The 71,207-nt window shown below is 43.9% G+C and overlaps 4 protein-coding genes and 2 pseudogenes across 4 annotated transcripts in view; 5 read left to right on the top strand and 1 right to left on the bottom strand.

The window, feature by feature from the left end:
• Positions 1 to 714, top strand: part of LOC117040739 (methyltransferase-like protein 7A) — an 8,972-nt gene extending 8,258 nt beyond the window's left edge. Inside the window, exon 2 of the mRNA XM_033138709.1 lies at positions 451 to 714. Within this exon, the coding sequence (XP_032994600.1) occupies positions 451 to 687 (237 nt within the window). The 3' untranslated portion in view covers positions 688 to 714. The remainder of the gene's footprint in view (positions 1 to 450) is intronic.
• A 2,507-nt stretch (positions 715 to 3,221) lies between these two features.
• Positions 3,222 to 5,497, bottom strand: LOC117038876 (annotated as a pseudogene).
• A 13,688-nt stretch (positions 5,498 to 19,185) lies between these two features.
• On the top strand, positions 19,186 to 24,547 carry LOC117040740 (methyltransferase-like protein 7A). Its single transcript, XM_033138710.1, has 2 exons — positions 19,186 to 19,765; positions 24,280 to 24,547. Exons 1-2 carry the CDS (start codon positions 19,262 to 19,264, stop codon positions 24,514 to 24,516), a joined length of 741 nt encoding a protein of 246 aa, XP_032994601.1. The 5' UTR covers positions 19,186 to 19,261; the 3' UTR covers positions 24,517 to 24,547.
• A 9,260-nt stretch (positions 24,548 to 33,807) lies between these two features.
• Positions 33,808 to 38,271, top strand: LOC117038870 (methyltransferase-like protein 7A). Its single transcript, XM_033135831.1, has 2 exons — positions 33,808 to 34,399; positions 38,224 to 38,271. Exons 1-2 carry the CDS (start codon positions 33,896 to 33,898, stop codon positions 38,269 to 38,271), a joined length of 552 nt encoding a protein of 183 aa, XP_032991722.1. The 5' UTR covers positions 33,808 to 33,895.
• A 5,160-nt stretch (positions 38,272 to 43,431) lies between these two features.
• Positions 43,432 to 53,978, top strand: LOC117042889 (methyltransferase-like protein 7A). Its single transcript, XM_033142531.1, has 2 exons — positions 43,432 to 44,050; positions 53,405 to 53,978. Exons 1-2 carry the CDS (start codon positions 43,547 to 43,549, stop codon positions 53,639 to 53,641), a joined length of 741 nt encoding a protein of 246 aa, XP_032998422.1. The 5' UTR covers positions 43,432 to 43,546; the 3' UTR covers positions 53,642 to 53,978.
• A 12,010-nt stretch (positions 53,979 to 65,988) lies between these two features.
• The window catches only part of LOC117038861, a 5,611-nt pseudogene continuing 392 nt past the window's right edge, over positions 65,989 to 71,207 (top strand).

The following is a 71,207-nucleotide window of genomic DNA, read 5'->3' as shown; positions in this document are numbered from 1 at the left end:
ATTCCAAAATCTTATTAATTTCAATTTCAAATATTAATAACTTCTATTTGTGTTGACACATTAAATGATTTATCAAACTACAAGAGAGGCACTCAGACTATATCCTTGTTCGTCCAGTGTGTGGTAATTATTCTGTCTCTGGTGTTTCTTCCTTGGTTTGCTTGAACTTTAAAGCAAGCGGAAAGAGTCAACATCTAGAGTAACATTTTCCTCTGATTTTTCTGGAGGGCTGTGTTACAGTTTAAAGCTTCTGTAGAACCATGTGTTTGTAATGTAGCTGCGCCCATATCATCATCCGAATCCATGACAGAATTCAGGGGGACAGTGGCTGTTGCCATGAAAAGTTAACAGCACTCTGATACCATTAGCGCGGATTGTGCAAAGAAATATCTGAGGAAATCCAAAGGAGAATAGAAAGTAACTTATACGCATCCATTTCTGTTTCTCCAGGGTGGCGCTTTCTACTTCCTAGAACACGTTGCAGGTGCTCCTTCCAGCTGGAATCTCTTCTGGCAGCAGATCTTTGATCCAACTTGGAAATGTCTGTGTGATGGGTGCCACTTGACCAGAGAAACCTGGAAGGATCTGGAAAAAGCTGGATTCTCAGAGCTGAAGCTGCGGCACATATGTGCCCCTTTAAAATGGCAACCTACTAAGCCGCATATCATAGGTTATGCTGTAAAGTAGCTTGGAAATAAATTACTGAACAAGATCTCCATGCAGATGTCTCTGGGTTGGGTTGGAGAACCTAATCGTGAGAATTATAGGACAGCCCATCACTATGTCACCCATGGCCCATGAACCTCTTGTGCAAGCTGTATTTGGACACACACACATGTATGTTATTGTCAATCCATTTTTTATTTTCATTTGACAGACTGTCCAGCTACCTTCACTTTCCACAATCCAGCTGCTTCCATGCATATGTGAATGTTGTGAGAACACATAGCTTGGGCTTGCCTCATTCATTTCCACGTGAGGATGCATGTACTACCATTACTTTTTCCCCTGGAAGCATCTGATCCCCATGGAGGTTGGGATATCAGAAGAAGAAGAGTTTGGACTTGATATGCCGCCTTTCACTCCCCTTACGTAGTCTCCAAGCAGCTAACTATTTCCTTTCCCTTCCTCACCCACAACAAACACTCTGTTAGGTAAGTGAGGCTGAGAGACTTCAGAGAAGTGTGACTAGTCTAAGGTCACCCAGCAGCTCCCTGTGGAAGAGTGGGGAAGCGAACCTGGTTCACCAGATTACGAGTCCACTGCTCTTAACCACTGCACCACGCCATTGTCGATTACCTTAAACAGAATTTCTTTTTAATTTGGCCTTGTGGCATCCGTGTCACCCAGGAGATCACAGCTGCAGAGATAAGAAGAGTCGTTGCATTGTCTGCAGAGGGGAGGGGTGTTCTTGATGGTCCACACCATGCGCTGTGCTTGGCCATTGGTGGCAGGGTGGAATGGTGCAGAGCGGTTGTGGCGGATGGTGTTCTGCGCTGTGAAGGTCTAGAATTTTTTCGACATAAATGCGGTTCCGTTGTCCAAGACGAGGGTGTCTGGGAGCCCATGGGTTACAAATAGCCTATGTAGTACCTGGATGGCTGCGGCCATAGAAGTGGACGGTACCAGTGTGACTGCGACGAACCTCCACCTCAGACTCTCCCCTTGTTACTAAGTTACGTTTTTACTCGGGTGTTCTGGGTCAAATTAACATGCACCCCACCTGTCCCTTTGAGGTCCGTCTGTTATTGTCTTTCCCTTTGTTTAATACACTGGGAATTTCTTAGTAAGGGGGTTTTTCCTGTCCAGCGGCCGTGGCCGGTTATTTCCACTGCTCTGGGCTTTGGGTTTTAACCTCTCTTTTGCCTATAGTTTGGGGCCTCTCTTTGTTAGATCCCCTCACTATACCAGTTGACTAAGCCCTCTTAGCAACTCTGTGGCAATCCCAGGTTTTTCGCCCACTAGCCCCTCCTGAGGGAACTCTAAGACACAAACTATCGCCTTTCAGAATAGTTTTGCCCTTTACCTGAATTCCCCTCCTCAAGAGCTTATATAACCTGCTGGACCAAAAGAACGACGACTTGGCTCAAAAACAAGAGATCTTTATTTAGTACAGAGCATAGCGGTTTCAGTATAGGTTCATAAGCTTAGTTTGTTATCAGTGTATATTCTTTGTTTCATCAACATCAACATAAACACATCTTTAACATTCCTAACCTAACCTAAACCTAATCTCGCCCCACACCCTCCTTCTTCAGTCACCACTCTCCAACCCTCTCACACCCTCACACCCAATCAACCAACCCCCCACTCTAACGGCTGCTCCCTCCTGTTAAATAGCGGAATCTCCCGCCTCCCAAGGGTGTCTGTCACTCTAACTGGGGATTCCATTAACCCTTAAAACTCCATGGGTCTCTAAACAGCCCCTAACTATGACCTGATTCATCACAGTGACCTCCACCCATTTGGTGTAGGAGTCCACCACTATGAAGAATGCTTTTCCCTGGAAGGGGCCAGTGAAGTCCATGTGCAGGCTGACCATGCTCGGGCAGACTAACAGGACTGGACTGGGGCCCTTAGGGGATCTGGGCAGGATTCTTGGCAGGTCTGACAGTGTTTGACCCAGTCCTCTATCTCTCCGTCAATCCCCAGCCACCACACATAACTCCTAGCAAGGGCCTTCATTCTCACTACCCCGGGTATGTCTCGTGCAGGGCTGTGAGGACCCTTTTGAGGAGGGGCTTTGGAATGACGACCCTACTTCCCCATAACAGGCACCCCTTGTGGGCTGACAGTTCATGTTTGTGGGTTGTGTAGCCAGTGAATTCTGGCCCGGGGCTGCTGCTGGGCCATCCCCTCCACACCTAGTCCAAGACCTGGGAGATGACCCTATTTTCATGGAATGGTGTGCAACTTCTTGTGCCTGAATGGGGCAGTTGGGAAGCAGCTCCGGGCTCATAACCTCTTGCGTGGGTGCTGGGTTGGGGCTTTTTCTGGTAGTGGTAGCCTGCTGAGGGCGTCCACATGGCCCATCGCCTTCCCAGGGCGATGGATCAGTGCATACTGGTAGCCGGCGAGGAAAATTGACCACCTGAGGACACAGGGAGACAGCACTTGGGGGGTCTGATTCTTGGGAGCAAACAGGCCAAGCAACGGCTTGTGGTCAGTCACCATGGTAAAGGGTCACCCGTACAAGAAATCATGGAATTTTTTTACTCCCTTCACCATTGCCAGGCCCTCCTTGTCGATTTGCGAGTAGTTCCGCTCAGCTGCGGTGAGAGTTTGGGAAAAGTATGCCACCAGCACCTCTCTTCTGTCTGGGAGTTGGTTCCCAGGACAGCGCTGATGCCGTAGGGCGAGGCGTCACATGCTAGCACCACCGGCAGCCTCTCATTGAAGTGTGTCAAGACAAGCAAGTCCTTGACTGTCTGGAATGTGGCCTCCTGGTGCTGGCTCCACACCAAAGGGGCCCGCTCATCTAGGAGTCAGCAGGGGTCAGCAAACTTTTTCAGCAGGGGGCCGGTCCACTGTCCCTCAGACCTTGTGGGGGGGCGGATTATATTTTTTGGGGGGGTTGAACAAATTCCTATGCCCCACAAATAACCCAGAGATGCATTTTAAATAAAAGCACACATTCTAATCATGTAAAAACACCAGGCAGGCCTTACAAATAACCCAGTGATGCATTTTCAATAAAAGGACACATTCTACTCATGTAAAAACAATCTGATTCCCAGACCGTCCGCAGGGCGGATTTAGAAGGCGATTGGGCCGCATCCGGCCCCCGGGCCTTAGTTAGGCGACCCCTGATGTAGGGCTCCACTACCGCCACCTTATGGGGAAGGAAGGCATGGTAGAAGTTCAATAGTCCCAAGAAGGCCTGAAGTTCAGTCTTGCCCTTGGGAGCTGGGGCATCACAAATGGCCCATACCTTGTCACTGGTTGGATCGACCCCTTCTGCGTCCACCATAAATCCCAGAAAGTCCACCTGAGGCACTCCTAGTAGACACTTTTCCCACTTCACCTTGAGGCCTGCCATCTGGAAATGGTGCAGGATTGAGGAGGTGGTCCTCAAACTCCTCTGGCATGGGCCTGGCGATTAACACATCATCGAAGAAGGGGGTGACGCCAGGAATCCCTTTAAGGAGAGAGTCCATTAGATTCTGGAATATGACTGCTGCCACGCTGACACTGAATTGCAGCCGCTTTACCCTGAACACTCCTGTGTGCATCACAATCATCTGTGCCTCTGCTGTGGCCTCATCCACTAGCAACTACTGATAGGCTTGGGCCAAGTCCAGCTTCCAAAAAAAATTGACCCAGCCAGGACGGCGAGGACATGGCTGACCACTGGCACTGGGTATGCGTGGGCCATGAGGGCCTTGTTTATGGTACATTTGTAGTCTGCACAGATGCGGACCAAGCCATTAGACTTGACGGGTGTGACAATCGGGGTTTCCCAGGGGGCATTAGGCACCAGCTCCAGCTCTCCTTGCTCCACGAGCTGGTCCAATTCCTCATCTATGCGTGGTTTCAGGGCAAACATTACCTGGCAGGCCTTGAGCCTGATGGATCGTACGGCGGGGTCTAGCTGTAGGGCAATGGGAGGCCGTATATCGTCCCAATGCCCCATCGAAAACCCCTGGAAACTCTTTGCATATGGCATCCATGTCCACTAGTAAGCTAGTACGGTTCACCCCAGTAACACCTAGCCCCAGTGGTCCAAACCATGCCAATCCCAGTAAGCTAAAGTAGGGGCCCTTGACCACAAGCAAGTCCGATTGCCACTTCCACCCTCAATATTACACCCTGAAGGTCCCCACCCCCATTGTAGGGACATTATGTTTCTGGAAGTCCCGGAGGGTAAGTGGGGCCAACCTGAGTCTGGAACCCCCGTTAGGGCACAGTTCCCTTTAAGTTCCATGCCAAGATTATGGATAGAGTTGAACCCATGTCAAGCTCCATGAGATACGGGGCCCCTTCTATTTGTACCTCTACATAAATTTTCTCTGTGTTGGAATGGGGCATTGGCAACTAGTATACATGGCAGTCCGTGATCTCCGTCTAGTTGCCTTGGTGCGTTGAGCCCCAGGACCTGGGGCTCTTGGATCGGTCATCTGATGCCTGGTTGTCGGGTGGGCCGAGCCCAACACACCCAGGCGATGTGTCCCGATTTTCTGCACTGCCTGCACTCTGCATTGTGGAAACGGCTGGTCCTCCTCTCATGGCTCTCCCCGCAGCTTGCACAGTTCCCTCCTTCTGGTCTAGGCAACTGTGGTGTGCGCGCTGCTTGAGTGCACCGCTGCACTCGGTGCACCTCCTCCCTGTCAGATTCTGAGTCATCGATGAGGTCTTCATGGTGGACCCTCAGTTGGGACAGCAGGCTCAGCCGTGCCTCTTGCGCCGACCTCTCAGCGGCTTCGGTTACCAGGGCCTCCTCCAGAGCGACCTGGTACGTTAGGTCCTTCAGGCCACCAACGAGGCAGTCACAAAGCATGTTTTCCAACTCTGAGAAGTTGCAGAACCGGGCAGCTTGGCGGAGGGAGGTCACAAACCTAGTTATGGTTTCCCTGGGGGCTTGCTGCTTTGCGTAGAAGGCATTTCGGCAAGCTACCACCAAGGGCTGCAGCGAGAGGTACCCCTTCAGCCGTTCCATTATTGTTTTGTTAGAAACAGTAGCGACATCTTCAGGTGCAAGGAGAGCCTGGGCGATTTCAAACGTCTTCTTTCTGCAGATGCTGAAGAATGTCTCCCTCTTCTTGTCATCATTGATTACCTCTTTAGCTTCGAGGAGGAAGATGAAATGGGTGGAATACCCTTCCCAGTCTCCTGATGCTGGGTTGAATGGCAAGAAGGTGCTATCAGTTGCCATTCTGAGTTCCTTGGGTCCTGGAGCTGAAGCCTGGATGCACGGTGAGATGCAGCGGTGCGGCAGGTGGCGGTGCTGCGGAGCTGTGCATGGCGGTAAGCTAAGTGGGATCCCATCTTCGTTGCCAGTGAAATATACTCGGAGTTGAGTGTGAATTTCATGCTCTTTATTCAGCTCGTAGTAGCAATGAATGAAACTTTCCCCAAAACGTCTAATATATACATTATTTAGACAATGGGCCCTGCGTGATTGGCTAATTCCAGGCTGCTCCTATAGGCCAATCAGGTTGGGGATTCTCTTCCTCCAGAAGCCTGATTGGCTGCTCCTGTAGGCCAATCAGGTCACTGATTAACTTCCACCTGGAGCTGAATTGGGTGGCTCCTGTAGACCAATCAGACTGCTGCATTCTGGATCCTGTTGTTCTAGGATTCAGCTCAGTACATAACAGGTAACTTCCTGGTTCACATGGAGAAGTCATCTTCAACAGAGTCCACTGATGAAAGCACACAACTGTTTTGAGGTAGCACCAGGTGTTAAAATTTTGCGCCCAGGAAAACCACCCTGATCCACGCCACGCCACAGCTCAGACAGAAACTTTGGTGAACCCTGTCCTGCAGCACTGTGGTTTATTTTTGTATTCTGCTTCATCCATCTACCTGCTTCCCCTTGCCTTTTATTTCTAATAAAGCTTCACATTTTGACCGCTTAAGTGCGTGCAGTGACCAACCTCAGGAATCTGGAATCCCCATGTGCATGGAAATCATGCTAATTTGAATGTTTAGGACCAGCGTTGTAAGAAACCAGCACATCTCAAAGAGACTTGGGGAGCGTGGGCTGCTTTAATGCTGTGAGCAACATGTAAGCAAATGGTCTGGGAAATGGGGAATGCACTGGTCCCAATGTTCCAGGGCTTTAAGTTGTAGCTGGGTGCGTGGGGCTAATTTGATCTTGGAGTGGGATAAGGCAGCTGGAAGTTAGCCCTCCTTTCCCCATTAGACTGCATGCAAGTTGAACTGAGGAGTGCAGGGTGCAGTGGCTAGGAGCCTTTTTTTCAAAAAAAAAATATGAATTGCTTTGGTGCAGCCCCACTCCCCCCCCCTTCCACCTCTTGGGTACTGGGACTGTGGGTGGTGCCTAAAAAATGGGGCTGGTGTTAAAAGGTGAAAAGGTAAAGGACCCCCAGACGGTTAAGTGCAGTCAAAGGCGACTATGGGGTTGTGGCGCTCATCTCACTTTCAGGCTGAGGGTGCCGGCGTTTGTCCACAAACAGTTGTCCGGGTGATGACTAAACCGCTTCTAGCGCAACGGTCACTGTGATGAAAACCAGAGCGCACGGAAATACTGTTTAACTTCCCGTTGTAGGTACCTATTTATCTACTTGTGTTGGTGTACTTTCAAACTGCTAGTTTGGCAGGAGCTGGGACTGAACAACGGGAGCTCACCCCGTAGTGGGGATTGGAACCACCGACCTTCTGATTGGCAAGCCCAAGTGGCTCAGTGATTTAGACTACAGTGCCACCCACTCCCCTTATTGGGTGGCATTTGTTAGGGACGTGTGATTAATCCCTCCACACATAGAAGCCGTGACACTCTGACGTTTTTATAGTCCTTGTTTATTGCTACTTACACAACAGGCGAGAGCCTGCGTAATTTCAATCATCATCACTGCTGCTAGTTGCCCGCTCTGATTTCCGCTTCCTTCTAAAGTACAGAAGGCCAGGGGCCTTTACAACACTTCTCTAATGTTCCCGCAGTCTTCCGATACAACGTGCGCGCGGAGATTCCGGTCTTTGCTTCTCCGACCCAGAATTTAACCCTTGCAATGCCTGTGAAACTGAGACTGAAGCGAACAGGTATCCCTGTTCGCTTCAGTCTCCCCTTCTCCTTCTGAAGCCCCGTCTTCCCTCTCATCTTCCTGTCTCTCATACAGTTCAAGCTTGCTGGTGTAACTTATGACAGGGAACTCAGAGAGTTCTGAGGGTGCCCTGACAGCGGTGGCAGCAACTGGTGGAGACTTAAGACTCAACTGGCAGCACTGCAGGGCTGTTGTAGAGCAGCCGGGAAAGGAAGGGGGCATGAGAGGCTCTCCCTTCTCCGCACAGCCTTCTCTAACTCAACAAACTGGCAGATTTGCTGTTAAGGTTCCATTCCTCTTAAAAATACAGTAACATATCTGCAGAACAGGATGGTTGAGGCAGAGGTGTAGGAAGGTCAGGTGGTACCTAGTGCGGAAAATTTCTTGTCCCTGCAAAAATGGTTTTACATTATTTCATATTTTCTTACAAAGGAATAATAACAAGTAATTATAATAATAAACTTTTATTTCTATCCCGCCCTCCCTGGCCGAAGTCGGGCTCAGGGTGGCTAACATCAGATACTTAACATTAGTATAAAATCAAACAATAATTAAATTACCTCCTAAAAACATCTCGAAATCAAATTAAAGTCTAATTAGATGGTTTTCCACAGGGTTAGGGTTGGGAACAGTAAGTGCTCCACTGAGCTGAAATTTCAGCCTTCACGACATAGGAAAACAGCCAAGTAAACAGCTATTTTGGTGGAGGAGGGTCAAGATATTAACCGATATGCATGAAATTTCATATATAGCTATATAATCCCTAGTACAGTGGTACCTCAGGTTAAGTTCTTAATTCGTTCCGGAGGTCCGTTCTTAACCTGAAGCACCACTTTAGCTAAGGGGATCTCCTGCTGCCGCTGCGCCACCAGAGCACGATTTCTGTTCTTAAGTAGAGTTCTTAACCTGAAGCGTACTTAACCTGAAGCGTACTTAACCCGAGGTACCACTGTACAGTATAGTAAGATAAGATCTTTGGAGCAGGCATTTTAAAAAAAAGTTTTTTATGAACTGCCCTAGTAGGGCAGTAATTGTTCCTTGATAATTTGTCACCCCCTCCATTATGGAACCTGCGTTGACCAACCCCCTACGCCCCCCTTTCTATGCCCCTGGGTTGAGGAGCCATGGAAATGAGGATGGTGCAAGGGGAATATGAAAAAAATAAAGGAGGGAAAAGGAGTGGAAGTGAAAAGGAGGGCGCGCCAAAGTAGGGCTGCAAAAAAGGAGGCATGGGACTGGGGGTGAAGGTTCAGGCAGTTACTATGAAGTGTGAGGATTTGCCACAGTGGTGGTTGGTAGACCTGATGTAGAAGCAAGCAGAGTGCAAAGTCAGGGATAGTGTTACTGTCTAAGAAATCTAAGGTCTCAAATACAGAATATTCATAAATGCTCACATGTAAACCATGTGTCTGAAATAGTACAGGAGAGCAATCCTGAAGCCATTTTGACTCTTCCAGTGACCTCAAATATAACAGTTTGAGATTGCTTTTAATATGAAATATGCCCCTCAGTGAACCATGTCAACTGCATAGATGTGATATCTAGAGTAGTAAACTAAAAAGTTCAGATTGGGGCAACTATGCATGTATCCTGCACTGCAAGCCCCTAAGCGCCATGCCACACACTGCAAGCCCATACACCCCACACTGACCCCCACAAAAAAACCACTCCACGCACAAATAGCCTATACTGAAATCCCTCACATACCCTACTGCACAATGAAATCACCCATAAGTGCTCTGTCCTGCCTTGAACACAGGAACTCTTCTTTGAAATGCCCTGCCCCGAATCAAGACAGGTGGCGACCATTTTGTGCCTGTAGTAGCGTGGGGTTAGTGATTTCAGCTCTCTGACATAGTATGCAGGAGGCAGTATCTTCATGTAACAATTATTTATTCAGGCAAACAAGACTGAGCTAACTGAGGAGAGGGAAGCTACATTTATAGGGACGGGTAGCTGGCTCGGAAGTGATATATTTTGGAGGGAACAATGTCGAGCAATCACAACGCTGCCTTTTGGTGGAAACCAATAGGACTGAGGGTCCAAATACAGCAGCTTAAATGAACCAATAGTAGCTGTTCCTACTGGAACAGAAAGGCAATTACTTTACCCTAATGTGAATACAGGCAATAGTGGTACAGATATAATAACCTTTGAATCAATACACAACAGTGCCAACACATTTTTGTGTGTTGAATATATGCTATATAGTAATTTATGGACCTAATAGGTATCCAAAGCTATTTGCACATAAAAAATATGTATTTTATCAAAGTAATTGTTGAACTGAAATACAATTAAGAAGTATATTAATAGTGAAATGATTATTAAGCTCTAATTTAAAATGATTTTTTATTCATTTCAAAGTTAATTATGCAAACACATTGGCATTGGGCAATAACAAATGTTTCTTCAGAAACACAATTTACAAAGACTCATAATCTAGTCTCTAGAAACTTGCTATAACATGAAAGCACGTGGGTGGCTTGGAAGATGGCGGATGGCAGAGGAGACGCTAATCGTTCCTAGCGCTATTGGTAAGATAAGGGAATGTTGTGGCAAGCCAGGATTTCCCTGGTCTTTTATCCTTTTACTCATTGAACACCGTGCCCTTGCAAGATGCAGTAAGATATTTAATTGGTCTTTAAAGTATTTTAAAACCTCGTTAAACCCTTACTGAACTCTGGGTCATGGGCCGTGGCAAGCGTCCAAGAGATTCAGATGAGGAAATTTCTTCCCCGAGGTTCAAACAGTGGAAGATAGACTCACAGGTTCCAAAACGGGATAATTTGTACGAGGCCTATAGCTATGTGGTGGAAACCCACAACCAGTTTAATCCACTAATTGATTTTACAACTACAGCAGTAGTGGATGATATAGTTAACACTGATGAGAACGATAAGGATAAAGAAGATAGACCCACCTTGAAGGAGATGCCTGAGGCTGAATTGGGAGATGATTTGGGCCTGGAACAGCTTCACTTAATAATTAAGACTTTACCGTGTATTTTTAAAAGCACAGCTGGACAAGCTCCAACGTAAGCTTGATAACTCTGAGTCACAGCTAATACACTCTATGGAAGTGAATGAATTAAAGTGACAGCAGCCCTCACCCACTAGTAAACTCAGAAGCGATAAGTGTAAAGATTACGCTAAATCCTCACTTAACCAACACTCTTTAATCTTGCAGCCTAACAAAATTTGTTTAGCCATAGAGGGCAGGGCGTCAAGGTGGAGTAATTTGAGAGAAGCCAAAGGATTCCTAAGTGAGCTCCTCCATATCGGGTATCGCAAATAGATCTCAAAGCTGTACTCCCCTTAAACTACCATTATAACACCCGAAGATTTTTGCTGAGATTTCAGTCCCCAAAAATACCTACCATCCTGACCAGGCGGAAAAACTACCTGGCAAGCTGGGGCATTAGTCCAATGAGAATATTCATCGATACCAGGATCAAACCTCTTTTAAACAACAGACTATCTAAAGATCTCTGCTCATTAGCTAAACTTGAGGTAGCTCGAACTATCAAGTTACCTACCTCGGAAGATTGTTCTCTATCCCAGTTTAAGATCTCTAATTTACCTATTCCGGTAGCGGTGAAGACTGATCATAATGACAGTTCTATGGCATGCCCAGAGGAGAAGGATCTTATTTCTTCATTTGGGGACCTACCAGCACCAGAACAACAGGAAATTATGGAGAGACTCGAAATACTCAAGCAACAGCTTATACCTCGACTACATAAAAGATCGCCAATGAAAAGTGACCACGACAATCCCTCCAGTCAATCCACACTGAGAGCCAGTGTGGTGTAGTGGTTAGGAGCGGTAGACTCATAATCTGGGGAACCGGGTTCGTGTCTCCACTCCTCCACATGCAGCTGCTGGGTGACCTTGGGCTAGTCACACTTCTTTGAAGTCTCTCAGCCCCACTCACCTCACAGAGTGTTTGTTGTGGGGGAGAAGGGAAAGGAGAATGTTAGCTGCTTTGAGACTCCTTCGGGTAGTGAAAAGCGGGATATCAAATCCAAACTCTCCACCTCAATGTATACCGACACGAAGAAATTGTCATCTCAATTGCCCATACTGACTAAAGAGGCTGCAATAACGGATGTTAAAATGGACTGGCAAGTGGTAGCTCCTGCCCACTTACTACAAGAGAACCCTCCATCCCCGTTATTAATAGATCTGCATTCTGCAGATAAAATGCAGAACACTTCCTGCTCTAATAAACTGTTGCCTTCCTATTCTTCTATGCCAGACTTGGAGTCCACTTATAGTGAACAGTCAGGAAATGATGTACACTCACCTCCTGCTTGCCAGACCCCTTCGGCAGAACAACGTATACCAACAAGCCTCACGCTTCAACAAACATCTGAGATGGAACCACTAATACCAAGTGGCAGTCCATCTCTGATTGAAGATCCTGCTGGGTGCATAAACCAAATAATACCAAATAGCATGCCCCTAAAAGCGGCTGGCGCTCTTGATACTACAAGAGTCACTATAACATCCCCTAAAACCCGACAGTTGGGACCAGTGCCAATGAGCGTACCAAACCACCAAGAAATCGCTCCCTTGATATACCAGGGAAGAAGGATTCGAACTTGCCTGCAACTGTGCATCGCATAGAAGGACCCTTTACCACACCAGCTAATCACTCATCTCAGAATCAGGAACATATGAGGACCTTGGCTGTGTCATTTCATCAAAGCAAAATAACGGAATATTTTCTTGGGTCCTCCCACGACCCTAATTGCAATGTTCAGTTCCCTAAATGACAGCTAATTGGTCGATGTAGAAAGCCACCCCTATCGGTCCTATGTTGGAATATAGCTCGAATGGGAGCTAACTAGGAAGCTTTGACTAAATCTAATTGGTGGGTTGACCCTGGCCCTGCTATCCCTGACCTGGAGCTTATGTCGGGGCAAATCTCTAAGGACACTAGAGTGAATGAGGCTGGTGTTCTTCTTATCCAACTGGCTATACATTTAAATCTGGTACCACTGAATGGCAGATGTCCCTCAGATGTACCGGGAGAATTCACTCACCTAGGCACGAAATCTAATAGTGTACTAGATTACCTCCTGATTTCGAAGGAATAACTGTCGAGCAGCATCTCCTTTAAGGTGGACAATATGACAACCAGTGACCACCTACCGTTAGTTTCCCCATTCTCGTTAGACTGGCAGTACATCATGCCCAGTCACCCAGTCCGGATAGAATCTAATGCATTGAATGTAGTGAGAGAATTCAGCTGGACCAAGGTTCATGAGCGGATAGATGTGGACCTTTATCAAAAGGAGATTAGTGTCCAACTAAGAGATACTCCATATGATTCCCATGATCCCTGTAAGACATTAGATGTATTTAATCAATTTTCAGCAGAGCTAATGGCCTTTTTTACGTTGTCTCCCCAGGTGGTTAAGACCACTCAGCAAAACGCTGGTGCCCCTTGGTATGATACTCAGTGTAGACAGGCCAGAGCTCTTCTGCGCTCAATTTACAAGGATTATAGGATGTCAGGAGCTACCAACCTGCCAACTGCATACATTCAAGCCAAAACTGCTTATAAGGAGACCCAGTTAAAAGCTAAACATAGCTGGCAAAAAAAACCCGCTGGTTGGCTTTAATTAAAGCTTCTAAATCGCACAATTCGCATGAATTCTGGTTGGTAATCAATAGAAGATCGAGACAATATCCCCCAGCTATTCTCCCTGCTCCCATTTGGGAACAGTTTCTGAGAAAATGCTTTTCGCAAACGGATCCCGGCTGAGGCCATTAGGTCACAACCTGATTGGTGGGCTGAAATACTGGCCAAAGTATTTGATGCTATAAATTCCACTGGCCTCATTCCTAGTTCTTGGAAGGAGGCTATTATTATCCCAATCCATAAAAAGGCAACATCTGCGTTTGGCAATATTGTATATCGTCCCCCTATCTCTTTAACTTTATATATATATCGTCCCCCTATCTCTTTAACTTTATATATAAGTGAATATCAGAAAACCTCTAGCTGAGTCATCTGCCAATATCCATGCCCCTCGCCTTGCGGATTATAGATGTCCACTACTATTATATGCTGATGATGCAGTAACTTTATCCTACTCTCGAGTTGGTTTAAATAGAGCACTGAAGATTTTTGCTTCATACTGCCGATCCAATCAGCTAGTTATTAATTTCCAGAAGCCCGAAACAATACACTTGGAAGCTAGATGGAGTGGCTGCAGAACAAGTCACTAAGTTCCAATATTTAGGCATATTTTCCCAACAAAACATGAGGTGGACAGCGCAGATTCAGTACCTTCTCAGTAAGGCTAAATCCCTGGTGTATGCATCAATTCTACTTCACAGATGGTGCCCTGCATGTACCTTCAGGGCTGATGATCTATAAGTCGAGAATAGTAAACACGCTAAGTTATGCAGCACCACTATGGGCTGCTCTGGCAAATCTCTCCTCGCTTGAATCCCTACAAATTGAGGATGCCTTCCTTGGAGTCGCTCCTGTGGAAGCGTGTTTTTATCTATTGGTTGACACTCTGGCACAGACTGCCTGAATATTATCTGGCCCAATGCTTATGGCGCAATGAGTTCATGAGCCCTTGAGCTAGTAAGATTCACGCCAAACTTTTGCTTATTGGAATTTTGCCCTTAGAGATTCTGAATCAAGATCTAAGTATAGCAAAAAAAAGACCATCTCCCAAAGATTGGATGATATTGAGCTGCAGCGCAATATTATGCTGGGCGGGGGGACATGCTCACCAAGATCTCTGGGCACTGTACCCTCACTTTAAACACCTGCCTATCTATCAACTCTTTCTATTGCTAGTCACCGTTTCGCTTTTATTAAAGCATGGTTTAATGTCTTCCTTTCAAACAGGTAGGTAGCCGTGTTGGTCTGCCATAGTAAAACAAAATAAAAAATTATTTCCAGTAGCACCTTAGAGACCAACTCAGTTTGTTCTTGGTATGAGCTTTCGTGTGCATGCACACTTCTTCAGATACACTGAGACGGTAGCTGAAGAAGTTTTATTTGTTTATTTATTTGTTTTGTTTTGTTTTCCCTTCAAACGTTCTTTTTCACAGATTTTCTGGGGGCCACGTTTCAGTCTTATGTGCCTGTGATAACCGCTTGATTGAATCCTTGCACCATATAGTGGTTGTCTGCCCCTTGTATTCTGATGCCCGAAAGACTTTACTACTTCCATTAATTCAAAAATTACTGGGGTATTTGGAAGAGACTTACCTTGCTCTTCTGTTGCAAGATACAGACCCGATTGTAACTTTACATATGGCAAAATTTCTGACCTCAGTCCTGACACTTAGGAAACACAATGGTTTGCTATATACAGTTTGAAATTTTAATTTAACTTTTATCATATTCTACTTAGCTGAGTATTTTTTTAAGCTATTTTATTGGTAGTAATTGTAAACCAGTCTGTGATGTTCTGTTTCTGTTTTTGGTTGTTATGTTTATGGGCTTAAAGCCAAAATAAAATGAGTTGAGATGAAATAACAATAGGTGTAAAGATATGATGCAAACTACAAATAATTAAAAGTAGCAAATTGTAGGCACCCTATATATAGAAATGAGCAAACCAGCGATATTGTAGGGAGCAGGCGAGGCCCATTACTTACATCATAGGAGCCTACAAAACACAACACAATACAATTTATTTATTGCATTAGCCATATGGCCATAGCACTTAGTGAGAGACCAGACAGTGACCTGTCACGATAAAACATAGAATACAACAAATGCAGTTACAGATAAAACAATGAGTATAAAATCATGCTAGGTAATACAGATGAAGTGAGGAGCAATAACGGCATGTCGGCTGTGTCTATGTCGGAAGTTACATAGGGCTAGGGCTGAGGCAAGTTAGCCAAGAAGGTGGCCCTGAGTTTCAAGGCCTGTAATATGTAGATGGCCACTCCACGTGAAATCAGTGGGTTGGCATCTGCCAGTAAATATTTCATACGGTCATCGTCCCGGACGATGATCGGTGGGATTAAAAGGAAAAGCCTGGGTCTTACTGTGACATATATTGGGCAGTAGAAGAAAAAATGAATAAAGTCCTCTATCTTTCCCTTGTTGCATGGGCAGAGGCGAAGGTCCAGAGGAGTATTGGAAAATACACCCTGTAAGAATGCTGTGGGGATGGCATGAAGGTTAGAGAAGGGTGGTGACTGGAAGAAGGAGGGTGTGGGGCCAGGATAGTGGTGGGTAGGTTAGGATAGGTTAGGACACGTTGAAGATGTGTATATGATGCTGAAAGAAAGAGTTTACACTGTTATGAAACTAAGCTTATAAACCATTACTGAAACCGTTATGTTCTGAAAGAAATAAAGACTTCTTATTGTTGAGCTAAGAGAATATCGTCATTCATTTGGTCCAGCGAGTTATATATGCTCATGAGGAGGTGAACTCAGGGAAAGGACAAAACTGACCTGCTGGGTGATAGTTTGTGTCTTGGAGTTCCCTCAGGAGGGGCTAGCGGGCGGAAACCCTGGTATTGCCACAGAGTTGCTAACAGGGCTTAGCTAACTGATATAGTGAGGGATCTAATGAAAGAGAGACCCCGAACTGTAGTCAAAGAAGAGTTTAACCCCTGAAGCCCAGAACAGAAGATATAACCGGCCACGGCCGCTGGACAGGAAAACTCCCGTTACTAAGAGATTCCCAGATTATTAATAAAAGGGAATTGAAATAACAGACGGACCTCAGAGGGACAGGTGGGGTGGATTGAAATTTGACCCAGAACACCTGATTAGAAATTCACTTAGTAACAAGGGGAGAGTATGAAGTGGAGGTTCATCGCACGGTCATCATCCCGGACGATGATCGGCGGGATTAAAAGGAAAAGCCTGGGTCTTACTGTGACATATATTGGGCAGTAGAAGAAAAAATTAATAAAGTCCTCTATCTTTCCCTTGTTGCATGGGCAGAGTCGAAGGTCCAGAGGAGTATTGGAAAATACACCCTGGAAGAATGCTGTGGGGATGGCATGAAATTGGGCTAGTGTGAAGGCCCTTCTTAGCATAGGATTTATCAGGTCACTCAAATAGTGGGCCAGGGATCTAACTACCTACATGCGAGGTAACCATGTGGAGAGTCTGGCCGCGTCAGATAGGTCTAGGTCAAGGGCTGTGTCTCTAGCAAGAATTCAGTCGCGAATTTTGTCTTTGTCCCATGAGGATAGGGTGGCGAAGTAATGTAGGGAGTAGCGATTGCAGATGATCTCCATGCCCCTTGACCAGGTGTTACTGCTGATAAAGGCTAAGAAGGCTTGTTTAGCTAATAGAGAGTTTGGAGTTTCAGCAAGCGATTTGTAGTAGGTAATCATCCTGATATGGGCTCTTGCTACGATGGATGGTAGGCCCAGTTCCATTCTCAGTTGGGCCACCCTTGTCCCATTGAGGAGGCCCAAGATCTTTCTTGCCAGAAGGTTTTGGAGAGACTCCTGTCATTGGATGATATTCAGGTTCCATCCCCATATTTCCACCCCATATAGCAGCATTGGGGGTATTTTACTGAGGTAGATCTTTCTGATTGGCACTACCAACTGCCCACCTTTTGCGAAGAAGAACGTAACCAAAGCACCCACGGTTCAGCGAGAGGCCTAAATGGTCGACCTACACAACACAAAACACTGTTGCTGTATGTAGATTTTATTTTATTTGTTTTTTTTATCTTACATTTTGGAAATGTACATCCAGTTTTTTCCGTTAAATTTTTTGGGGGGCCCCAAGACAGTGGGGCCCTAAGCTGTAGTTTGTTTAGCTTATACAGTGGTACCTCGAGTTACAAACGCCTCAGGTTACAAACTCTTCAGTTTACAAACTCCACTAACCTGGAAGAGTTACCTTGAGTTGAGAACTTTTCTCCAGGATGATAACGGAAATTGTGTGCTGGCGGCACAGTGGCAGCAAGAGGCCCCATTAGCGAAAGCACACCTCAGGATAGGAACCGTTTCAGGTTAAGAACAGACCGCCGGAACGAATTAAGTTCATAACTAGAGGTACCACTGTACATAAATCCAGCACTGATCCTGCTACATGGCCCAGTTATTCTGAAAGGATCGCTGTATGCCTATTGTTAAGTTGTGGGTGGACACAGCAGACGACATAGTGATTTCCAAACAGCTCTTGTTTATTCTCAGGCTGGAACAGAAGTGAGCTGAAGGGCTCAGGAACCTGTTTACATAGAACTCAGCTACAAAGCAACAGTAACAACTTTCTGTAGTTACCCAATCCCTGAATGTCACTTTCAATCCCTCATTTGCATGTGCGGACCTGAGTGAAAACTGCAGCAGAATGAACTATATAGACACACCCCTAGTGGCCTAGGGTGAGAACTTCAATACATAACACCTATATTCTAATCTTCCGCACTGGCTAGGGAGATTTATAATTAACCTAAAGTAGGTAATAAAAACCATCAGCTGCCCATGTCTCTCCTGCCACAGAGAGACCAAAAGAACAGCCAGAGCCAATAAAAATGAAGCATTTGCAGGGCAGGACTGTGCTGCTCAAGTCTGCAGCTGTTTGAGACAAAAAAACAAACCCACAAGTGAAGCAAATATATCACTGAAGACTAGTTTCAACTCAGAGGGAGCCAATCCTTCCACCCCAACATTTCTCAGTGCGGTTTTGGTGTGAAAGATTTCTGCCATGTGAAAAAGGTTTCCCCTTATATTTAGGGAAAGCCTGTAACAAATTTAAACCAACATTCGCATTGGGTTACTACAGGACCGCCAGGCCCAGATTTAGGTTTGATTAGGCCCTAAGCTGCTGAAGGTAATGGGACGCTTTATATGTCCAGCTGTCCTTTGTCAACAACAAATTTCGTCCGTGTGTTGAATATATGCTATATGGTAATTTATGGACCTAATAGGTATCTAAAGTCATGTGCACATAACAAAATAGGAGCCAACACAACACAAAACACAGTTGCTGTATGTATGTTTTGTTTTATTTGTTTTTTATCTTATATTTTGGAAATGTACATCCAGTTTTGTTTCCTTCAAAAAAATTTGGGGCCCCTAAGAGAGTGGTGGGCCCCTAAGCTATAGCTTGTTTAGCTTATACATAAATCTGGCACTTAGGACCGCAGAGTACACTGCTGCAATAAAGTGTTAGAATACCCCCCAAATGAGATTATTTCCCTCTTAATGACAGCAAATACAGTTTTTAAGTTCCCTCTGACAGGGGCAAGATTACGAGTGTGTGCACACACAAGGATATCGGTGACAAGGTTATGTGTGTCTGAGAGAGAGAAAGAGTGAGTGAGTTTAGTTTATGAACAATATTCCTCTCCACTCTTTGAGATCTCTCAGCCAGAGTAGTCATTGCCAATGGCTCTGGCAGCTGCACCTTTCACATATATCAAGCTATTCCTAGAACCTGGTGGCTTCATTTTAAGTGGCTGGTTATTTAGGGCAGGAAGTTTCCGATAAAAACAAGCCTCACCTTCGAGACTCTGCGACTGACTTTCTCTTCTCCTCCGGCTTTGCTGTTTTCTGCCCTCTTGCTAACATGGAAGCATCATGCCTAGTTGTCCTGCTCAGGTTATGCGTCCAGATATTAGCCCTCCCTGCTTACTTGCTATGGTACCTGGGTATCTGGGACCCCATTTGTAAGAAGGTATTCCCCCACGTCTTGGCTGTGTTGAGCTCAATTTATAGTAAGAGGATGTATGACAAGAAAAAGGAAATGTTCAGCAACCTGAAGGACTTTTCCAGTCCCACGGGGGCCCTCACACTTTTGGAGATTGGCACAGGAACCGGCACCAACTTTCAGTTCTACCCTGCAGGATGCAAAATCATATGCAATGATGTGAACCCCAACTTCCAGAAGTTTATTGACAAGAGCCTGGCTGAAAATCCACATGTGCAGGTGGAAGGCTTTTTGGTGGCTCCAGCTGAGGACATGCACCAGGTACCAGCTGCATCGGTGGATGTGGTGGTTTCAACGGTGGTGCTATGCTCTGTGAAGAGCCAGGAGCAAGTTATGAAAGAAGTTCTACGAGTGCTGAGACCAGTAAGTAGCTCACCATGGGAAGAACAAGGACAATTCATTAACTACACTGTGTTCTTGGGTGTTAATCAATTCTACATCTGAGCTGTTTACATTCTCACAAATGGCAAATGTTGGGATCACTCCCTTGCTTTTCTCCCTAACTACACTTAGGAAGAAACAATCCCACACACTGTGTTATTGATGGCACCTTTGACATATCTAGACATGACTCTTATTATTTTCTGTTGTTGTGCACTTTTGAAAGACCAAAGCGAATTTTTAAACGGTGCCCCACTTTAAAGACCTGGATTCATATCTAACAATCTGTACTGATATACAAGAAAGAATGATATATGATATATTAATTTTGCTATACATATTGGTTTAGTGGTTAAGGAAAACAGAAATGAAATGGTTTTTTTTTTAATAAGAATTTATTGGCATTTTTCATAACACAACATAAACCCCACCCACACCAACATATATAACACAAATACAAACATAGCCAGGATTTTTCTTCTTACTTATATCCATAAAAAAAAAAAAATTCTTGTTTCGAATCTTGACACATGACTTCCCCTGCCTATTCACCTTCGGTTTTAAATCCATAATCTTCTTTTTTTATAACAACTTTTCTCTAAAAATTAACTTTAGTTAAAAATAAAACAATCATCTTAATCATCTTACTTTATCATAAATCTTAACAAAATATTCTCAGAAAATCTAAACTTATTTCTTCTGTCCTTTATCATGCTGCTATTAACATAAAATCTCAATATCTCCTTACTTATTCACAATAAACTTGTAATTAACAACCTTCACCCTCCGATTTCAGATACCATAACAGACCATTTAGATTTTACATTTAATGCTTCACCCCACACCCCCTCTGTCCATTGTCTTTCTCTGTCTTTCGCCGGAGCCAATCTTCCATTTATCTTCTTTTCCCAATTGTCCACAGATCCAGACAACATTAGCCACAAACCTTGCATCGAGCATCAGGATACTCATCACTTCTTTTCTGGGCTCCTCCGATTCTTTATACCATACTTCTTCTTCTTGTAGATATCTTAATTCCATGTCCCTTGCCCCCGAGCTCCCACCATGGGGACTGGATATTGCAAATTTTACCGTTCCGGGGCTGCCACCCCCAAAGAACGGGTCTTTTTCCCGGAGTCGCCCAGCCATTTCAGACCATCCTTCAAGCATCCCTTCTAACTCTTTGCCAAGGTTTTCTTCCATTGTGTAAAACTTTTGAAAAGCCTCCTCTGTGGAAAGTAATTTTTTTTATTTATTATCCCACTCAAGACTTTCAATTTCCGATTAAGCAGTTCCAGTTTCAAGACAGTAAGCATTTCTTTATCCGTTAGTCCAGAGTTCAAAACAAGTTCAAACCCAAAGTGCAGCATGTTGGGGGAAGGGGTGAGTGTCAAATTTCAGTTCCTGTCTCTTCCTTCCTTTGTTTCAATTGTTTCCCACGTCAGTGTTGATTTAAGCCAGGATCTGTCCAGGTCTTGTGCCCCACTTCGTGCCCCGACTGGGCCAGGCGATAAGACTGGAACACCTACAGCTTAATCAGGATATCTGGACTCAGGACTGTCTGTCATGAGCACCCTCACTTCCTCAGAGGTCGAATAAAGCGCTGGCTATATTAACTTGAAACAGTTCTTCTTTATTTTTCTACAAGCTACAATATATACATAACTATACAGCTTGTGTGGCTAAGTTTTCTTCCACACATCTTATCTCCAGAACGAACCCTGTCTAACACACACAGTGAAGGTCACATTCCGTCTGGCAGAGAGAAGTTAATTAAGAGATCAAAGACTCAGTTCCCTCCCCCTTCTCTCAGACCATAAGTCACACGATTCTCACAAAGGGAGGGGGTGAAATACTAACAGTCAGTCCAAATTTTCCATCGCCATTTTTCTGAAGCCAGAGCGTAAAGACCAAAACTTTTAAACGGAGATATTTTCTACCCACTTAATCCCCAGAGGGAAATCTCAGCAGTCTCAGTCTTCAAATTTCAAACACTTTGTATCCATTATTGTAGCAGCAGTCACTTAAACTGGTTATTTTCTTTCTTTCTCCCTAAGGGAAAGAGGCAGGCTCCCTTTCCTCTTTCCCCGGATCGTTGCAGAAATATAAAAGTCAATCAAATACTCACAACCACCGGGTTCTTTTAAATCGTTAAAGACAGGTAGAACTTAGACGCTCATCACGGGATTTGTCGCCGCATTTACATCCCGGTTGGGGCATGTCCCCTATAGCCCGGCTCCGTTGTCCCTTCACCCCCACTCCCCCTTTACAGGGGGAGCGAGGGAAGGGTTCGGAGCCACAGCGGGCTCAGCCGGGGAGCCCAGGGTGCGGGACGCTCTTCCCGCACCCCACCGGAGCCCCGCTTTGCGGTAGCGGGGCTCCAACCCCCGGGATGGACTGGGCGCAGCCCACGACCACCCGCAATGGCGTCGCCACCGGAAGTTTAGAAATGAAATGGTTTAATGAATTAACCTGAGAGGACGACAAGTAGGAGTCTAAAAAGTCTAGAATATGGATAGGAATGGGAGTTGAATGTATGTATATGGTCTGTCTGGTTTGATTTATTAGTTTTGTTTTTTTGTTTGATACAGTGTTTGTTAGAAGTAATGAGTGGTTTCTGATTTGCTTTGTTGTCTTTTGCTATGTTTTATTTGCTTGTTTTTGATGTTTTGATATAATTTTCAATAAAGATTTTTTTTTAATTAAAAGAAAATGGAAAAGGGATAGCTCCCCTTTACAACTGATCTCTATGGATCCATACTGAGTTTTTGTCCTTCTCAGCATTGGCCTGCAGCTCTCAAAGGGTTTACTAAGCATGACTGCAACCTTGGGCCAAAAAGGTTAGTTAGTTACCCCGACTCATAATCCTAAAAGCACCCAAAATAAATAAACGTTGGAATTTTGAACAGTTTACATACCAGTTCACAGTATACCGGTAAAATAGAGTGTGTCTGTGTGCCACTGCTTGTGATCGATTTTATGGGGAGGGGCATACCTGGCTCCCCCAATATTTTATTCAAGTTGGCACTCCTGCTCTAAACTGAGCAAATGTTCATAAAAATGGCGATTGAAGTTCAAAGTAATAAAGTGTAAAGTGATTTGGGGGTGACAAATAAAATAAAAAATCATGTATAACCTCATGAAGTCTGAATTGGTGGTAAGTGACCAGGGATGAGACTTTGCAGCCATAGCAGATAGCTTGATGAAGATGTTGACCCAGCTTGTAGCAGCTGTGAGAAAAGGCAAATGATGGGGATGTGTAATATTATGCACAGAATGGAGAAAGCAGACAGAGAAATCATAGAATTGTAGAATTAGAAGGGAGCCTGAGTATCATCTAGTTGAACCCCCTACAAGGCAGGAATATCAGCTGTCCCATACAGGAATCGAACCTGCAACCTTGGCATTCTCAGCACCACGCTCTAACTAACTGAGCTCTCCGTGTTACTCTCATAAGACTAGAACCCCAAAGCCATCCAATGCAGTTGAATGCTGGAAGATTCGGGACAGAAAAGGAAGTCCTTCTTTACACAGTGCTGAGTTAAAGGATGGAATCTTCTGCCACAAGAGGGAGTGCTGGCCACTGATTTGGCTGGTTTAAAAAGATTAGACAAATTCAGGGAAGATCAGGCTATCAACACCATTGTGGCTAGTAGTCAAATGTTCTGATGCCACTGTCAAAGGCAGAACGCTAAGCTCTGCAGGTGGAGACAGTATTGTTGCACTCAGGTTATGCTTGTGGGCTTCCCAGAAGCATCTGTTCTTCTGACATATGTTCTATTCTTTGCCTACTCTGATATAAAGTGGGTAGATGTTCTATTATTTTTTTTTATCAAACACCAAGCATGTGGGTAAAGGGAGCTGGCGCTGCCCCACTTAACTTCATTGTTTTAAGCAATTTTCTCCCCATCTTACCAGTATCAGGTCTGAGTTGGCAGAAAAGAAATTGAAAACTTTTGAGATGAGGTAGGAAAGGGGCAGAATCTTACTCTCCTCACCCTTACACTCCATTTCGTGTGAAAAAAGGCAGAGAGAGAGAGAGAGACTTTATATGTGAATTGTGCAGAAAGTAAAGACATAGGGCTCGCCTGTTACATCTGGTTGGGTTGAACTTTTATCCAACTACAAGTGAGGCACTCAAACTATATCCTTGTTCTTCTGGTGTGTGGCAATTATTCTGTCTGTGGTGTTTCTTCCTTGGTTTGCTTGAACTTTAAAGCCAGCGGAAAGAGTCAACATCTAGAGCAACATTTTCCTCTGGTTTTTCTGGAGGACTGTGTTACAGTTTAAAGCTGCTGTAGAACCATGTGTGTTTGTAATGTAGCTGCGCCCATATCATCATCCGAATCCATGATAGAATTCAGGGGGACAGTGGCTGTTGCCATGAAAAGTTAACAGCACTCTGACACCATAGCGCTGATTGTGCAAAGGAATATCTGAGGAAATCCAGAGGAGAATAGAAAGTAACTTATATGCATCCATTTCTGTTTCTCCAGGGTGGCGCTTACTTCTTCCTAGAACACGTTGCAGGTGCTCCTTCCAGTTGGAGTCTCTTCTGGCAGCAGATCTATGATCCAATTTGGAAATATCTATTTGATGGGTGCCACTTGACCAGAGAAACCTGGAAGAACCTGGAAAAAGCTGGCTTCTCAGAGCTGAAGCTACGGCACATACTTGCCCCTTTAATATTCAACCTTATTAAGCCGCATATCATAGGTTATGCTGTAAAGTAGCTTGGAAATAAATTACTGAACAAGATCTCCATGCAGGTGTCTCTGGGTTGGGGTGTAGAACCTAATCGTGAGAATTATAGGACAGGCCATCACTATGTCACCTAAGGCCTGTGAACCTCTTGCACAAGCTGTAAGTGGACACAAACACATGTATGTTATTGTCAATCCATTTTTAATTTCCATTTGACAGACTGTCCAGCTACCTTCACTTTCCACATTCCAGCTGCTCCCATGCAGATGTGAACGTTGCCCTCATTCACTTCCAAATGAGGATGCATGAAATACCATGACTATTTTCCCTGGAAGCATCTGATTCCCATGGAGGTTGGAATATCAGCCATTGTCGATTACCTTAAACAGAATTTCTTTTTAATTTGGAAGATGATTGAGAGGTTCTGATCTCAGGTACAGAGCCGTCTCATCCATTGGGGCTGGTGGCGCGGCGCGCCAGGGCGCAATGGCCTGGAGGGTGCCTCCGTCCTCCAGCCCCGCTGGCAGCGCCTGCCGGCAGCGCCCTCTGACTCCCGGCAAGGGAGCTAGCCGGCCACACCACGCCCTCTGGCTGCCCAGCAGAGCACAGGAGCACAGCTCTGCGCGCCCTTCCAGCGCTTCCGGGACGGGAGGCGAGGGCGGCCGGCTCGCGCTCCCGCGCGCAGCCGGGTAGCTTGCGCTCCGCGCGCAGCCGGCCGCCCACCCGATGGAGCACAAGCTGCCCAGCCGCGCCGCCCGGAAGCGCTGGAAGGGCGCGCAGAGCCCCGTGCTGCTCCAGCGCCACGCCCCTCATCCCCCGCTCACCCACCCCCTCCCAAGGGGCGGCAAGCGCGGGAGGGGGGCGGCGGAGAGGCGGCATGGCGGGGGCGCCGGAGGGATAGCCGCGCCAGGGCGGCAGATCCCCTTAAGACGGCTCTGCTCAGGTATTGGCAGTGTGGTGCTCACAGGCACACACCTGCTAACAGAGGCCTTTCCTGAAACCCACGGAGTCCCATCCCTGCATTTAAAGCACCCTTTAACTGCAGCCGGTATAACAGGTTGTGGAGTGTGCCCACAACAGCTTATCAGGTTTGCTAATGTGCCCTCAGGCTCAGTGGCAGAGCATGGTATGTGCGCGCCTGTGGCCGTGTGGAGGGGGTAGGTGGGTAGGTGGGATGGAGGGAAACAGGTGAGGTATGTACAGTATTCCTCGTGGCATCCGGGTCACCCAGGAGTTCGCTGCTGCAGACATGAGAAGAGTCGTTCTGTTGTCTGCAGAGGTCACTTCCTGGTTCACATGGAGAAGTCGTCTTCAACAGAGTCCACTGATGAAAGCACACAGCTGTTTTGAGGCAGCAACTGGTGTTAAAATTTTGCGCCCAGGGAAACCACCCCAATCAACGCCACTTCACAGCTCAGACTTAGAAAGTTTGGTGACACCCCAGGGGCGTCTTTCCCGTTGGGCTGAGTGGCGCCCTACACCAGAGTGCCCGCCCAGCAGGGGCGCATTGAGGAGGCACACGGCGGTACCTGAAACGAGGCGGTGGCTGCGGAGCTGCTTCCGTCGAGGGGCAGCGCCCCCATCTGCTTACCTCAGCCCAGCCGCCCAATGCTGCGCTCTCCTCGGGGCGGAGATCGCCATGTCTCCTTGAAGGCGGGGAGGGGCGCTGGGGACCCCGGAGGCGGGAGCAAAGGCGAGGCGGAGGAGAAAGCACTTTCCTCGCTGGAAGCCACTGCGCGGCAGCATTGAGGAGGCACACGGAGCCACCTGTGCGTCTGCCTCGCCCGCTTCGCTCCTTTCCCAGCGGTGGTCCCTGAAGCGAGACGGCAGTGGAGCTGCCTCTTTCGAGTGGCGGTGCCCCCACCCACTTAGCCCAGCCCAACCACCTAACACTGCGTGCTCCTCGGGGCAAAGATTGCCGCGCTTCCGAAAAAGCTGCCTTGAAGGCATGGAGGGGTCCCGGGACCCCGGAGGCGGGAGCGAAGGCGAGGCGGAAGGGAAAGTGCTTTCCCCGCCAGAAGCCTCTGTGCAACAGCAGCCCCCCTCCTGCTTCTTCTCCTTCCTTTCACTGGCTGGCCTTTCCTTTTTATCCCCATGGATAAAAAGCTGCCCCCCCCCAAAAGCAAAAAATAATAATTAAATGGTTATTGAAATGTCACAACCTGAACGACCGTGGCTTGGCCCCCACCCCCCGTTTTGATCCTGGGTACGCCCCTGTTTATTCCCCTCTCACTTTCGTTTTCATTTTGCTCATTTTCTTCTGCCTTGTGCCACCTTCTCTACCTCTTTAATTTGCCTCTTTGTGACTCCTGCCCCCTCATGACACCAACTTGCACAGAATCAAAATGAACAAAAAATGGTGACATCAACTTGCCATTTTATTTTTAAAACCACAAAGCCATTTTCACTCACAGCACAGAAATATTAAAGTTTGCACATTTGCATGAGAATAAGTTTTACTCAAACAAATAGACCTTACCTCTGAGTAGACATGTCTTGGATTTGCCTGTTTAATTAAGGTTTACTCAGTTCTCCTTACCTGAGGAACTAAGTCTCATCTCCCTTTCCTTCCTTCCGTTTTTTGGTCACCTTCTGTGGATGCCTTTCTTTCCCTCTTTCACAATCACCTATCTCTATCTGTCCTCTCTTTATGTCAATTTGCCTTCTGTATAATGTACTGTACAGAAAATAAATCTGAAAATGTTTCAGCATTCTCAGGACTTAACAGAGGCAGCAGTTGTTTGCTGATGTCATAAACCCACTTAATTTGAAGTAAGTCCCATTTAAATGGGCAAATGGTAGCCAGGCAAGTGACCTACTAAGTGAGAGGGTAGGCAAGTAGATGTGTCAATGTGTAAAGCAAGTGTCATTTACACAGAAGAAAATCCTACTGAATTCAAGTGGGTTTACTCTCAAATAAATGGGATTTGGTTTGAACTCTTGCTCCTGAATGAACAAAAGAACTGTTTCAAATGCTGCAATAGGCCTATACACTCAATGAGACTTACACTTGAGTAAACCCACACAATCCTAAGTGCACATATACTTACATGCAAAGCCTCATGATTGACCCCAAGAAGACTTGCTCCCAACATATATTGGAAGGATCAAGGGAACATTTACTTTGGTGTAAGCACCACCATTACAGAACTGAAGAAGCTTCACTGACTGAGTAAACCTGTTCTGACTGCACAGTTGCAGCAATGGCAGCCAGATTCATGCTAGTAACCAGGGTAGGGGTGGGGAATATAAAACCCTCAAGGAGAGGGAACCATTCTGCTTTGGCTTCTTGGTCACCCTTTCCCCCAATGTGATTGCAACTCCAATGACTCTGAGTGGCTGCGCAAAGGAAGAACAAATCTGATGAACGTTACATTACACACACAAGAAGTAGGGTTGCCATACGTCCAGGATTTCCCAGACATGTTCTCTTTTGGGGGCCGGCATGCCCATCCAGGCAGATTTTTGCATTTTACATGAAGTGCCTGGGTTTGGGTTTGTGTGTGTGTGTGTGTATGTGTGTAGGCCATGTGAGTGATCCCTGAAGGAATGAAAGATCCATGTGCGGAGAGGAAGAGGGATGCTGAGGGCAGAAGCATAGCAAGCCCAGGTAGTACCCGGTGCGTAATTTTTTTGTCACACCTCCCCCCCACGCCGCTTTGTCGGGGCGCTGGCAAAGCTGAGCCCTCTAGGGAGCCATGGCTCCCGTCTGTCCCCCTCCCTCCCCCACAGGATGAACCCTGCGCTTGCTCGGTTGGGGGGGGATTTGCTCGTTTAAAAAGCACAGCAAGCAGCTCAATCGGGGCTTGCAGAAGCCTCCCTTCTTGCAGAAGCCTAACTACTGTTGCCTATGCTCTCGTAACCTCAAGGTTAGATTATTGCAATGCATTATACGTAGGGCTGTCTCTGAAGATAGTTTGGAAACTTCCGCTAGTGCAGAATTCAGCGGCCAGGTGGCTCACCGGAGCAAGACTGTTTGAGCATATTGCACCAATCCTGGTCCGACTGCACTGGCTACCAATTAGTTTCCTGGCCCACTTCAAAGTGCTGGTTTTAACCTACAAAGCCTTAAATGGCTCAGGACTGCAAGACCTCAGGGACCACCTTTCCATATGAACCTACACACAGGGGCGTCGCAAGGGGGGGCGGAGGGGGCGGGGGGCCCCGGGCAGCACCCCTGTTGGGGTGACACATCGGGGGGGCCAGCCCCGGCCACTGGGATTTTTTATTTTTTTTAAAAAAAAAATTTAAAAAAAATTAGGTTATTTTCGGCACTGCCGGGGGGGGAGCCGCAGGGGCGGCCAGCGAAGAGGGGTGTCACCCCCCCTCGCTGGCCGCCCCTGCGGCTCCGCCCCAGCAGCGCCGAAAATAGCCCCCCCTTGCAGCGGCGCAGCTCGGCATGGAAGCAAGGGGCGGGCCAGCGAGGTGGCCCATCCCTCTCCCTGCCCTGACTTGCGCTGCGCCAAGGGAGCCCGGGCGGCAGATTTAGGAGTCTTTGCGGCCCGCAAAGACTCCTGAATCCGCCGCCCGGCACCCCTTCTTGCCGCGGCTGCTCCCGCAGGCAGGAGCAGCCGCGGCAAGAAGGGGTGCTGCCGCCGGGCGGAGGCTTCTTCAGGAGTCTTTGCAGCGCACAAAGACTCCTGAATCCGCCGCCCGGCACCCCCGGGGGCGGGGCGTCGCATGCATCATGACGTCATGACGCACGCACGCCCCGCCCCCCAGGGGTGTCTCTTGGCTTCCCGCCCCCGGCAGCCAAGGGGCTAAGAACGCCCCTGCCTACACAGACCCTGAAATCATCTTCTGAGACCCTCCTTGATGTGCCTCCTCCTCGAGAGGTCCAGAGGGTGGCAACATAAGAACGGTCCTTCTCTGCAGTGGCGCCCTATCTGTGGAATGCTCCCCCCCCCCAGAGGTTTGCCTAGGCGCCAGGCAAAAACATTCCTTTGTAACCAGGCCTTTGGTTGATTTGACTGACATCCTATGCCTTTTTAAACGAGGTTATTTTTTTGCCGGGGGCGGGGCGGGTTATTGTGTGGTTGTTTTTATTTTGATTATATATATTGTTGTTTTATATTTTGAGTTTGTTCTGTGAACCACCCTGAGACCTCCAAGTATAGGGTGTGTGTGTGTGTGTGTGTGTGTGTCACAAAAGCCTTTGGGAGGTACAGAGGGCATCAGAGGAGGGAAAGAGGGACAGAGGCAAGTATTGCGTGCTGTACCCCTCACTATCATCATTCAAGGCACCCCAACTTTGAGAGGTATCTCCTGAAGAGCGATCCCGAGAACCGGTACCTGCGCTTTGAGGGCTTCATCGTCACCCCCGGAGAGGATCTGTGTGCCGTTCCAAATGCCTCCAAGGACTTCACAGCCATCCTCAACGAAGTCCAGAGAGTGCTCAGACCAGGGAGTGGGAGGCACAGGAGCCGTCACATTTAATAAAATATTTGAGCCCCGCACCCCAAAATGATGGGCATTGCCATTCAAACGGTGTGTGCCTATAGCGATGAGAAGACATCAGCAAAGGGAGGAAGCTCATGCAGAAGCTAAGGGAGCTTTCAGGTGGTAGCTATTTTCAGGTGGGATCCTGCCCGGCCCGCCCCTTCCAGGAGCGGCCGTTGCTCTCTCTCTCGCGCGCTTGATTTGAACGTGAGGCGACGGTTGGCCGTGGAGGGGGCGGGGGTGAGGAGCCGCACTGCTCACAGCCCTTGGTCGGCAACTGAGGGCCTTGCCCCGGCCCCGTTCTCCGAGATGGTTGGAGAGGTCGTGGTCAACGTCCCTCACCCGTCGGGTTCTTACCAGCTCTTCCTTGGTTCGAAGGCAGAAAGGGTAGAGGCGAGGGTCGCCACCGTGGCCTTCGCCGCCTCCGCCTTCCTGAGGTGACACAGCCGTCGTGGGAGCCGCTTCGTGCATCGCAGTGGCGCCTCCAAGCGGTGCCCCCAGCTTTTCCTCGTTTCCTTCGTCGCTGGGCGAGGGAAAGGTTGGCCATTTCCAACACCTCCTGGAAATGGTGAGGTTAGGGCGTCAAATTACGAATTCATCCGGATTTACGCATTCATCCGGATTTACGCGCCGAGTTACGGACGCGTTAACACGTTGCATTCTGTTTACCAGTGGTTTTTTTTTAATAAGGGTCAATGTATGTTCGAGCAGATTCTAAAACTGCCCCAAGAAGCGGGGATGTAAACCTAAACAAACAATTTCTTCCATATAAAAAGCTCATATTAGCAGAGCCAATTCAGATGCGATGCAAGGAATTCTGATCAGATCTCACCTCCTTGTTCATAAAGTAGCGACAGAGTGATGTCGGGATGTCTTTGTTTTGATAATATATATTGCGGTTTTAAAGGTTGATCTCTTCTGTGAACCGCCCTGAGACCTCCAGGTATAAGGCTGTATATCAATTCAATAAATACTAATAATAATTGCACTTTGGCCAATTCAGGTTGTGCAACAGCAGCTGTTTGCACAGCTCTTACACAACAAACCTGCTTCCCCCCCACCAAAGGTCAGACTTTTGCACAATCATGCACTGGGAAGTGTGGAGTGATGTAACATTTTATATTCCTCCTGTAAACAAATTGGGATCCATCCTTGAGGGGGAAGGGACGACTTGGTGATCTGGAAATAGCCCAAGACACAGGACGCTAAGTCTAAAAGGGAGGTCCAGTCTTTGGGAGAAGAGGCATAAACCTAGTGCTTTCCTGTAAAAAAATTATGCCTAACAACTCAGTCACGCAGTGCTATTCCCTGTTTAGCAAAATTTGTGGCAATCACAGACCAGGCTTAAACTTGAAGCTGATAGGTGTTCGTGGGGCATTTTCATCAGGATCACAACAAGGGGAGGAAACTCCCCCCCCCCCCAAAAAAAAGAGAACACCAATGCAGCCCTGCTATTACGAGTTCCCTCAGGTCCAGTCCAACGAAGTTGATGTTGAAGAATCCTTGTTTCAACACTGGTGATCTTTGCTTCTAACAGCTGTGTTGGCAGTAGAGGGAGCAAGTTAGCTAATGTTTTAATTCTTTTCACAATTCTTTGAATTGGTTCCACTGGCTTCCTTATTTATTTTTAAAATTAAATTTCTATACCACCCTTCATCCAAGGATCACAGGGCAGTTTACAATATAAAGACACAAAAATACCTGTACATAGCACAGTAACAACAACAAAAATCTCCACACAGTTCATATTGCCTAAAATAAATTTAAAAGAGAGATACAGAACTTAATACCATATATCTTTTTTTATCCGATGCTAGTCTAAATAATGTATCCTTGCGAAATACCTGTGCCACAAGATGAACATACTAGGAGCAATAAAGAACCATTGGTTTATTGCATGAAATAAAAGAGGAAGAGAATAAAGGGGCTGATTCGGGCAGCAACATTACAGATATGCAGGCAGCTGTCCATACAGTACATTATAAGTGCAAAACTACCTGAGCCTGAAGTGTGAGAATTTGCCATAGTACCAAAGGTAAGGTGGTGGTTGGTAGACCTGATCTAAATAGAAGCAAGCAGAGTGCAAAATCAGGAATAGTGTTATAAGAATTCTAAGGTCTCAAATACCAGAATATATATTCATAAATGCTCACATATCTAAATATATAAACCATGTGTCTGAAATAGTATAGAAGAGCAATCCTGAAGCCATTTTGACTCTCCCAGTGACCTCAAATATTCCTCTGCAGTTTGAGATTCCTTTTAATATAAAATATGCCCCTCAGTGAACCATGTCAACTGCACAGATGTGATATCTAGAGTAGTAAACTAAAAAGTTCAGATTGGGGCAACTATGCATGTATCCTGCACTGCAAGCCCCTAAGTGCCATGCCACACACTGCAAGCCCATACACCCCACATTGACCCCCACAAAAAAACACTCCACACACAAATAGCCTATACTGAAATCCCTCACATACTCTACTGCACAATGAAATCACCCATAAGTGCTCTTCTGCCTTGAACACAGGAACTCTTCTTTGAAATGCCCTGCCCTGCATCAAGACAGGTGGCAAACATTTTGTGCCAACATGTTTTTGTGTGTTGAATGTATGCTATATGGTAATTTATGGACCTAATCGGTATCCAAAGCCATTTGCACATAACAAAATATGTATTTTATCAGAGTAATTGTTGAACTGAAATACAATTAAGAAGTATATTAATAGTGAAATAATTATTAAGCTCTAACTTAAAATGATTTTTCATTCATTTCAAAGTTAATAATACAAACACATTGGCATTGGGCAATAACAAAAGTTCCTTTAGAAACACAATTTACAAAGACTCATAATCTAGTCTCTAGAAACTTGCTATAACATGAAATAATCATAGGTGTAAATATATGATGCAAACTGCTAATAATTATAAATAGCAGATTGTAGGCACTTTTGTATATAGAAATGAGCAAACCAGTAATATTTTATGGAGCAGGCGGGGCCCATTACTTACATCATAGGAGCCTACACAACACAAAACACTGTTGCTCTATGTAGCTTTTATTTTACCTGTGTTTTTATCTTACATTTTGGAAATGTACATCCAGGGCTTTTTCCTTTAAATTTTTTGGGGCCCCCCAAGAGAGTGGGGCCCTAAGCTATAGCTTGTTTAGCTTATACGTAAATCCAACACTGATCCTGCTACACGGCCCAGTTGTTCTGAAACTATCGACGTATGCCTATATTCTCATCTTCCGCACTGGCAAGGGAGATTTATAATTAACCTAAGGTAGGTAATAAAAACCATCAGGTACCCATGTCTCTCCTGCCACAGAGAGACCAAAAGAACAGCCAGAGCAAATCACAATTATAACAAATAAAGGCTTGACATATCTCGCTTTGCGTGTCATGAGTCTATCTCATATATTAGTTTCAGTTGAATTACTGAAAGAAATGAACCTTTCCACGACATTCTAATTTTTCGAGTTTCACCTGTACTGCTGCAATAAAGTATAGTTTATACGTAAATCTGGCACTTAGGACCACGGAGTACACTGCTGCAATAAAGTGTTAGAATACCCCCAAAATGAGATTATTTCCCTCTTAAAGACAGCAAATACAGTTTTTAAGTTCCTTCTGGCAGGGGCAAGATTACGAGTGTGTGCACACACAAGGATAACGGTGACAAGGTTATGTGTGTGTGAGAGAGAGAAAGAGTGAGTGAGTTTAGTTTATGAACAATATTCCTCTCCACTCTTTGAGGTCTCACAGCCAGTGTAGTCATTGCCAATGGCTCTGGCAGCTGCACCTTTCACATATATCAAGCTATTCCTAGAACCTGGTGGCTTCATTTTAACTGGCTGGTTATTTAGGGCAGGAAGTTGCCGATAAAAACAAGCCTCACCTTCGAGACTCTGCGACTGACTTTCTCTTCTCCTCCGGCTTTGCTGTTTTCTGCCCTCTTGCTAACATGGAAGCATCATGCCTAGTTGTCCTGCTCAGGTTATGCGTCCAGATATTATGCCTCCCTGCTTACTTGCTATGGTACCTGGGTATCTGGGACCCCATTTGTAAGAAGGTATTCCCCCACGTCTTGGCTGTGTTGAGCTCAATTTATAGTAAGAGGATGTATGACAAGAAAAAGGAAATGTTCAGCAACCTGAAGGACTTTTCCAGTCCCACGGGGGCCCTCACACTTTTGGAGATTGGCACAGGAACCGGCTCCAACTTTCAGTTCTACCCTGCAGGATGCAAAATCATATGCAATGATCCGAACCCCAACTTCCAGAAGTTTATTGACAAGAGCCTGGCTGAAAATCCACATGTGCAGGTGGAACACTGTTTAGTGGCTCCAGCTGAGGACCTGCACCAGGTACCAGCTGCATCGGTGGATGTGGTGGTTTCAACGCTGGTGCTATGCTGTGTGAAGAGCCCGGAGCAAGTTATGAAAGAAGTTCTACGGGTGCTGAGACTGGTAAGTAGCTCACCATGGGAAGAACAAGGACAATTCAGTAACTACAGTTATGAAGAAAAAAATCCACACTGTGTGTTATTGAGGGCACCTTACATAGATCTAGACATGCCTCTTATTATTTTTTCTGTTGTTGTGCACTTGTGAAAGACCAAAGCAATTTTTTAAACGTGCTTGTCTCTGACGTTGAAACTGGTAGATGGTTGGGCAGGAAGGCCCAGTATACCTGAAGCAGCATCTCCATCCCCAACTTTCAGCCCACACACTGAGGTCCAGCGCTGAGGGCCTTCTAGCAATTCCCTCACTGCGAGAAGTGAGATTACAGGGAACCAGGCAGAGGACCTTCTCGGTAGTGGCGCCCGCCCTGTGGAATGTCCTCCCATCAGATGTCAAGGAAACAAACAACTATTTGACTTTTAGAAGACATCAGAGGGCAGCCCTGTTTAGGGAAGTTTTTAATGTTTGATGTTTTATCGTGTTTTTAACATTCTGTTGGGAGCCGCCCAGAATGGCTGGGGAAACAAATAATAAATTTATTTATTTATTTATTTATTTATTTATTTATTATTCTCCTGAATGTTTTTGACAGCATCATATAGCCATAGTTTTAAAGGAGAATGCTATGAGCAGAACAAAGCTGTAACATTTTAACTACTTTTAAACGAGGTGATCTAAAGGTCTGATGATGATGTAAGAGTTAATTGGGGAGGGTATTAGGAGCCCTGAGTGCTCACTAGAAGGACAGATCCTGAAGTTGAGGCTCCAGTACTTTGGCCACCTCATGAGAAGAGAAGACTCCCTAGAAAAGACCCTGATGTTGGGAAAGATGGAGGGCACAAGGAGAAGGGGACGACAGAGGATGAGATGGTTGGACAGTGTTCTCGAAGCTACCAACATGAGTTTGGCCAAACTACGAGAGGCAGTGAAGGATAGGCGTGCCTGGCGTGCTCTGGTCCATGGGGTCACAAAGAGTCGGACACGACTGAACGACTGAACAACAACAACAATTAGGATTTTTACTTTGAGTCAGCAAACTGCAACTGATCTGAAAGGAAAGGAATTTGAATTCTGAGCATTTATGATGATAACTGTCAATTGGCTTCGGCGAGAAACAGCATTTAAACAAATCCCAATCGCTTCCTGCAAAAATTTAAATTCTTTTTGTTCCCCCACCCTTTTACGTTGTTGTTTTTTGTGGGAGCTGTAGTTTCTGTTGCTGAAAAAAATGTAAATTTTGGTTTTCAAAATGTCCCAACTTGCAAAGCAGAATTTTATCAAGTGATGGAAATGATATATTTGTGGAAAACTGATTTTTAAGAAAGAATCAAAGTGCTTTCAGATCATATATATGTATATAATTTCCATATACTGTACATTGTTACCTCTGGTTACGAATTTAATTCGTTCCGGAGGTCTGTTCTTAACCTGAAACCATTCTTAACCTGAGGTACCACTTTAGCTAATGGGGCCTCCCGCTCCCGCTGCGCCACCGGCACGCGATTTGTGTTCTCATCCTGGGGCAAAATTATTAACCCGAGGTACTACTTCCGGGTTAGCAGAGTCTGTAACTTAAAGTGTTTGTAACCTGAGGTGTTCATTACCTGAGGCACCACTGTATATATATTCCACCATGAATCATTCTGATTCCTCAGGAGCAATATATTTTAAACCAGCAGTGGTAAACACTTAGCCTAGGGACATGATCGAACCCAAACAGTTATTATGTTTCTCCCTGCCAATTTGGACAGCAGCCAAAAAAGATAAAATAAGGTAGCATTCAGTGCAGAGTAGACCTATTCAAATGAATGAACCTCTCTTAGTCACCATGATTAATTTCAATAGGTCTACTTAGTTAAATATCTACCATGGTAGGTGCTAGGGTGGATGAAGTTATTCAAACCTCTCCTTCAAGCCCAGTGGCCTGATGGGGATGTAAATTGCCCTCTCCTCGGTCATCAAATAGTTAATTTGATGAAACAAAATAGAAAATTCTTTCCAGTAGCACCTTAGAGACCAACTGAGTTTGTTCTTGGTATGAGCTTCCGTGTGCATGCACACTTCTTCAGATACACTTCTTCATTTGATGAGTCAGGAAAAGGGATAGCTCCCCTTTTCAGATGATCTGTATGGATCCATACTAAGTTTTGGTCCTTCTCAGCATTGGCATGCAGCTCTCAAAGGGTTTGCTAAGTGTGACTGCAACCTTGGGCCAAAAAGGTTAGTTAGTTACCCCAGTTCATAAACCTAAAAGCACCCAACATAAATAAACTTTGGAATTTTGAACAGTTTACATAATACTTCAGAGTATACTTGAATTTACATTTTGCACAATCAGTTATTTGAGAAACGAGCACTTAAACACAACCTGTTATTCATTAACATGTCCAAGGACTGAACTGGGGTCAAGTTTGACATTGATACCCAATTTTTCATGTTTGCTAAAGCAAAAAGCGGTTGTGAAAAGCTCCATAAGGATTTCTCCAAACCATAGGAGCCAACTCCTAGGGAGTGAGGTCCCTTTGATCCCAGTAATAAAATATTTGAGGGGGCCGGGAACCCCCAAAGGTGATGGCCATTACCATTAAAATGGAGTGTGTGTGCCACTTTTTGGGGAGGGGGCATACCTGGCCTTCCCCCAATATTTTTTTTCAAGTTAGCACTCCTGCTCCAAACTGAGTGAATGGGCATTAAAATGGCCAATGAAGTTCAAAGTAATCAAGTGTAAAGTGATTTGGGGGTGATAAATAAAAATAAAATCACATATAACCTTAGGAGTCTGAATTGGTGGTAAGTGACCAGGGATGAGACTTTGCAGCCATAGCAGATAGCTTGATGAAGATGTTGACCCAGCTTGTAGCTGTGAGAAAATGCAAACAATGGAGATGTGTAATATCATGCACGGAATGGAGAAAGGGGACAGAGAAATCATAGAAAATGAGAGATGTGGGTTTAGTCTGCCAGACCAAGAATTATAAAACGATGTGGCTGGCTTAACATGGATGAAAGAGTGGATTGAAATAAAAAACACTGATGTGTTAGATCTGGAAGGAGTGGGTTTAGGTTTTGGTTGGCACATGTATTTATTGGAGGAAAAACTGAAGAATCATAGTAGCTTTATGAATAACATCATAAGAAAATCATTATACAAGAAATGGAAAAAGCACCAAGGTATATTGGAGCCAAGGACGCCGTGGTGGATATCACCGATGGAGATAGTAGCAGTAAAGAGAAGAACTATGGATAAAAATTGGCCAACGCATGGAAACACCATTTAACTTCCCGTTGTAGGTACCTATTTATCTACTTGTGTTGGTGTACTTTCAAACTGCTAGTTTGGCAGGAGCTGGGACTGCACAACGGGAGCTCACCCCGTAGCAGGGATTGGAACCACCAACCTTCTGATTGGCAAGCCCAAGAGGCTCAGTGGTTTAGACTACAGTGCCATCCACTCCCCTTATTGGGTGGCATTTGTTAGGGACGTGTGATTAATCTCTCCACACATAGAAGCCGTGACACTCTGACGTTTTTATAGTCCTTGTTTATTGCTACTTACACAACAGGCGAGAGCCTGCGTAATTTCAATCATCATCACTGCTGCTAGTTGCCCGCTCTGATTTCCGCTTCCTTCTAAAGCACAGAAGGGCAGGGGCCTTTACGACACTTCTCTAACGTTCTCGCAGTCTTCCGATACAACATGCACGCGGAGATTCTGGTCTTTGCTTCTCCGACCCAGAATTTAACCCTTGCAATGCCTGTGAATCTGTCTGCTCCCTTTCCTGCGTCTCCCCTTCTTGCATTTCTTCCCAGCCCTGTATCTCCTCCCCCAGCGTGGGTTGGGTATCCCTGTTCGCTTCAGTCTCTCCTTCTCATTCTGAAGCGCTGTCTTCTCTCTCATCTTCCTGTCTCTCATACAGTTCAGGCTTGTAACTTATGTCAGGGAAATCAGAGATTTCTGAGGGCGCCCTGACAGCGGTGGCAGCAACTGGTGGAGACTTAAGACTCAACTGGCAGCACTGCAGGGCTGTTGTGGAGCAGCCGGGAAAGGAAGGGGGCATGAGAGGCTCTCCCTTCTCCGCACAGCCTTCTCTAACTGAACAAACTGGCAGATTTGCTGCTAAGGTTCCATTCCTCTTAAGAATACAGTAACATATCTGCAGAACAGGATGGTTGAGGCAGAGGCTTAGGAAGGTCAGGTAGTACCCAGTGCGGAAAATTTCTTGTCACCCGCCCCCTGCAAAAATGGTTTTACATTATTTCATATTTTCTTACAAAGGAATAATAACAAGTAATAATAATAATAAACTTTTATTTCTATCCCGCCCTCCCTGGCCGAAGTCGGGCTCAGGGTGGCTAACACCAGATACTTAACATTAGTATAAAATCAAACAATAATTAAATTACCTCCTAAAAACATCTCAAAATCAAATTAAAGTCTAATTAGATGGCTTTCCACAGGGTTAGGGTTGGGAACAGTAAGTGCTCCACTGAGCTGAAATTTCAGCCTTCACGACATAGGAGAACAGCCAAGTAAACAGCTATTTTGGTGGAGGAGGGTCAAGATATTAACCGATATGCATGAAATTTCATATATAGCTATATAATCCCTAGTACAGTGGTACCTCGGGTTAAGTTCTTAATTCGTTCCGGAGGTCCGTTCTTAACCTGAAGCACCACTTTAGCTAAGGGGATCTCCTGCTGCCGCTGCGCCACCAGAGCACGATTTCTGTTCTTAAGTAGAGTTCTTAACCTGAAGCGTACTTAACCTGAAGCGTACTTAACCCGAGGTACCACTGTACAGTATAGTAAGATAAGATCTTTGGAGCAGGCATTTAAAAAAAAGTTTTTTATGAACTGCCCTAGTAGGGCAGTAATTGTTCCTTGATAATTTGTCACCCCCTCCATTATGGAACCTGCGTTGACCAACCCCCTACGCCCCCCTTTCTATGCCCCTGGGTTGAGGAGCCATGGAAATGAGGATGGTGCAAGGGGAATATGAAAAAAATAAAGGAGGGAAAAGGAGTGGAAGTGAAAAGGAGGGCGCGCCAAAGTAGGGCTGCAAAAAAGGAGGCATGGGACTGGGGGTGAAGGTTCAGGCAGTTACTTTTGCTTATTGGAATTTTGCCCTTAGAGATTCTGAATCAAGATCTAAGTATAGCAAAAAAAAGACCATCTCCCAAAGATTGGATGATATTGAGCTGCAGCGCAATATTATGCTGGGCGGGGGGACATGCTCACCAAGATCTCTGGGCACTGTACCCTCACTTCAAACACCTGCCTATCTATCAACTCTTTCTATTGCTAGTCACCGTTTTGCTTTTATTAAAGCATGGTTTAATGTCTTCCCTTCAAACAGGTAGGTAGCCGTGTTGGTCTGCCATAGTAAAACAAAATAAAAAATTATTTCCAGTAGCACCTTAGAGACCAACTAAGTTTGTTCTTGGTATGAGCTTTCGTGTGCATGCACACTTCTTCAGATACACTGAGACGGTAGCTGAAGAAGTTTTATTTGTTAGTTTATTTATTTGTTTGTTTTGTTTTGTTTTCCCTTCAAACGTTCTTTTTCACAGATTTTCTGGGAGCCACGTTTCAGTCTTATGTGCCTGAGATAACCGCTTGATTGAATCCTTGCACCATATAGTGGTTGTCTGCCCCTTGTATTCTGATGCCCGAAAGACTTTACTACTTCCATTAATTCAAAAATTACTGGGGTATTTGGAAGAGACTTACCTTGCTCTTCTGTTGCAAGATACAGACCCTATTGTAACTTTACATATGGCAAAATTTCTGACCTCAGTCCTGACACTTAGGAAACACAATGGTTTGCTATATACAGTTTGAAATTTTAATTTAACTTTTATCATATTCTACTTAGCTGAGTATTTTTTTAAGCTATTTTATTGGTAGTAATTGTAAACCAGTCTGTGATGTTCTGTTTCTGTTTTTGGTTGTTATGTTTATGGGCTTAAAGCCGAAATAAAATGAGTTGAGATGAAATAACAATAGGTGTAAAGATATGATGCAAACTACAAATAATTAAAAGTAGCAAATTGTAGGCACCCTATATATAGAAATGAGCAAACCAGTGATATTGTAGGGAGCAGGCGAGGCCCATTACTTACATCATAGGAGCCTACAAAACACAACACAATACAATTTATTTATTGCATTAGCCATATGGCCATAGCACTTAGTGAGAGACCAGACAGTGACCTGTCATGATAAAACATAGAATACAACAAATGCAGTTACAGATAAAACAATGAGTATAAAATCATGCTAGGTAATACAGATGAAGTGAGGAGCAATAACGGCATGTCGGCTGTGTCTATGTCGGAAGTTACATAGGGCTAGGGCTGAGGCAAGTTAGCCAAGAAGGTGGCCCTGAGTTTCAGGGCCTGTAATATGTAGATGGCCACTCCACGTGAAATCAGTGGGTTGGCATCTGCCAGTAAATATTTCATACGGTCATCGTCCCGGACGATGATCGGCGGGATTAAAAGGAAAAGCCTGGGTCTTACTGTGACATATATTGGGCAGTAGAAGAAAAAATGAATAAAGTCCTCTATCTTTCCCTTGTTGCATGGGCAGAGGCGAAGGTCCAGAGGAGTATTGGAAAATACACCCTGTAAGAATGCTGTGGGGATGGCATGAAATTGGGCTAGTGTGAAAGCCCTTCTTAGCATAGGATTTATCAGGTCACTCAAATAGTGGGCCAGGGATCTAACTACCTTCACGCGAGGTAACCATGTGGAGAGTCTGGCCGCGTCAGATAGTTCTAGGTCGAGGGCTGTGTCTCTAGCAAGAATTCAGTCGCGAATTTTGTCTTTGTCCCATAAGGATAGGGTGGCGTAGTAAGGAGGGGAGTAGCGATTGCAGAAGATCTCCATGCCCCTTGACCAGGTGTTACTGCTGATAAAGGCTAAGAAGGCTTGTTTAGCTAATAGAGAGTTTGGAGTTTCAGCAAGCGATTTGTAGTAGGTAATCATCCTGATATGGGCTCTTGCTACGATGGATGGTAGGCCCAGTTCCATTCTTAGTTGGGCCACCATTGTCCCATTGGGGAGGCCCAAGATCTTTCTTGCCAGAAGGTTTTGGAGAGACTCCTGTCATTGGATGATATTCAGGTTCCATCCACATATTTCCACCCCATATAGCAGCATTGGGGGTATTTTACTGAGGTAGATCTTTCTGATTGGCACTACCAACTGCCCACCTTTTGCAAAGAAGAATGTAACCAAAACACCCACGGTTCAGCGAGAGGCCTAAATGGTCGACCTACACAACACAAAACACTGTTGCTGTATGTAGATTTTATTTTATTTGTTTTTTTATCTTACATTTTGGAAATGTACTTCCAGTTTTTTCCGTTAAATTTTTTTGGGGGCCCCAAGAGAGTGGGGCCCTAAGCTGTAGCTTGTTTAGCTTATACAGGGGTACCTCGAGTTACAAATGCCTCAGGTTACAAACTCTTCAGATTACAAACTCCACTAACCTGGAAGAGTTACCTTGAGTTGAGAACTTTTCCCCAGGATGAGAACGGAAATTGTGTGCTGGCGGCACAGTGGCAGCAAGAGGCCCCATTAGCGAAAGCACACCTCAGGTTAAGAACAGACCGCCGGAACAAATTAAGTTCATAACTAGAGGTACCACTGTACATAAATCCAGCACTGATCCTGCTACATGGCCCAGTTATTCTGAAAGGATCGCTGTATGCCTATTTTTAAGTTGTGGGTGGACACAGTGATTTCCAAACAGCTCTTGTTTATTCTCAGGCTGGAACAGAAGTGAGCTGAAGGGCTCAGGAACCTGCTTACATAGAACTCAACTACAAAGCAACAGTAACAACTTTCTGTAGTTACCCAATCCCTGAACGTCACTTTCAATCCCTCATTTGCATGTGCGGACCTGAGTGAAAACTGCAGCAGAATGAACTATATAGACACACCCCTAGTGGCCTAGGGTGAGAACTTCAATACATAACACCTATATTCTAATCTTCCGCACTGGCTAGGGAGATTTAGAATTATGGTAACCTAAAGTAGGTAATAAAAACCATCAACTGCCCATGTCTCTCCTGCCACAGAGAGACCAAAAGAACAGCCAGAGCCAATAAAAATGAAGCATTTGCAGGGCAGGACTGTGCTGCTCAAGTCTGCAGCTGTTTGAGACAAAAAAACAAACCCACAAGGGAAGCAAATATATCACTGAAGACTAGTTTTAACTCAGAGGGAGCCAATCCTTCCACCCCAACATTTCTCAGTGCGGTTTTGGTGTGAAAGAGTTCTGCCATGTGAAAAAGGTTTCCCCTTATATTTAGGGAAAGCCTGTAACAAATTTAAACCAACATTCGCACTGGGTTACTACAGGACCGCCAGGCCCAGATTTAGGTTTGATTAGGCCCTAAGCTGCTGAAGGTAATGGGACGCTTTATATGTCCAGCTGTCCTTTGTCAACAACAAATTTCGTCCGTGTGTTGAATATATGCTATATGGTAATTTATGGACCTAATAGGTATCTAAAGTCATGTGCACATAACAAAATAGGAGCCAACACAACACAAAACACAGTTGCTGTATGTATGTTTTGTTTTATTTGTTTTTTATCTTATATTTTGGAAATGTACATCCAGTTTTGTTTCCTTCAAAAAATTTTGGGGGCCCTAAGAGAGTGGGCCCCTAAGCTATAGCTTGTTTAGCTTATACATAAATCTGGCACTTAGGACCGCAGAGTACACTGCTGCAATAAAGTGTTAGAATACCCCCCAAATGAGATTATTTCCCTCTTAATGACAGCAAATACAGTTTTTAAGTTCCCTCTGACAGGGGGCAAGATTACGAGTGTGTGCACACACAAGGTTATTGGTGACAAGGTTATGTGTGTGTGAGAGAAAGAAAGAGTGAGTGAGTTTAGTTTATGAACAATATTCCTCTCCACCCTTTGAGATCTCTCAGCCAGTGTAATCACTGCCAAGGGCTCTGGCAGCTGTACCTTTAGCATATATCAAACTATTCCTGGAACTTGGTAGCTTCATTTTAAGTGGCTGGTTATTTAGGACTGGAAGCTGCCGATAAAAACAAGCCTCACCTTCGAGACTCTGCGACTGACTTTCTCTTCTCCTCCGGCTTTGCTGTTTTCTGCCCTCTTGCTAACATGGAAGCATCATGCCTAGTTGTCCTGCTCAGGTTATGCGTCCAGATATTAACCCTCCCTGCTTACTTGCTATGGTACCTGGGTATCTGGGACCCAGTTTGTAAGAAGTTATTCCCCCACATGTTGGCTGTGTTGAGCTTCCTTTATAATAAGTGGATGTATGACAAGAAAAAGGAAATGTTCAGCAACCTGAAGGACTTTGCCGGTCCCACGGGGGCCCTCACACTTTTGGAGATTGGCACAGGAACCGGCACCAACTTTCAGTTCTACCCTGCAGGATGCAAAATCATATGCAGTGATGTGAACCCCAACTTCCAGAAGTTTATTGACAAGAGCCTGGCTAAAAATCCACACGTGCAGGTGGAATGCTGTTTGGTGGCTCCAGCTGAGGACATGCACCAGGTACCAGCTGCATCGGTGGATGTGGTGGTTTCAACGGTGGTGCTATGCTCTGTGAAGAGCCAGGAGCAAGTTATGAAAGAAATTCTACGAGTGCTGAGACCAGTAAGTAGCTCACGCCATGGGAAGAACAAGGACAATTCATTAACTACACTGTGTTCTCGGGTGTTAATCAATTCTACATCTGAGCTGTTTACATTCTCACAAATGGCAAATGTTGGGATCAATCCCTTGCTTTTCTCCCTAACTACACTTAGGAAGAAACAATCCCACACTGTGTGTTATTGATGGCACCTTTGAGATAGCTAGACATGCCTCTTATTATTTTCTGTTGTTGTGCACTTTTGAAAGACCAAAGCGAATTTTTAAACGTGCTTGTCTCTGATGTTGAAACTGATAAGATGGTTGGGCAGGAAGGCCCACTATACCTGAAGCAGCCTCTCCACTCCCATCGTTCAGCCCAAACATTGAGGTCCAGCCCTGGGGGCCTTCTGGCAGTTCCCTCGCTGTGAGCAGTGAGGTTACAGGGAACCAGGCAGGGTGCCTTCTCGGTAGTGGTGCCTGCCCTGTGGAACTCCCTGCCATCAGATATCAAGGAAATAAACTTTTAGAAGACATCTGAAGGAAGCCCTGTTTAGGGAAGTTTTTAATGTTTGATTTTTTATCGTGTTTTTAATATTCTGTTGGGAGCCACCCAGAGTGGCTGGGGAAACCTGTAGGTATGAATGAATGAATGAATAAATAAATAAATAAATAAATATTCCTCCTCCTCCCATTTCAACCTATGTATTTGTTTTGTGTCTATCCCCAGCTGCATTTTTTTTTAAAAAAAAAAATTATGTTTGGGAATGGCTTTTTAAACACATTACAGTGGTACCTCGGGTTAAGTACGCTTCAGGTTAAGAACTCCGCTTAAGAACAGAAATCGTGCTCTGGTGGCGCAGTGGCAGCAGGAGGTCCCATTAGTTAAAGTGGTGCTTCAGTTTAAGTATGCTTCAGGTTAAGAACGGACTTCTGGAACAAATTAAGTACTTAACCCGAGGTACCACTGTATAGCCTCTCTTTCTATTTGGAGTATAGTGAATAAAATGTATCTGTTTCACCACTGAGATTTCCTTGACATCTTCCATCTCTGCTTACCAATGAAACTGGCAAAGTCGGGGGCAACCTCACAATCACTCTTGGCTAAGCTGTAAACTGACTCTGGTGACAGATCTCATACCCTCCAACATTTATTTGATGAAAATAGGGACATCCTATTCAACAACAACAGTAGTATTATTGGTTGCTTGAACCACTGTGGGCTGCTTACAACATACATAAAAACATAATAAAACATAAATCACTTTTTTAAAAAAAAAATCCCAATACAGGGCTGCCTTCAGATGTCTTCTAAAGGTTCTATAGTCACTTATCCCCTGGCTTGGGGGGGTCACATAAGTCCATACCCTCCAACATTCTCTGATGAAAATAGGGACGGAGGAAAAGCAGGACATTCCAGGATCAAAACAGAAACCGGGACATAAATCCAGGACTCAGCCTAGGCACATGATCCAGCCCAAACAGTTATTATCTATCTCCCTGCAACACTGCCAATTTGGACAGCCGCAACAAAAGATAAAATAAGGTAGCATTCTGTGCAGAGTAGACCTTTAAAAATGAATGAACCTCTCTTAGTCACCACGATTAATTTCAATAGGTCTACTTAGTTAAATATCTGCCATGGTACTAGGGTGGGTGAAGTTATTTAAACGTCTCCTTCAAGCCCAGTGGCCTGATGGGGATGTAAATTGCCCTCTCCTTGGTCATCAGATGGTTCATTTGATGAACCAGGAAAAGGGACGGGGACTTTCGGGTTAGCCGCTGCTGAAGCCGAGTCATGAATCGACAGAGTGGTGATCTCGGGTCGGCGCAATCACAGAAGTGAAAAAAGAGGGTACCAAAGGCAGCTTGTACCCCAAACTCAAGAAGGGAAATTTCTGAGTTTGAAGGACAAAGCAGCGCTGCAAGAAGGGGCTGAGGAACAGCGAAAAAGTTTAATATCAAAGAGAGAAGAAAGAGCCCTAGCACTTTCAAACGTCCACCCTCTATGAGATGCCTCAAGATGGGGCGCAGCTTAGCGGCTGATAACTCAAAAACAGTATGGAAACCTGGAGCGAAGCTAAGCTTTGAACTCTAAACTTTGAAGGTACCAGAGCTTCTGCTTTCTACATGGAAAATTTAGAGATATCAGCAATACTTGTAACACGAAAGGAACTTGTAGGTAATCTTGGAGGAGCAGCATCTGCTAAAAGAAGATGTGTGGGAAGCAAGTGGAAGACAGGGATCCAAAGATCTAAGGATCAAAGGGATCAAAACTGTTATAAATTAATTCTCAAATGGCAGCAATGGAGAACAAGAAGTTTAAAGGTGAAACTAATTCTGCACCAGCATGTTCCCAAAGACGCCCATCAAATCTGAAGGCAGAGGCTAGTGATATTAAAGAGTTGATCCTGTATACCTGAAGGAGTGTCTCCACCCCCATCATTCAGCCCGGACATTGAGAACCAGCGCCGAGGGCCTTCTGTCGATTCCCTCACTGCGAGAAGCAAAACTACAGGGAACCAGGCACAGGGCCTTCTCTGTAGTGGCACCCACCCTGTGGAACGCCCTCCCATCAGAAGTCAAGGGAATAAACAACTACCTGACATTCAGAAAACACCTGAAGGCAGCCCTGTTTAGGGAAGTTTTTAAACTGTGATATTTTAAATGTATTTTAATGTTTGGTGGAAGCCGCCCAGAGCGGCTGGGGAGACCCAGCCAGATGGGTGGGGTACAAATAATAAATTATTATTATTATATTATTGGGATGAAGGCAGAGATTAATGAGAAAATGGACTCTAAATGCAAAATTAGATAAGATGGGAAATAAGATTGAACAAAATTCTAAAGCAATAGTGGACCCGAATAAACAATTACAGAACTGTCAGAAAAGAGTGAGGAGATGGAGCAAGGATCTCAGACCTTGAAAACTAGAATAAGTAAACAAAAGGATGTAACAAATTAAAATGTAGGAGACTGCAAGGTATATAAAAAAATCAAGAAAATGTGAAGCATGATATCTTGAAGTTGAAGGAAACCCAAGAAGCCACTGGCGATGCAGGAACTAAGACAAAATGACTTGACTCTGAGATTTAGAGGTCTTAAAGAACAGCAAGAGGAGAATGTGGAGAATGTTATCATCAAAGGACTTGCAGAGTGGATGCAGCTGCAGGAAGATAAATCCATCTGTACAGATAGAGCATTTAGACTGAAATCCAGACAAGCACGTGTGAGCAGCTGGCCTGGAGACTGTCTGGTGTTTTTAAATTCAAGAATTTTGAGAGATAAAATTACGCAACACAAAAGGAAACAAAAGTTGAGAATTGAGGACAGAGAAATCATAATTATGAGAGAAGTCCCTCCACGACTCCTGAGGAAAAGGTCCAAATATAAGCTCCTAGCAGATGTTCTTAGGAGAAACATCTACTACAAGTGGGAGTTCCTGGAAGGGATCTCTTTCACCTACAAACAGAGTAGGAAGAAATTAACCTCAGAATTTGAGATAAAGAAATTTTGGAGGAAATATGAAAAGCCTTTGGGGGGATGTTCTGGAAAAGAAATGGGATAAAGAAGAATCAGATAGTGATGATGATTAGAAAAGGATATAATAGAAAGATAGCCTGTCAATTTTATTTACTCTCCACTACTTGAAATATGAATTAAGTGATTTTAATTGTTTGTAATATTGTTGATTCCGAAATTTGATTTTCTCTGTTATATTACCTATTTGGTCTTTTTCTTTTTGCCTTTTTTGTGAATTTCTTACTTATCAATAAACAATAAACAAGGAGAAATAAAATAAACAAGATTAAATCTAAATGGAATTAAGAATTACCACTTGGAACGTTAATGGATTAAATAATAAGGTTAAGAGAAATAAAGTAGAACATTTATTATGTAAGAAAAAATTAGATATATGTCTTCAGGAGACTCACATTACAAGGAACCCTAAATTAAAGCCAGAGCAAATCTTCAAAGATAAAGAAGGTAGAATTATAGTTGTTAAAATTCAAGAGAAATTGGAGAAAATCATTATAGTAGGAATATATGCTCCTAATGAAAAAAGGCAAAATTCTACCAAAATTAGAAAATATATTATTGGATTTTTGTGATCAAAAAATCATCTTAATGGGAGACCTAGATGGAATTGTATCAATAGAAATGGATAAAATGAGTAAGATTAATGGAAATAATGATGGAAGACTCCCAAAGTCCTTTTTTCAGTTGGCAGATAAATTAGACTTACAAGATGTCTGGAGATGTAGACACCCCTCCCAAAAGCAATTCACATTTTATTCCCATGCCAATGATTCGGAAAGTAGATTGGATTCCATATGGACAACTAAAGATTTATTATTGAGATGCAAAAAAATAGAAATATTACCAAGAAGTATCTCCGACCATAATCTAGTCAATATGGAAATAATTGGAAAAAGAAAGGGAGTAAAAGGATGGAAACTAAATGAGACATTATTAGAGGATGAGAACATAGTTATTAAAGAGGAATTTGTGTTGAAAGGTTATCTAGAGGGAAATTTAAACCAAGAAATATATATAAATACAGTTTGGGATGCAGGGAAAGCTGTAATTAGGGGGTTCTTCATAGGCTAGAGCATTTGGCAAAGGAAAGAGAAGGAAAAGAAATTAGAAAATCTTTTAAAAGAAATAAGGAAATCTGAAATGGAATTAGGAAAAGTTAAAACTCAATGGAAAGAGGAATTAAAGGGAAATATTAAATTATTGCAAAATCAAATTTCTAAGATTCTAGATAATGAAATTGAAAATAAAATAAGATACTTGCATCAAAAAAATCCAAATAAAGCCAGGAGATACCTGTCTTGGCAATTAAAAAACAAACAAAGAGAAAGAACAATTGATAAACTAATAGAGGATGGTAAAGTGATAGGAGACCAATAAATTTCAGATTCCTTTGTTAAATTTTACACAGAATTATATAAATCTGAAAATCCCAGCCATTTGAATAGAGAAATTTTTTTTTAAAAGACAAAATTGCCTAAAATAGATGAGGAAAATGTAAAATTCTTAATTGAACCAATTTCATTGTTGGAGGTACAAGGAGAAATTAAAAGAGCCAAAGTAGGAAACTCCCCTGGAACTGATGGACTGCCAGCCATATATTACAAGAATAATTTTTTAAAATACTAGCAGAACCTTTGAAATTATTAATGAATAAAATTTGTGAGGAAGGGAAGATTCCAAAATCTTGGGAAGAGGCATATATTTCCATTATCCCAAAACAGAGTGTAGATAATAATCAAGTTAACATTTTTAGGCCAATCTCCCTGTTAAATAGTGATTATAAATTATTCACAGAAATTATAGCCAATCGGTTGAAAAGAATTATGAAGAAATTAAAAAAATAAGGATTAATCTGGCTTTTTACCAAATAGATATATCCATAACAATTTGAGGAATGTGATAGATTTATTAGACTATTTGAATGGCAAAATTGATAAAAGAGTGGCATTTTTATTCCTTGATGCGGAAAAAGCATTTGACAAGGTATCTTGGGTATTTCTTAAAAAGACTATAACATCATTAGGGCTCGGGGGAAATTATTTAATGGTATAGATTCAATTTATAGATCGCAAAGAGCCAAGTTTATAATAAACAATGAGATATCTGGCGAGCTAGGAATACATAGGGGTACCAGACATAGGTGGCCCCTTTTCCCGCTATTATTTATCTTGATTCTTGAATTCTTGTTGGAAAATATAATAAATGATGAAAAAATTAAGGGAATTAGGACTAGCAAAAGTATCCATAAAACTAAAGCGTTTGTGGACGGTGTTATAATCATGGTGGAAGAACCATTTGACAGTATACCCCAAGCTTTGGAAAGAATTACAGAATTTGGGAAATTGTCAGGATTTGATTTAAATATGAAAAAAACTAATATGCTAACCAAAAAATTATCTGGGGAAGAAATTGACCAATTACAGAGTGAGGTGGGGTTGAAAGTAGTGAATAAAACAAAATATCTAGGCATTTGGATCACCAAGAATACAAATAATCTATTTAAGGATAATTATACGAAAACATGCAATGAAATTAAAAAAGAATTGGAAGTTTGGAATAGATTAAAATTATCTTTATTGGAGGAATTGTGGCCATTAAAATGAATGTCCTCCCCAAAATGTTATTCTTATTTCAGATGTTACCAATTCTAAGAACAGGGTCTGGACATTTCAAGCAATGGAAAAAAGATCTTACTAAACTTATTTGGAATCATAAACCGGCAAGGATAAAATATAAATTATTACTTGATATTAAAGGAGTGGATTATATTACAAATCATGATTTATTAGATTTGGAGGGCCACGAAAATAAGTTCAGATGGCATGCCTATTTGGGGGAAGATAAGGTGAAGGTGCATAAAGGATTTAACACCCATACTATATATAAAAAAAATCCCTATTGAGAGTCTGGGAAAAGCAAACAATCTTCTCGAACCCAAAACACCCAGATGGCTGTCACCCATTGAAATTATTACAGTGAAGAAGGTAAATTCGGAAGGTAACTGGGGGAAGTATAAAGTCTTATTAAAGGGAAAAGAAGGGAAACTTAGGTTGAAGAAATATTAAGATATTAAACAATATTTGACGGGATAGATACAATACCATCAAACAAACAATAATTTTAATAAGGACAGGACGCAAAAAGGCTTCCTGGATGAACCTTCTTTATTGTAAGTACATTTATTAAAAATAATAAAATCATTTCTAAAATGTATAATCTATTGCTTGAATGGGAAATTAAAGATGAAATGGTGACAGAGACAATGATTAATTGAGCAATCGATTAGGAGAAAACTATACAGTTAAAACGATGGGAGAAACTGTGGAAGGAACATTGGAAATTTACGGCTTCAGAGGGGATTAAAGAAAATATGATTAAAAAATGTTCTATAAATGGTATATCACTCTGGTTAAATTACATAAAATGTATAAAACTAAAGATAATCTATGTCAGAAGTGTGGAAAGGAGACGGGGACATCCATACATATGTGAGAAAATCAAAATTTTCTGGAACCAGGTTTTTGAAAAAAGAAATTAAAAAAATATTGAAATATAATATTAAGAAAAACCCAGAAGCCATTTTATTAGGGATACTGGACGAAGGAATTAAGAAAGAGGATGAGAAACTCTTCCTATATGCAATTGCAGCGGCAAGAATATTAATTGATATGCATTGGAAAAAACAAGAGATTCCAAATATTAGAGAGTGGCAAGATAAATTATTTAGTTATTTAGATTTGGCCAAATTAACGGAATTAATTAGAGGAAGTAGCAATCAGAAATTTTGTCGAAACTGGGAAAACTTTTGGTGAATATATGAAAAAACAGTGCCCCACTTTAAAGACCTGGATTCATATCTAATAATCTGTACTGATATACAAGAAAGAATGATATATGATATATTAATTTTACTATACATATTGGTTTAGTGGTTAAGTAAAACAGAAATGAAATGGTTTAATGAATTAACCTGAGAGGACGACAAGTAGGAGTCTAAAAAGTCTAGAATATGGATAGGAATGGGCGTTGAATGTATGTATGTGGTTTGTCTGGTTTGATTTATTAGTTTTGTTTTTTCGTTTGCTAGAGTGTTTGTTAGAAGTAATGAGTGGTTTCTGATTTGCTTTGTTGTCTTTTGCTATGTTTTATTTGCTTGTTTTTGGTGTTTTGATATAATTTTCAATAAAGATTCTTTTTAAATTAAAAGAAAATGGAAAAGGGATAGCTCCCCTTTACAACTGATCTGTATGGATCCATACTGAGTTTTGGTCCTTCTCAGCATTGGCCTGCAGCTCTCAAAGGGTTTACTAAGTATGACTGCAACCTTGGGCCAAAAAGGTTAGTTAGTTACCCCGACTCATAATCCTAAAAGCACCCAAAATAAATAAACATTGGAATATTGAACAGTTTACATACCAGTTCACAGTATACCAGTAAAATAGAGTGTGTCTGTGTGCCACTGCTTGTGATCGATTTTATGGGGAGGGGCATACCTGCCTCCCCCAATATTTTATTCAAGTTGGCACTCCTGCTCTAAACTGAGCAAATGTTCATAAAAATGGCGATTGAAGTTCAAAGTAATAAAGTGTAAAGTGATTTGGGGGTGATAAATAAAATAAAAAATCATGTATAACCTCATGGAATCTGAATTGGTGGTAAGTGACCAGGGATGAGACTTTGCAGCCATAGCAGATAGCTTGATGAAGATGTTGACCCAGCTTGTAGCAGCTGTGAGAAAAGGCAAATGATGGAGATGTGTAATATTATGCACAGAATGGAGAAAGCAGACAGAGAAATCATAGAATTGTAGAATTAGAAGGGAGCCTGAGTATCATCTAGTTGAACCCCCTACAAGGCAGGAATATGCAGCTGTCCCATACAGGGATCAAACCTGCAACCTTGGCATTCTCAGCACCATGCTCTAATCAACTGAGCTCTCCGTGTTCCTCTCATAAGACCAGAACCCCAAAACCATCCAATGCAGCTGAATGCTGGAAGATTCGGGACAGAAAAGGAAGTCCTTCTTTACACAGTGCTGAGTTAAAGGATGGAATCTTCTGCCACAAGAGGGAGTGCTGGCCACTGATTTGGCTGGTTTAAAAAGAAGATTAGACAAATTCAGGGAATATCAGGCTATCAACACCATTGTGGCTAGTAGTCAAATGTTCTAATGACACTGTCAAAGACAGAATGCTAAGCTCTGCAGGTGGAGACAGTATTGTTGCACTCAGGTTATGCTTGTGGGGCTTCCCAGAGGCATCTGTTCTTCTGACATATGTTCTATTCTTTGCCTACTCTGATATAAAGTGGGTAGATGTGTCTATTTTTTTTATAAAACACCAAGCATGTGGGTAAAGGGAGCTGGCGCTGCCCCACTTAACTTCATTGTTTTAAGCAATTTTCTCCCCATCTTACCAGTATCAGGTCTGGGTTGGCAGAAAAGAAATTGAAAACTTTTATCCAACTACAAGTGAGGCACTCAAACTATATCCTTGTTCGTCCAGTGTGTGGCAATTATTCTGTCTGTGGTGTTTCTTCCTTGGTTTGCTTGAACTTTAAAGCAAGCGGAAAGAGTCAACATCTAGAGTAACATTTTCCTCTGGTTTTTCTGGAGGACTGTGTTACAGTTTAAAGCTGCTGTAGAACCATGTGTGTTTGTAATGTAGCTGCGCCCATATCACCATCCGAATCCATGACAGAATTCAGGGGGACAGTGGCTGTTGCCATGAAAAGTTAACAGCACTCTGATACCATAGCGCTGATTGTGCAAAGGAATATCTGAGGAAATCCAGAGGGGAAGAGAAAGTAACTTATATGCATCCATTTATGTTTCTGCAGGGTGGCGCTTACTTCTTCCTAGAACACGTTGCAGGTGCTCCTTCTAGCTGGAATCTCTTCTGGCAGCAGATCTATGATCCAATTTGGCAATGTCTGTTTGACAGGTGCCATTTGACCAGAGAAACCTGGAAGAACCTGGAAAAAGCTGGCTTCTCAGAGCTGAAGCTACGGCACATACTTGCCCCTTTAATATTCAACCTTATTAAGCCACATATCATAGGTTATGCTGTAAAGTAGCTTGGAAATAAATTACTGAACAAGATCTCCATGCAGGTGTCTCTGGGATGGGGTGTAGAACCTAATCGTGAGAATTATAGGACAGCCCATCACTATGTCTCCTTTGGCCTGTGAACCTCTTGCACAAGCTGTAAGTGGACACACACACATGTATGTTATTGTCAATCCATTTTTAATTTCCATTTGACAGACTGTCCAGCTACCTTCACTTTCCACATTCCAGCTGCTCCCATGCAGATGTGAACGTTGCCCTCATTCACTTCCAAATGAGGATGCATGAACTACCATGACTATTTTCCCTGGAAGCATCTGATTCCCATGGAGGTTGGAATATCAGCCATTGTCGATTACCTTAAACAGAATTTCTTTTTAATTTGGAAGATGATTGAGAGGTTCTGATGTCAGGTATTGGCAGTGTGGTGCTCGCAGGCACACACCTGCTATCAGAGGCCTTTCCTGAAACCCACGGATTCCCTTCCCTGCATTTAAAGCAACATTTTACTGCAGCCAGTATAACAGGTTGTGGAGTGTGCCCACAACAGCTTATTAGATTTGTAATGTGCCCTCAGGCTCAGTGGCAGAGCATGGCGTGCCCGTGCCCATGTAGAAGGGGTAGGTGGAATGGAGGGAAACAGGTGAGGTACCATATGTATGCTTCATGGCATCCATGTCGCCCAGGAGATCACAGCTGCGGACATGAGAAGAGTTGTTCCGTTGTCTGCAGAGGTCACTTCCTGGTTCACATGGAGAAGTCGTCTTCCACAGAGTCCCCTGGTGAAGGCACACAACTGTTTTGACTTGAGGCAGCACCAGGTGTTAAAATTTTGCGCCCAGGGAACCATCCCCGTCCACGCCACGCCACAGCTCAGACTCAGAAAGTTTGCTGACCCCCCCCCAGGGGCGTCTTTCCCGTTGGGCTGAGTGGTGCCCTACACCAGAGTGCCCGCCCAGCAGGGGCGCATTGAGGAGGCACATGGAGCTGTTTGCGCGTCCGCCTCGCCTGCGTCGCTCCTTTCCCAGCAGCGGTACCTGAAACGAGGCGGTGGCAGTGGAGCTGCTTCCGCCGAGGGGCAGAGCCCCCACCTGCTTAGCCCAACCCAAGCACCCAATACCGCGCTCTCCTCGGGGCGCAGATCGCCACGCCTCCTTGAAGGCGGGGGGGGCCGCTGGGGACCCCGGACGCGGGAGCAAAGGCGAGGCGGAGGAGAAAGCCCTTTTCTTGCTGGAAGCCACTGCGCAACAGCAGCCCTCTCCTCCAGGCCCCCCTCCTGCTTCTTCTCCTTCCTTTCACTCGCTGGCCTTTCTTTTTTATCCCCCTCTCACTTTCCTTTTCATTTTGCTCATTTTCTTCCACCTTGTGCCACCTTCTCTATCTCTTTAATTTGCCTCTTTGTGACTCCTGCCCCCTCATGACATTATTCCTGCACGGAATCAAAATGAACAAAAAATGGCAACATCAACTTGCCATTTTATTTTTCAAACCACAAAGTCATTTTCACTCACAGCACTGAAATATTAAAGTTTGCACATTTGCATGAGAATAAGTTTTACTCAAACAAATAGAACTTACCTCTGAGTAGACATGTCTAGGATTTGCCTATTAAAGTTTACTCAGGTTCTCCTTACCTGAGGAAGTGAGTCTCTTCTCCCTTTCCTTCCTTCCGTCTGTTTTTTGGTGGATGCCTTTCTTTTTCTCTTTCACAATCACCTATCTCTATCTGTCCTCCCTTTATGTTAGTTTGCCTTCTGTATAATGTACTGTACAGAAAATAAATCTGAAAATGTTTCAGCATTCTCAGAACTTAACAGAGGCAGCAGTTGTTTGCTGTTGTCATAAACCCACTTAATTTGAAGTAAGTCCCATTTAAATGGGCAAATGGTAGCCAGGCAAGTGACCTACTAAGTGAGAGGGTAGGCAAGTAGATGTGTCAATGTGTAAAGCAAGTGTCATTTACACAGAAGAAAATCCTACTGAATTCAAGTGGGTTTACTCTCAAATAAATGGGATTAGGTTTGCACTCTTGCTCCTGAATGAACAAAAGTCATTATCCCAATGCCATTTTGTATTTTCCTCATTTAATCCAGATTTGCCATTTACAGGGAAATATTATTAATAATAATTGTTTGTTTGTTTGTACGTACATACATACATACATACATACCTCAGCCATCTGACTGGGTTGCCATGGGCAGCTTCTGACATAATAAAAACAAAGCAAAACATTAAAAACTTCCTGATACAGGGTTGCCTTCAGATGTCTTTGGAAAGTTTTGTAGTTGTTTCTCTCTTTGACATGTGATGGGAGGGCTTTCCACAGGGTGGGTATCACTACTGAGAAGGTCCTCTGCCTGGCTCCCTGTACCTTCTCAGTGACAGAACTGCTAGAAGGCCCTCAGAGATAAATCTCAGTGTCTGGGCTGAATAATGAAAGTGGAGAGGCTCCTTCAGGTGTACAGGGCTGAGGCTGTTTATTGCCAGTGGACCATTTGCAACACTAAGTGAATGTCTGAGATACACTGGTGTACATTTATCATTTGGACTCTTGGACAGGAGGCTCTTGAGCAGTTCCAACAGGACCTCAGTAACTTTCACTCCATCATTAACCTGGACCTGGACCACTGCATACAATAGGTTAACTGGACACTACCGTGCAACTATATAACAGAAATATAAGCACCACCTTATATCAGAAACTCACTAACTGCTACATATACAGGTACTTACGTGCTTCCAGCTGCCACTTACACACTGTGGTGTGTCCTCAGGTGGAAGAGAGACTTTGAGGGACAGGACCTGAGGAAGGATTGTTGTAAGTCAGCCATGGAGATGTTTGCATCTTATGGAGCTTTGCAAGCAGGCGATCTGACAATGAATGTTCTCTCCAAAGCTGAAGTATTTGTGAGAAAGTACAAAGCAGCAGGGCTTGGTGGCTAGATGTTCTGTAGCCTCATCGGGGATGTTTCTGATGGCTTGCAGTCCATCTTTGTGGGAGCTGTTGGTGTAAAGAGCTGTGGCATCCATGGTAGCTGGTATGGTGGTTAGGGGGACATTGTCAATGGACTGTAGTTTCATCAGAGTTAGTGGTACCCCATACAGGTATGTAACTTGTACAGTAATACCACATCTTAACATGTATATTCAAACCATTGTAGCCACCCCAGCAAACCAAGCCATCATGCTGAGTGGGCCTTACCTAACAAGGTGAAGAGTTTAAAACCTTTTTGTACCATGTAACCCAGCAAAAATAGCTTTTAAGCGCTCTGCCTTGCTGGGGCAGGGGTAGTGGGTGGTAAATTCTGCTCAGTGCACTGGCTCTGAAAGGATAGTGGTGTTCATTTTGCCCTGCAAGATCTCATGAGAGCATCTCACAGCCAGCATGCTGAACGGGCCTCACCCAACAAGCAAGGCAGAGAGCTTTAAAGCTATTTTTACGCTAGGTAACCCCAAGCAGACCCAGCACAAAACGAGTAAGCTCTCTGCCTTGCTTGGGACTTTACCTGCACAATTTCAACTAGCCCACCTTCAACTGCATATGATTGAAATTGCACAAGTCAAGTGTGTGTAGGATTAAGGATTACTCTGCTGGTGGCATTGAGTCTATATATCCAGGCACCCCCAACTGTGCAGGTACTACAGTGGTGCCTCGCAAGACGAAATTAATTCGTTCCGCAAGACTCTTCGTCTTGCGGAAATTTCGTCTTGCGAGGCACCTTTTCCCATAGGAACGCATTAAAATTTAATTAATGCGTTCCTATGGGAAAAAAAGTCCGGGGGCCCCTCCCGACCGGCACCGGAGCCAAGCCAAGCCGTGTTTTAAGACTGCAGTGAGCGAAGGGAAATCAGACCTCAACAACTTTACTTGCGAAAAAAACATTTTCAGAAAAAATCCCTAACCCGCGCGGTCAGAATTTCACCAAAAATCTGACGTTCTCCAATTTTCTCAAAAATGGTGCCAAACTGTTGGAACGATTCCCCTGGAAGATTTCGCGGTGAAAACAGAAGGGTTTTTATCACAGGAAAGGAAATCAGGCCTCAACAACTTTACTTGCGAAAAAACATTTTTTGAAAAAATCCCTAACCCGCGCGGTCAGAATTTCACCAAATATCTGACGTTCTCCAATTTTCTCAAAAATGGTGCCAAACTGTTCGCCCAATTCCCCTGGAAGATTTCGCGGTGAAAACAGAAGGGTTTTTATCCCAGGAAGGGAAATCAGGCCTCAACAACTTTACTTGCGAAAAAACATTTTCAGAAAAAATCCCTAACCCGCGCGGTCAGAATTTCACCAAAAATCGGACGTTCTCCAATTTTCTCAAAAATGGTGCCAAACTGTTGGCACAATTCCCCTGGAAGATTTCGCGGTGAAAACAGAAGGGTTTTTATCACAGGAAAGGAAATCGGGCCTCAACAACTTTACTTGCGAAAAAACATTTTTTTGAAAAAATCCCTAACCCGCGCGGTCAGAATTTCACCAAAAATCTGACGTTCTCCAATTTTCTCAAAAATGGTGCCAAACAGTTGGCACAATTCCCCTGGAAGATTTCGCGGTGAAAACAGAAGGGTTTTTATCCCAGGAAGGGAAATCAGGCCTCAACAACTTTGCTTGCGAAAAAACATTTTTTGAAAAAATCCCTAACCCGCGCGGTCAGAATTTCACCAAAAATCTGACGTTCTCCAATTTTCTCAAAAATGGTGCCAAACTGTTGGCACAATTCCCCTGGAAGATTTCGCGGTGAAAACAGAAGGGTTTTTATCACAGGAAGGGAAATCAGGCCTCAACAACTTTACTTGCGAAAAGACATTTTTTGAAAAAAATCCCTAACCCGCGCGGTCAGAATTTCACCAAAAATCTGACGTTCTCCAATTTTCTCAAAAATGGTGCCAAACTGTTGGAACGATTCCCCTGGAAGATTTCGCGGTGAAAACAGAAGGGTTTTTATCACAGGAAAGGAAATCAGGCCTCAACAACTTTACTTGCGAAAAAACATTTTTTGAAAAAATCCCTAACCCGCGCGGTCAGAATTTCACCAAAAATCTGACGTTCTCCAATTTTCTCAAAAATGGTGCCAAACTGTTCGCCCAATTCCCCTGGAAGATTTCGCGGTGAAAACAGAAGGGTTTTTATCCCAGGAAGGGAAATCAGGCCTCAACAACTTTACTTGCGAAAAAACATTTTCAGAAAAAATCCCTAACCCGCGCGGTCAGAATTTCACCAAAAATCGGACGTTCTCAAATTTTCTCAAAAATGGTGCCAAACTGTTGGCACAATTCCCCTGGAAGATTTCGCGGTGAAAACAGAAGGGTTTTTATCACAGGAAAGGAAATCGGGCCTCAACAACTTTACTTGCGAAAAAACATTTTTTTGAAAAAATCCCTAACCCGCGCGGTCAGAATTTCACCAAAAATCTGACGTTCTCCAATTTTCTCAAAAATGGTGCCAAACTGTTGGCACAATTCCCCTGGAAGATTTCGTGGCGAAAACAGAAGGGTTTTTATCACAGGAAAGAAAATCAGGCCTCAACAACTTTACTTGCGAAAAAACATTTTTTGAAAAAATCCCTAACACGCGCGGTCAGAATTTCACCAAAAATCTGACGTTCTCCAATTTTCTCAAAAATGGTGCCCGACTGTTGGCCCAATTCCCCTGAAAGATTTCGCGGTGAAAACAGAAGGGTTTTTATCACAGGAAAGGAAATCAGGCCTCAACAACTTTACTTGCCTAAAAACATTTTTAGAAAAAATCCCTAACCCGCGCGGTCAGAATTTCACCAAAAATCTGACGTTCTCCAATTTTCTCAAAAATGGTGCCAGACTGTTGGCTCAATTCCCCTGGAAGATTTCGCGGTGAAAACAGAAGGGTTTTTATCACAGGAAAGGAAATGAGGCCTCAACAACTTTACTTGCGAAAAAACATTTTCAGAAAAAATCCCTAACCCGCGCGGTCAGAATTTCAGCAAAAATCTGACGTTCCCCAATTTTCTCAAAAATGGTGCCAAACTGTTGGTACAATTCCCCTGGAAGATTTCGCGGTGAAAACAGAAGGATTTTTATCACAGGAAAGGAAATCAGGCCTCAACAACTTTACTTGCGAAAAAACATTTTTTGAAAAAATCCCTAACCCGCGCGGTCAGAATTTCACCAAAAATCTGACGTTCTCCAATTTTCTCAAAAATGGTGCCAAACTGTTGGCCCAATTCCCCTGGAAGATTTCGCGGTGAAAACAGAAGGGTTTTTATCACAGGAAAGAAAATCAGGCCTCAACAACTTTACTTGCGAAAAAACATTTTCAGAAAAAATCCCGAACCTGCGCGGTCAGAATTCCACCAAAAATCGGACGTTCTCAAATTTTCTCAAAAATGGTGCCAAACTGTTGGCACAATTCCCCTGGAAGATTTCGCGGTGAAAACAGAAGGGTTTTTATCACAGGAAAGGAAATCGGGCCTCAACAACTTTACTTGCGAAAAAACATTTTTTGAAAAAATCCCTAACCCGCGCGGTCAGAATTTCACCAAAAATCTGACGTTCTCCAATTTTCTCAAAAATGGTGCCTAACTGTTGGCCCAATTCCCCTGGAAGATTTCGCGGTGAAAACAGAAGGGTTTTTATCACAGGAAAGGAAATGAGGCCTCAACAACTTTACTTGCGAAAAAACATTTTCAGAAAAAATCCCTAACCCGCGCGGTCAGAATTTCAGCAAAAATCTGACGTTCTCCAATTTTCTCAAAAATGCTGCCAAACTGTTGGTACAATTCCCCTGGAAGATTTCGCGGTGAAAACAGAAGGGTTTTTTATCACAGGAAAGGAAATCAGGCCTCAACAACTTTACTTGCGAAATAACATTTTTTGAAAAAATCCCTAACCCGCGCGGTCAGAATTTCACCAAAAATCTGACGTTCTCCAATTTTCTCAAAAATTGTGCCAAACTGTTGGCACAATTCCCCTGGAAGATTTCGCGGTGAAAACAGAAGGGTTTTTATCACACGAAAGGAAATCAGGCCTCAAAAACTTTACTTGCGAAAAAACATTTTCAGAAAAAATCCCTAACCCGCGCGGTCAGAATTTCACCAAAAATCTGACTTTCTCCAATTTTCTCAAAAATGGTGCCAAACTGTAGGCACAATTCCCCTGGAAGATTTTGCGGTGAAAACAGAAGGGTTTTCATCACAGGAAATGAAATCAGGCCTCAACAACTTTACTTGCGCAAAAACATTTTTTGAAAAAATCCCTAACCCGCGCGGTCAGAATTTCAGCAAAAATCTGACGTTCCCCAATTTTCTCAAAAATGGTGCCAAACTGTTGGTACAATTCCCCTGGAAGATTTCGCGGTGAAAACAGAAGGGTTTTTTATCACAGGAAAGGAAATCAGGCCTCAACAACTTTACTTGCCTAAAAACATTTTTTGAAAAAATTCCTAACCCGCGCGGTCAGAATTTCACCAAAAATCTGACGTTCTCCAATTTTCTCAAAAATGGTGCCAGACTGTTGGCCCAATTCCCCTGAAAGATTTCGCGGTGAAAACAGAAGGGTTTTTATCACAGGAAAGGAAATGAGGCCTAAACAACTTTACTTGCGAAAAAACATTTTCAGAAAAAATCCCTAACCCGCGCGGTCAGAATTTCAGCAAAAATCTTTCCGGCGGCTGACGCCATTGCGGGTGGTCGTGGGCTGCTTCGGCTGCGAAGCACCCAGTCCATCCCGGGGGTTAGGAGCCCTGCAGCTGCATAGCGGGGCTCCGGTTGGGGTGCGGGAAGAGCGTCCCGCACCCTGGGCTCCCCGGCTGTGCCCGTTGTGGCTCCGAACCCTTCCCCCGCTCCCCCTGTAAAGGGGGAGTGGGGGTGAAGGGACGACGGAGCCGGGCTATAGGGGACATGCCCCAACCGGGATGTAAATGCGGCGACAAAGCCTGTGATGAGCGTCTAAGTTCTACCTGTCTTTAACGAGCTGATAAGAACCCAGAGGCTGTGAGTATCTGATTGACTCTTTGTATTTCTGGAACGATCTGGGGGAAAGAAGAAAGGCAGCCCGCCTCCCTCCCTTCGGGAGATGAAAGAAATTAACTCTTTAAGTGACTGCTGCTACAACAATCGATAGAAAGTATCTGGAATTTGAAAACTGAGACTGTTGAGATTTCCCTTCGGGGGTTAACTGGGGAAAAAATATCTCCATTTGAAGTTTTGGTCTTTATACTCCGGCTTCGGAGAAATGGCGACGACTTGGACTGTCGTGGGAAAAAACTGAAACAAAGGAAGGAAGAGACAGGAACTGAAACTTGATACTCACCCTCCCTCCTAAAATGCTGGACTTTGTGCTCGCACTGGTATTGAACTCTGGTTTAAAGGATGAGGAAATGCTCACTGTCTTGAAGCTGGAACTGCTTAATCGAAAACTACAAGTTCTGAGTGGAATTATAAATAAAAAGGACTTATTTTCCACAGAGGAAGCTTTTCAAAAGTTTTACACAATGGAATCAAACCTTGGCAAAGAGCTGGGAGGGGCGCTGGAAGGATGGTTTGAAATGGCTGGGCAACTCCGGGAAAAGGAACCGATTTCTGGGGGTGGCAGCCCTGGAACGGGAAAATTTACAATATCCAGACTCCGAGGTGGCAGCTCGGGGGCAAGGGACATGGAATTAAGATTTCTACAAGAAGAAGAAGAAAAAGAAACGGAGGAGCCCAGAATGGAGGTGATGAACACCCTGAGGCTCGATGCGGGGTTTGTTGTGGATGTTGCCTGGATCTGTGGACACTCAGAGGAAGACAATTGGAGATTTGGTTCTGGTGAAAGACAGAAAAAGACAATGGACAGAGGGGGAGTGGGTTGAAGTATTAAATGTATAAACCAAATGGTCTGCCATGGTATCCGAAATCGGAGTGTGAAGTCTGTTAAGTACAAGTTTATTTTAAATAAGGAGATATTGAATCTTAAGTTAAAAGCAGCATGACAAAGGATAGAAGAAATAAGTTTAGCTATAAGAATACTTGGTTATGATTTAGGTTATAATGCAAAGATTAAGACAATTGTGGTTTTTTTTTAAGTAAAGTTAAAAAAATTTATAGAGAAAAGTTGTTAAGGAAATAGTATATTGATTTAAAACCGAAGGTGAATAGGCGGGGGAAGTCAAACGTCAAGATTCAGAACTAGAAATTTTTTTTTTGCAAGGTATATAAATAAGAAGAAGAATCCTGACATTATGTGTATTTGTATTTGTTTTTGTATTTGTAGGTGTGGGGTTGGGTTTGTGTTATATTATGAAAATGCTAATAAATTCTGTTTAAAAAAAAAAAAGAATTTCAGCAAAAATCTGACGTTCTCCAATTTTCTCAAAAATGGTGCCAAACTGTTGGTACAATTCCCCTGGAAGATTTCGCGGTGAAAACAGAAGGGTTTTTTATCACAGGAAAGGAAATCAGGCCTCAACAACTTTACTTGCCTAAAAACATTTTTTGAAAAAATCCCTAACCCGCGCGGTCAGAATTTCACCAAAAATCTGACGTTCTCCAATTTTCTCAAAAATGGTGGCAGACTGTTGGCCCAATTCCCCTGGAAGATTTCGCGGTGAAAACAGAAGGGTTTTTATCACAGGAAAGGAAATCAGGCCTCAACAACTTTACTTGCGAAAAAACATTTTTTGAAAAAATCCCTAACCCGCGCGGTCAGAATTTCACCAAAAATCTGACGTTCTCCAATTTTCTCAAAAATGGTGCCAAACTGTTGGTACAATTCCCCTGGAAGATTTCGCGGTGAAAACAGAAGGGTTTTTTATCACAGGAAAGGAAATCAGGCCTCAACAACTTTACTTGCCTAAAAACATTTTTTGAAAAAATCCCTAACCCGCGCGGTCAGAATTTCACCAAAAATCTGACGTTCTCCAATTTTCTCAAAAATGGTGCAAGACTGTTGGCCCAATTCCCCTGGAAGATTTCGCGGTGAAAACAGAAGGGTTTTTATCACAGGAAAGGAAATGAGGCCTCAACAACTTTACTTGCGAAAAAACATTTTCAGAAAAAATCCCTAACCCGCGCGGTCAGAATTTCAGCAAAAATCTGACGTTCTCCAATTTTCTCAAAAATGGTGCCAAACTGTTGGTACAATTCCCCTGGAAGATTTCGCGGTGAAAACAGAAGGGTTTTTTATCACAGGAAAGGAAATCAGGCCTCAACAACTTTACTTGCGAAAAAACATTTTTTGAAAAAATCCCTAACCCGCGCGGTCAGAATTTCACCAAAAATCTGACGTTCTCCAATTCCCACAAAAATGGTGCCTAACTGTTTTTTTTACCAAAGGAAAGGAACTCAGGCCACAACAACTTAACGGGGGGGGGGGGATTTTTTGGAAATAAAATCCCTAACCGGCGCGGTCAGAATTTCACCAAAAATCTGACGTTCTCCAATTCCCTCAAAAATAGTGCCAAACTCTTGCCAAGTTTCCCCTGGAAGATTTGGTGGTGAAAACAGAAGGGGTTTTAGCAAAGGAAAGGAAATCAGGCATCAACAACTTTAACTGCGGAAAAGCATTTTTTGAAAAACTCCCTAACCTGCAGGGTCATAATTTCACCAAAAATCTGATGTTCTCCAATTCCCTCAAAAATGGTGCCAAACTTTTGCCGAGACTCCGCTGAAAGATTTGGCAGGGTAAACGGAAGGGTTTTTATCAAAGGAAAGGAAATCAGGCCTCAACAACTTTACCTTGGGAATTTTTTTTTTTGAAAAACTCCCTAACCTGCGGGGTCATAATTTCACCAAAAATCTGATGTTCTCCAATTCCCTCGAAAATGGTGCCAAACTATTGCCAATATTCCCCTGGAAGATTTGGGCAGGAAAACAGAAGGGTTTTTACCAAAGGAAAGTAAATCAGGCATCAACAACAACCTGGGGTCATAATTTTAGCAAAAATCTGACGTTCTCCAATTCCCACAAAAATGGTGCCTAACTGTTGCCAAGATTCCCCTGGGAGATTTGGTTGTGAGAACAGAAGGGTTTTAACCAAAGGAAAGGAAATCAGTCCTCGACAACTTAACCTGGGAAAAACATTTTTTGAAAAAATATCCCTAACCCGCGGGGTCAGAATTTCACCAAAAATCTGATGATCTCCAATTCCCTCAAAAATGCTGCCAAACCGTTGCCAAGGCTCCCCTGGAAGATTTTGTGGTGAAAACAGAAGAGTTTTCACAAAAGGAAAGGAAGTGAGGCCACAACAACTTAACCTGGGGGGGGGGGGGAAATAATTTTGGAAAAAAAAAAAATGCCTAACCGGCGCAGTCAGAATTTCACCAAAAATCTGATGTTCTCCAATTCCCTCAAAAATGGTGCCAAACTGTTGGCAAGATTCCCCTGGAAGATTTGGCCAGGAAAACAGAAGGGTTTTAAGCAAAGGAAAGGAAATCAGGCCTCGACAACTTTAACTGCGGAAAAGCATTTTTTGAAAAAATCCCTAACCCGCAGGGTCAGAATTTCACCAAAAATCTGATGTTCTCCAATTCCCTCAAAAATGGTGCCAAACTGTTGCCAAGACTCCCCTGGAAGATTTTGTGGTGAAAACAGAAGGGTTTTTACCAAAGGAAAGGAGATCAGTCCTCGACAACTTTACCTGCGGAAAAACATTTTTTTAAAAAAAATCCCTAACCTGCGGGGTCATAATTTCACCAAAAATCTGATGTTCTCCAATTCCCTCAAAAATGGTGCCTAACTGTTGCCAAGACTCCCCTGGAAGATTTGGACGGGAAAACGGAAGGGTTTTTACCAGAGGAAAGGAAATCAGTCCTCGACTACTTAACCTACAGAAAAACATTTTTTGAAAAAATCCCCAACCCGCGGGGTTAGAATTGCACCAAAAGTCTGACGTTCTCCAATTCCCACAAAAATTGTGCCAAACTGTTGCCAAGACTCCCCTGGAAGATTTGTGTGGGAAAACAGAGGAGTTTTTATCAAAGGAAAGGAAATCAGTCCTCAACAACTTAACCTGCGGAAAAACATTTTTTGAAAAAATCCCCAACCCGTGGTTAGAATTGCATCAAAAGTCTGACGTTCTCCAATTCCCACAAAAATTGTGCCAAACTGTTGCCAAGACTCCCCTGGAAGATTTGGGCAGGAAAACAGAAGGGTTTTTACCAAAGGAAAGGAAATCAGTCCTCGACAACTTAACCTGTGGAAAACCCCTAACCCGTGGGGTCAGAATTTCACCAAAAATCTGATGTTCTCCAATTCCCTCAGAAATGGTGCCAAACTTTTGCCAAGACTCCCCTGGAATATTTGGCCGAGAAAACGGAAGGGTTTTTACCAAAGGAAAGGAAATCTGGCCTCAACAACTTAACCTGCGATAAAACATTTTTTGAAAAAATTCTCTAACGTCATGGCTGTGGTGGCCATCAGTTATAATAAGCAGGTGTCTGACAAGAAAAAGGAAATGTTCGGCAACCTGAAGGACTTTGTCGGTCCCACGGGGGCCCTCACACTGTTGGAGATTGGCGCAGGAACCGGCTCCAACTTTCAGTTCTACCCCGCAGGATGCAAAATCATATGCACTGATCCGAACCCCAACTTCCAGAAGTTTCTTGACAAGAGCCTGGCTGAAAATCCACATGTGCAGGTGGAACGCTGTTTGGTGGCTCCGGCTGAGGACCTGCACCAGGTATCAGCTGCATCGGTGGATGTGGTGGTTTCAACACTGGTGCTATGCTCTGTGAAGAGCCTGGAGCAAGTTATGAAAGAAGTTCTACGGGTGCTGAGACCGGTAAGTAGCTCACGCCATGCAGGGGCGGAGCAAGCGGGTGCATTGGGGCAGGCTGCCCCATGTCACCCTAAAGGAAGTGACACTCGGCACGCCCCCCCCCCGTGATGCCCAAGCTGAGCCCCAGCGCCCGGTAAACAGTGCACACCGACGGCTTGCTCACAAACCTGCTTGGTGTGTACTTTGCTTCTTACGGCTTGGGCGGAGGCGAGGGGCAGGCCGGCAGGTTGCTTGTTCCCGGTTTGCCGATGGCACTGCTTCAACACTGCCAGCAACCCACTACATAGCGTGCATGCGCAGCATCGCTACATAGCAACGAATGCGCCGTATGTAGCGACGCTGCGCATGTGCGATACGTAGCGACACCCCACCTCCAGGTGCCCCCGTGTTTTCTGCTCCCAAGTGGCTTCCTATGCCACTGACGCCATGGGAAGAACAAGGACAATTCAGTAACTGCAGAGGCGCACTGTGTTCTCAGGTGTTAGTCAATTCTACATCTGAGCTATTTACATTCTCACAAGTTGCAAATGTTGGGATCACTCCCTTGCTTTTCCCTACAGTTGGGAAGAAACAATCCCACACTGTGTGTTATTGAGGGCACCTTTGACATATCTAGACATGTCTCTAATTATTTTTTCTGTTGTTGTTGTGCACTTGTGAAAGACCAAAGTCAATTTTTAAACGTGCTCGTCTCCGACGTTGAAACTGGTAGATGGTTGGGCAGGAAGACCCAGTATACCTGAAGCAGCATCTCCATCCCCATTTTTCAGCCCAGACACTGAGGTCCAGCGCCGAGGGCCTTCTGGCAGTTCCGTTACTGCAAGAAGAGAAGGGAACCAGGCAGAGGACCTTCTCGCTAGTGGCACCCACCATGTGTAATGTCCTCCCATCAGATGCCAAGGAAACAAACAACTATCTGACTTTTAGAAGTCTTCTGTTTAAGGAAGTTTTTAATGTTTGATGTTTTATCGTGTTATTAATATTCTGTTGGGAGTCGCCCAGAATGGCTGGGGAAACTAATAATTAATTTATTATTATTATTCTCCTGAATGTTTTTGACAGAAGCAGATAGCCAGTTTTAAAGGAGAATGCTATGAGCAGAACAAAGCTGTAACGTTTTAACTACTTTTAAACGAAGTGATTTAAGAGCAATCGGATTGTGCAAGAATGTGCATGAGAACATTCTTAACTTCAGATCCCCTTTCGCAACAGAAGGGCATTTGCGACCAAGGCAATTTAAAAAGAAGTTGGAGAGGTTTTACTGTACAGGCTGTTCCAATGCAGAAATGAATAGTCAGGTGCCAAATGGCTCGTTAGACATGCAAGAATGTATTTGAGAGATGTCTCAAAGTCAGCTTCTCTGGAGCAGCAGAAAACAACCTTTCTCCCTCCTCTATATGACATCCTTTTATATATTTGAACATGGCTATCACATCACCCTTTAACCTTCTCTTCTCCATTCTCTAAGGGGCAGGGTCTTCTTCTCAAGTGGCCAGTGAGTCTTGTTCTCTGCTGCAATCCGGACTCTGAGGAAGGGCTGCGTTTAACCGCTCCTCAGCATTCCAGAGCCCACCTTCATCGCCAGTTGTTGTAGTGTGGGGATAGTGATTCAGCAAGTGATTTCAGCTCTCTGACATAGCAGGCAGGAGGCAGCTTCTTCATGTAACACTCTTTATTCAGGCAAACAAGACTAGGGAACTGAGGAGAGGGAAGCTACATTTATAGGAACAGAAAACTGGCTAGAAAGGATACATTTTGGAGGGAACAATCTCAAGCAATCACAAAGCTGCCTTTTGGTGGGAACCAATAAGACTGAGGATCCAAAGGCAGCAACCTGAATGAACCAATAGTAGCTGTTTCTTCTGGAACAGGAAGGCAGTTACTTTCCCCTAATGTGAATACAGCCAATAGTAATACAGATATGATAACCCTTGAATCAATACACAACAATCCCTATGGCCTTTACAACAATCTCTGGACAAATCCTTCATGGAATATTCAGATTCACTCTTTGATGCAAGGTCTGATGATGATGTAAGAGTTCATTGGGGCGGGTATTAGGATTTTCACTTTGAGTCAGCAAACCGCAACTGATCTAAAAGGAAAGGAATTTGAATTCTGAGCATATATGATGACAACTGTCAATGGGCTTCGGCGAGAAACAGCATTTAAACAAACCCCAATCGCTTCCTGCAAACATTTGAAAATCTTTTTGTCTCCCCACCCCTTTTAGGGTTTTTTTCTGGGAGCTGCAGTTTCTGTTGTTTGCAAAGTAGAATTTTATCAAGTGATGGAAATGATATACCTGTGGAAAACTGATTTTTAAGAAAGAATGAAACTGCTTTCAGATCATATATATATCATTTCCATATACTGTACAGTGGTACCTCTGGTTACGAACTTAATTCATTCCAGAGGTCCGTTCTTCACCTGAAACTGTTCTTAACCTGAGGTACCACTTTAGCTAATGGTGCCTCCCACTGTCGCACGCGATTTCTGTTCTCATCCTGGGGCAAAATTATTAACCTGAGGTACTACTTCCAGGTTAGCGGAGTCTGTAACCTAAACTCAACCTGTTATTCATTAACATCTCCAAGGACTGAACTGGGGTCAAGTTTGTCAATGATACCCAATTTTTCACATTGGCTAAAGCAAAACTCGGTTATGAAAAGCTCCAAAAGAGTTTCTCCAAACCATAGGAACCAACTCCTAGGGAGCGAGGTCCCATTGACTCCACTAATGAAATATTTGAGGGGGCCGGGAACCCCCAAAGGGGACGGGCATTGCCATTAAAATGGAGTGTGTCTGTGTGCCACTTCTTGTGATCGATTATATGGTGAGCGGCATACCTGGCTCCCCCAATATTTTATTCAAGTTGGCACTCCTGCTCCAAACTGAGCGAATGGGCATTAAAATGGCCAATGAAGTTCAAAGTAATACAAAGTGTAAAGTGATTGGGGGTGATAAATAAAATAAATAAAATAAAAAATCACGTATAACCTGAATTGGTGGTAAGTGACCAGGAATGAGACTTTGCAGCCATAGCAGATAGCTTGATGAAGATGTTGACCCAGCTTGTAGCAGCTGTGAGAAAATGCAAATGATGGAGATGTGTAGTATTATGGTATGCACGGAATGGAGAAAGTGGACAGAGAAATAATAGAATTGTAGAATTAGAAGGGAGCCTGACAATCATCTAGTCGAACTACCTACAAGGCAGGATTATGCAGCTGTCCCATACAGGGATGGAACCTGCAGATGAGGTAGGAAAGGGGCAGGATTTTACTCTCCTCATCCTTACGCTCCATTTCATGTGAAAAAAGGCACACAGAGAGAGAGAATTTATATGTGAATTGTGCAGAAAGTAAAGACAGCGCTGGCCTGTCACATCTGGTTTGGTTGAACTTTTTTTTACATATAATAATTTTTATTAGTTTTCTATTACAATCCAATTATGGCCTCATTATAACAATACAGTACCAATTTATAATACAATTACTAATACCAATTGTTCAAATACTGAATGACAGTATAAAATTTAGTCCTCCGCATGCTAGATTTGATAGTTTGATGATTTTTTTTATTTCTGCGTTCCAAAATCTTATTAATTTAATTTCAAATATTAATAACTTCCATTTGTGTTGACACATTAAATGATTTATCGAACTACAAGTGAGGCACTCAAACTATATCCTTGTTCTTCCAGTGTGTGGCAATTATTCTGTCCATGGTGTTTCTTCCTTGGTTTGCTTAAAGCAAGCGGAAAGAGTCAACATCTAGAGTAACATTTTCCTCTGATTTTTCTGGAGGGCTGTGTTACAGTTTAAAGCTTCTGTAGAACCATGTGTGTTTGTAATGTAGCTGCGCCCATATCATCATCCGAATCCATGACAGAATTCAGTGGGACAGTGGGAAAAGTTAACAGCAGTCTGATACCATTAGCGCTGATTGTGCAAAGGAATATCTGAGGAAATCCAAAGGAGAATAGAAAGTAACTTATATGCATCCATTTCTGTTTCTCCAGGGTGGCGCTTACTTCTTCCTAGAACACGTTGCAGGTGCTCCTTCCAGCTGGAGTCTCTTCTGGCAGCAGATCTATGATCTAACTTGGAAATGTCTGTTTGACGGGTGCCACTTGGCCAGAGAAACCTGGACCGACCTGGAAAAGCTGGCTTCTCAGAGATGAAGCTACGGCACATACATCACGCAGCAGCTGCATGTGGAAGAGCGGGGAAGCGAACCCGGTTCACCAGATTACGAGTCCACCGCTCTTAACCACCACACCACGCCATTGTCGATTACCTTAAACAGAATTTCTTTTTAATTTGGAAGATGAGAGGTTCCGATCACAGGTGTTGCCAGTGTGGTGGTTGCAGGCGCAGGCGTGCTAACAGAGGCCTTTCCTGAAACCCATGGAGTCCCTTCCCTGCACTTAAAGCAACATTTTACTGCAGCCGGTATTAACAGGTTGTGGAGTGTGCCCACAACAGCTTATCAGGTTTGCTAATGTGCCCTCAGGCTCAGTGACAGAGTGTGGTATGCCAGCGCCTGTGGCCGTGTGGAGGGGGTCGGTGGGATGGAGGGAAACATGTTGAGGTATGTACAGTATGCCTCTTGGCATCCATATCACCCAGATCACAGCTGCAGAGATAAGAAGAGTTGTTCTGTTGTCTGCAGAGGGGAGGGGTGTTCTTGGTGGTCCGCACCATGCGCTGTGCTTGGCCATTGGTGGCAAGGTGGAATGGTGCTGAGCAGATGTGGCGGGTGGCATTTTGCGCTGGCAAGGTCTGGAATTCTTCTGACATAAATACAGTTCCATTGTCCGAGATGAGGGTGTCAGG

Source organism: Lacerta agilis, chromosome 2 (assembly GCF_009819535.1).
Source record: "Lacerta agilis isolate rLacAgi1 chromosome 2, rLacAgi1.pri, whole genome shotgun sequence".
NCBI lineage: Eukaryota > Metazoa > Chordata > Lepidosauria > Squamata > Lacertidae > Lacerta > Lacerta agilis.
This window is presented reverse-complemented; position numbering and strand designations above follow the sequence as displayed.

Bases quoted from the DNA above. Each gene is read 5' to 3' on its own strand.
- LOC117038870 (XM_033135831.1), top strand. From the start codon at position 33,896: ATGGAAGCATCATGCCTAGTTGTCCTGCTCAGGTTATGCGTCCAGATA. The intron at 34,400-38,223 runs GTAAGTAGCTCA...CTCCTCCCCCAG, and splicing joins TTCTACGGGTGCTGAGACTG to CGTGGGTTGGGTATCCCTGT.
- LOC117042889 (XM_033142531.1), top strand. From the start codon at position 43,547: ATGGAAGCATCATGCCTAGTTGTCCTGCTCAGGTTATGCGTCCAGATA. The intron at 44,051-53,404 runs GTAAGTAGCTCA...ATGTTTCTGCAG, and splicing joins TTCTACGAGTGCTGAGACCA to GGTGGCGCTTACTTCTTCCT.
- LOC117040740 (XM_033138710.1), top strand. From the start codon at position 19,262: ATGGAAGCATCATGCCTAGTTGTCCTGCTCAGGTTATGCGTCCAGATA. The intron at 19,766-24,279 runs GTAAGTAGCTCA...CTGTTTCTCCAG, and splicing joins TTCTACGAGTGCTGAGACCA to GGTGGCGCTTACTTCTTCCT.